The following is a 60,948-nucleotide window of genomic DNA, read 5'->3' on the forward strand; positions in this document are numbered from 1 at the left end:
AGATAACATCCTTACTGCTCCATCTTCGAGTAATTGATAGGAAGTTTCCTGTAACAAGTTAAAACATTAATCTCTGAATTCCGGTATGCACCATAAAATTTTGATTTTGTAATTGTTTTAAGTGAACTGGAAAACTATTGTTTTTATATTACTAACCACAATCTGCAAAAATGCAAAAGCAGAATAGAGAAGAAAATTTAACACACCAGGACTTGGAAGAGACAACGGCTTGTCATTTAATGCAGCCATGGCACCATCTGAACGTGACCATATAGGTATTCTCAAGTTCAATGTCGATGAAATGGCATTTGTCTTCTGAAATTATAAAAATAATTGCCGAAGAAAGTTAAGGAAGCAGCTAATAGAAAGTACATTAGAGACCTCTTTCTGAGTCCATGTAATCTTATAAGATTTATAAGAACAGCAGAAAGAATTTGTCCCAAGAGTTTGAGTCTTTGAGTCTTGGTAATGAAACTGTATGCATGAGTATTTAAGTTCTTGTAACTGACCTTACAGAAAAAGAAAATATCATAAGACTGATAATTATGTACTTAATACGCATCTTTAAAATCTGAGAATATGGTTAAAACAAAAATCATTGATCCTATAGTGTCCTTGTCCACATTCAAAGGTATTACGCAGCTTTCTTTACGCTATAATAATTATTTCCTACTAATATATACCTTTTTGGTGGAAACGGTTAAGGCAATTGCAAGGTGATTGTCCCATGAAACAATAGGCTTTACTTGCTGAATTAGTGATAAATGTCCAGATTCCCATTCAACTGAGCTTGTTATGTACTGGATAATGTAAATTCCTGGAACTTTTCCCTCTTCCTCGAAATATATCGAGTCTCCTAATTTGGAGAATGACTCAATTCCTGATCAACGAAGAATATATGAGTAAATACAGATGAAAGAAAGCTACAGGTGTGGTGTTTCTGTGTGGATGAATGTTAGAAGTGACAACTAAAAGAACAAGGAAAGGTAAACAAGGGGTCTTCTGCATTTCGCCCCGTCACAACATGATATTTAAAAGGCTATCTACATATCTCTTAATCAGAGTATCAGACTTGCATCAAGCGGGGAAGAAGGGCTACTAAGAATTTAAAAGGAAATATTCTGATCAGAAGTCAAAATTATTGAACATTGATGTCAAACCTGTTCCATAGCAGCACCAGAAGCTATTATTCAGTGTACCCCATCCATGATAACTCATGGCCTTGGATTGACCATGGCCTAGTGGTAACATGTAAATCATCACTCCAGGTTCCATCCCTCTTTGAATGCTGAGCACACCATTTGTCAGAGCCCGTTCATAGTAATCAGCGTATGCCATTTCTTTAGTCCACCTAAAAAGGTGTCTGGCAACCTGCTAAACTTAACATGTCAATGTTTGCGGGAAAATCAAAATACCAAAATTTAGTATGCAATAAATTATAAGAAATTACAAAAAAATGCTGCTCTGCATAAACATTGATTGAAGTGAATTGATCTAAGAAATGGATTTGACATGCATTGTTCTAATGATTTACTTAATTGGATGAGAAACGAACCAAAAAAGCATGAAATCGTACCTTTAGCATATTATAGGTTGTGCAAGATTCTTCAGTCTCTGTTCGTAGATTGCTTGCTTGGCGATTTGGTTCACTCCTGTTTAAAGTTGAGAAAAACAATCAGTGCAGATATGCAGAATTTCAATCAAAAAGTGATCGTAATTGCTCCCAAACTACGACAAAAATAACTGCAAATAATTAGAGGGATAACAATTGACATATATATATTACGAGAAACACAGTGCTCAAACAAAGTTTGCCACCAAAACTCAGCAAACAAAGTTTTCTACCAAAATTCAGATACTGATGTCCCTCCAGTGGCATAGGCATGAGAGGAATTCACAATATCCATAAAGAACATCCCTATTTCCTGAAAAACATAAACATGTTTCATTTGAAAGCACTCTACCACCCGAAAGTACTTCTTAGAGTTAACCGCAAACAAAAGAAAAAAATGCAAAGGTCTAATCAACTCCCTGTAAAGTACTTAAAGGCTAAAGAAAAAACTTACCCTGTAAAGTGGCTCGCCGGTAATTTCATATCGCTGTTGAGAACCAATGACAATTGGGATATGCGTATTGGCATGAAAGCCCGATATATCATCAGCCTTTAAGATACATAGCACAGATATAATAAACAGTCGGCACCAATAATAAACCAAGCCACACTTTCTCAGTATGTCACACTCGAGAAATCAGCAACAAATAATAATGCAAAGTTTCTAACAAGACAACAAAGTCAACAACAGTTATTGACAAGCAATAGAAAGATATAAGTTATGAAATTATGTCAGTGTTAATTATGTGCCACTATGATAACATTCGTAAGGTGGAAACAATCATCAATCGCGAAGAATGTATACTAAATATGTGAATATAGTTACTTCTACCTTTAGAGCAAGTATCCCTAAAAAGCATGGTTTGTCAAAGAGGTGAGCCAACATTAAGTGTGACGAGTTTTTCTGCATACCAAAGGATGAGAAAGCAGTTTAGAACTCCTGTTATGATCCTTTCCATATAGAAGTGCATCACATATTCAAATTGTATATCAACATGCTGCAATATTTGCTCCTTGCAGCAGCCAAAAAGTATGAAATTCAAGGGCAGATTGCTATAATTTCTCTTGAAACTCAAACTACTTACTACAACTACGATAAAAAGAAAACAATTAAAGGTAACATGTGTGGAACAATACATACCGTTACATAGTACAATCTATACAAAACATCATTCATTCCACCTGTTTCTTCATTCAGTGACTGCCAATGCCTCTCAATAGTGTACTTCAGTATCACTGTTTTTACCTGTTTGTAAAAATAATCAGCCATCCATTTTACCATTCTCAAGGCTCGAGTATCATTTGCAAATAAATACTGATCCAAAAGGCCTGCCATTATCTGTTAATTTCACAAATGAGAATGGGGATACAACAAGTTCGACTTCCCATAACGGTTACAAGTATTAATTGAAGCATCTACCTTGTGAATAGTGTAATATGGCGCCCACACAGGTTTCAGAGCCTCAACACGTTCAAAAAAATCCGAAGGGAAAGCAGAAAGGTACCCAGTTCCGATTATGACTTGACAGTCAGATAGAACAGAAACCACTGCAGACATTTTCTTTCTAAGCGTCTCATTGCGAGTGCTAGCCCACATTTGTGCTGAAGCACTCAAGTAATGACCTGCATCATATCAAAACCTCTCAAGTTCAAAGCTTTTAGTATTATCATTGCCACTACAAAGATAGCTTTGTAAATATATAAATTGTGATTGAAGTATGGATGAAACTATATCCATATTCTACGATACCAGATCAAATCAGCAGTAACACTGCAAGGTTATCACGGAAAAACTAACCTACAAAGTGCCCTCGAAGCTCGACATTTGGAGCCTCCCAACCTCCATAAGGACAGCCTGGAGTTGGCACACTAGCAGTCTTCCTGAAGCTCCAAACTAATCTATCAACATCCAACATCAGTAAATATTCCAAATTTGTCTGCTGAGCCCGGCCATAAATTGAATTCGAACCCAACCTTACATTTCTTAAAGGCAACTCCTTGAGAAGACCTTTGGGGACTTTGAATCCACTAGCATCTATCACATTCTTGTGCATAATATTCCCATCAAATCCATCATCCTCCCTCAAAACTTTCCTAGGAATCCCATTAGTCCAAGTAGAGCTATCGGTTGGATTGAGATAGTAAAGCGGGAAAATTTCATTTATCCGTGTTTGATTGTTAGTCGATTGTAATTGGTACCGAACAGTGTGTGATGAAAGCTCAGGAAAAACATTTGTACACTCCTTACTCCAAGCAAAATCACAAAACAATAACATAACAACTACTAAATCTAACATATTACAGAACATCAAACTCATCTTCCTGAAAGGACTTCTAGAAGTTATACCCAAGAAACCCATGACTCAAAATTGAAGATTCAACAAAAAACAAAGATAAACACCCTTTCAAGATGTATCAAGAAGTTGATCAATAATACAAGACATGTGGTATATGTAATACATACCAAACCTAAGATTACACATAAGAGAAAACCAAATCATAACCACTAAAAAGCAAAGATTTAACAGCACAAATATATAGAAAACCTGGAAGTAGTTGAAGATCAGAATCACCAACTTAAAGAAGCTGAAAAAGTCAAAAGATTACAAAAATTAGTAACATCACTTCTTGATCAATTTTTATTTTTTTTCAAAAGATAATGAATAGGGTCAGAATTATAGTAAAAAGACATAAAAGCTCTAACTGAAAGTAAAAGTGTAGCTGAAAATAAGATATTATTGTAAGAAGTTATTAGCTCATCATTTTATCCCTTTGAGTTCGCATGCAACAGAACAAATATACTAGACTATATAGTAGAATCGTTCTTCCTGGGATTTTGCAGGATCAGTAAACTAACAGGTCACTGGGTCAGTACTCACTAACACATGCGTGACAATTAGGTCCACTTAACACAAGTATTCCCGCTATTTTGAAATATAAGTCGTTATTATCTTTAATCATCCTGGTTCTTCCTTCCTGTTCTATCAAGGTTAATTTTGTAGCGATTTAGCATCGGCTCGAGCTTATTCAACAAATTAAATTGTAGTTGCACTTACTTATTCCAATCAACTAGCTTTTTAACCCGTGCAAAGCACGGGTTGTTTTAAATTATTTTTTCAATATATTTATAGCTTTTTATTCATTTTTTTAAATTGTTTATATTACATAAATAGAAAAAAGTTATTTGGAGTCTTTTGGAGTCCCAATCCAGGCCGTCCATTTGATTTAGATCCAATGGCTGATAACATATTGAGTTTAAAACGTGACAGTTACGTTTACGCTCATAACTCGATAACTCTACTTTTCCGTTTATTTTTTTATCCCATATCTCTTCATTTTCGTGTCCCGCAATATTTTAAGGAGATTTCCATTCGTGTATTTGTCCTGTGTTCTCATCTGTTTTGAATAGTTTCTTTTTTTCTTAAAATGGCTATTCACAACCTACAATTTTAAATGATATTTGTTCTATGACATATGTTGTGTTCTTTTTTGTCAGTATTGTTTTATAAGTTATAGAGCTCTATCATGCGGAACATCAAAAATACCATTAAAATATTATGATGTTATGCACTCAATGTATTGGCTAAATTATGTTGTTCTGCACATCTTTAAAAGATTATATATATTGTTCTGCACTTACTGTATTGGTTGAATTAAGTTGTTATGCACTCTCTGTATTGTTAAAATTGGTCTCAGTTAGAAAAGAGTTTTGACTATAACCGCCAATCATGAAGGATATACTGCCAAAGTTAGAGGCCTCTAATTTAAAACACAATAAGAGGAATGTTTGTATATATGATAATATTTTTTATTCTTAAAATTCTATTTTTTTATTTTGAGCAATCATAGCCATTAATTATATTTATAATCTAAGGGTGGTTGTCATGGTCTCCAAAAACTTCAAAAATTGTGTACTCCACAAAACCCAACTTTATAGAGATAATTTAAATTATAAAAAATGTGATTCTTTCCGAATCAGAGTCTTTATCATATAGTTATGTATTAAATTTATAATTATTCTAATATATATATATATATATATATATATATATATAAAGTTATTTATTATTCTAAAAATCGGCCGACTAACCGATTAATCGATAATCGGACGGATTTTTAATCTGATTTGACAAAATTCGGTTAAATCGATGATTAATTGGTAAAAAATTGGATTAATCAGGAGAATATTAAAATTTACAAAATGTGTGGGGAAAATTTTAAATTTTTAAAATGATGATACATACATACATACATACATACATACATACATACATACATACATACATACATACATACATACATACATACATATAGGAGGAAGATCCTAAGAAAACCCAGCCTATCAAGAAAACCGAGGAACCCACTTAATCACCGTTCATTTTAAAATCATGTTTTTAATTGTGATTTATTAAAAAGGCAATCAAATCTAATTTATAGAGGGCAGTTTAGTAATATACATATCCACATATTAAATCAATAATACATTCCATGTTTAGATAGATTTTTAATTTTGATAATTTATTTTGTCTTCGTGCATACATATGGAAAGAACCTGAACGTCCATTTTCACCGAGTTACAAGCTTCAGTTACAAGCTTAAAATCCATGGCAGATGAGGAACTCAAGTTCACCGAAAAAGGTTAGTCAGAGAATTATAGTAGCAGAATAGTATAAGACATAGAATTATAGAAGCAGAATACTATATTTCGCCTGATACGAGTTCTTCTCATCACTATATCTTTTTAATTCTATACAATCATGGATAGTAGAGAATCCGAATTGCTACATATATATATATATATATATTATTTCTACATATAAAGTATTAAATTAATTCTGAATAATGATCCTATTAATCATTCCGATAAATCGCTGATTTTTTGATTACCGCTTTTTACAATACAGGATATTTATTTATTTATTAAATAATAACTATAAATATAATATAAATATATGTATTGGATTTTTAATTATAAGTAGTTAATGTATATTAATGAATAGGCATTAATGCCTAATAAATAGGTTATTAGTAAAAGTCAATAATAACCTTTGTATAAAGTATAACTATACGTATAGTGTGCAAGGGTATATTAGTCTTTTTGAATTAAATTACTCATAGTTGGTCTATTAGATATGTTGGCTGATAACATATTGAGTTTAAAACGTGACAGTTACGTTTACGCTCATAACTCGATAACTCTACTTTTCCGTTTATTTTTTTATCCCATATCTCTTCATTTTCGTGTCCCGCAATATTTTAAGGAGATTTCCATTCGTGTATTTGTCCTGTGTTCTCATCTGTTTTGAATAGTTTCTTTTTTTCTTAAAATGGCTATTCACAACCTACAATTTTAAATGATATTTGTTCTATGACATATGTTGTGTTCTTTTTTGTCAGTATTGTTTTATAAGTTATAGAGCTCTATCATGCGGAACATCAAAAATACCATTAAAATATTATGATGTTATGCACTCAATGTATTGGCTAAATTATGTTGTTCTGCACATCTTTAAAAGATTATATATATTGTTCTGCACTTACTGTATTGGTTAAATTAAGTTGTTATGCACTCTCTGTATTGTTAAAATTGGTCTCAGTTAGAAAAGAGTTTTGACTATAACCGCCAATCATGAAGGATATACTGCCAAAGTTAGAGGCCTCTAATTTAAAACACAATAAGAGGAATGTTTGTATATATGATAATATTTTTTATTCTTAAAATTCTATTTTTTTATTTTGAGCAATCATAGCCATTAATTATATTTATAATCTAAGGGTGGTTGTCATGGTCTCCAAAAATTTCAAAAATTGTGTACTCCACAAAACCCAACTTTATAGAGATAATTTAAATTATAAAAAATGTGATTCTTTCCGAATCAGAGTCTTTATCATATAGTTATGTATTAAATTTATAATTATTCTAATATATATATATATATATATATATATATATATATATATATATATATATATATATATATAAAGTTATTTATTATTCTAAAAATCGGCCGACTAACCGATTAATCGATAATCGGACGGATTTTTAATCTGATTTGACAAAATTCGGTTAAATCGATGATTAATTGGTAAAAAATTGGATTAATCAGGAGAATATTAAAATTTACAAAATGTGTGGGGAAAATTTTAAATTTTTAAAATGATGATACATACATACATACATACATACATACATACATACATACATACATACATATAGGAGGAAGATCCTAAGAAAACCCAGCCTATCAAGAAAACCGAGGAACCCACTTAATCACCGTTCATTTTAAAATCATGTTTTTAATTGTGATTTATTAAAAAGGCAATCAAATCTAATTTATAGAGGGCAGTTTAGTAATATACATATCCACATATTAAATCAATAATACATTCCATGTTTAGATAGATTTTTAATTTTGATAATTTATTTTGTCTTCGTGCATACATATGGAAAGAACCTGAACGTCCATTTTCACCGAGTTACAAGCTTCAGTTACAAGCTTAAAATCCATGGCAGATGAGGAACTCAAGTTCACCGAAAAAGGTTAGTCAGAGAATTATAGTAGCAGAATAGTATAAGACATAGAATTATAGAAGCAGAATACTATATTTCGCCTGATACGAGTTCTTCTCATCACTATATCTTTTTAATTCTATACAATCATGGATAGTAGAGAATCCGAATTGCTACATATATATATATATATATATATATATATATATATATATATATATATATATATATATTATTTCTACATATAAAGTATTAAATTAATTCTGAATAATGATCCTATTAATCATTCCAATAAATCGCTGATTTTTTGATTACCGCTTTTTACAATACAGGATATTTATTTATTTATTAAATAATAACTATAAATATAATATAAATATATGTATTGGATTTTTAATTATAAGTAGTTAATGTATATTAATGAATAGGCATTAATGCCTAATAAATAGGTTATTAGTAAAAGTCAATAATAACCTTTGTATAAAGTATAACTATACGTATAGTGTGCAAGGGTATATTAGTCTTTTTGAATTAAATTACTCATAGTTGGTCTATTAGATATATAATAGATTGTCACTAGTCTCTTATTATTTTAAAGATTACTTGGAGTCTTGGAACTTGGAGTCTTGGACACTCTTGGCATTATTTTGGGGCTAGATAATTTTATTGAAAATACATATCTAATTTTAATTTCTCGAGCGATAATGAGAAAAATATAAATTAGAAAACTCACATTTCGATATGTGGTGTGTGCAAAAAAGCATCCTAATTCGAAAAAATATTTGATATTTGTTGATTTTTTTTTTTTTTTTTTTGAATATGAGAATAAATCTCAACGAGGGGCTCCGGCAAGATCTTGACCGAGGAGTTCCTTTCATTCAAGAAAGTTTATCATCTAACCTTCGGACATGCAAGATGACCGAGGACACTTAGATAATATAACTTAATTGTCTGATAAGAAAACACCTTTCTTCTGGACAACCTGAAATAAAACACAAGGTATCATATCTGAGTAACAAGAAATAACAAGTTTTAGCTAAAATTCTTTATTATCACCATCAAGCAACACATTTTGAAACCATAGATAAAACGATATTTACTCAGCAAAATAAGGTTAAAGTGAAACATCGTGTAATCAAATCAAGAACAGAGGTCCAAACCAAAGGAAATCCTTTGGTTTAAACCTCTAACAAGTAAATTCTAACTTTTATCTGCTCAATCTAACTATGTCCATTCATTCAAAGTAAACCAAGAGTAGATAGATTTATGATGAAAGAAATTGAAGCTGATCCGAAATAATCAATTCATTTAGAATCTTGTCAAAACAAATACATTAAAGAGCTTAGGAAATTTCAGCATCAGTTTTGGTTTTAGAGTAAAATTGAACAAAATAAACCAAGTATTATACAAATTAATTATATTATAATCATATTATTATAATTATATATTCATTACAAAACTAAATGAGTAATTATTTAAAGTTTAATTCAATTATGATTATTATACTGTTAAACAATCAAAAGTGAGAGTTACAAATGGCCAGATAGAGTGCAAGAATACGCCTTTTAACAAGAAGATTATCACCACGATTTTGATAAAATTTGATAAGATCAAAACAAAGTATCAATCCAAAGTGAACTACTCCATTATAAATTGAAAGAACAATGTAATGCTTTAACTAAATAAAGATTCTATGTTACCCTCTATCTTATGAAAAGCACACTTAATTGGGATGTACTATACAGTTAAACAACATGAACTGATGCAGTATGTAACCAAGAGTTATGCACAGTATATCTTAAGTTTTGTATGCTTAAAACACTGCAAGACACATAAAAGTTTGGAGAGTGCATAGCGTATCTAAATGACACTACTTAGCTTGAAAGGCAAATTATAATTTTCAAAACCCTGATCGTATTCAAATTGCGTCAACGACGAGGGTGAAAATTTAGAGTGTTTCTGACAATCATCGCAAGTCTTTGATGAAATCAAGGTATTAATGTGTCTCTTACTATTAGGAACTGACCAAGAACTGAACAAGCATAAATCCTGAAGGCATTATCCCTTTCTCTACTTCCGAGGGGAGTTTCTTCCCACCTCTAACTGCTTGTACAATTATCAAAGCCAAAGAGCCCCCATCTAAAGCTGGCAGAGGTAGAAGATTTATAATCGCAAGATTAAGATTTAAAATAGCCGCAAATTGGTAAAGCACATTTGAGCTTGACTTTGCAAGATTTGAAGTTTGGTTTACCATTAAGCAACGGTTTTTAGGCTGGTCAATATATACAAGACTCTCGACAAAACTGGAACACTATTCAACAATTATCAAAGAGTGTCATACAAGAAAATAAGATCTTGCCGAGGAACAAAAGTGATTTCTTAAGCTAGTAGTTTCATGGATATATTAATATTAGGAGTACTAAACTCAGTCTACAAATAATACTGGATGGGAGCTAAACTCGATATAATATCAGCTACAAGGAAGTAAGGCATCAATACAAGCTAACTGAAATCCAAAGTGACTAGCGCTTAACAGCAAATTAAAAGAACCTGTCTTCTTCATTGATTAATGGTCAGTTTTTTTCTTGTAATGAACAATTCAGCACTAATTTAACTGAAGTATAGTATACTCTACCTTTAGCCAATCAGCTGAACCTCATGTTGAAGATGAATGATACACAGGCGGCAAACACAGATTTAATTCTTTATACATCTGGCTGATTTTATTATGCAATCTCTGCATTATGAAAGGAAAATTTTCCTTTTGTAACTATGGTCATAGATAAAACTCCAGGAGCATATAACTGAAGACTCATATGTACCTACGACAAAGAGTCACAATTATAACGAAAATTTCATAATTATACCTTATTCCACTGCGTATTTGCTTTTCTATATTTGAGTCTCTACTCATTTTCCTATACAGCTTCCCTGAAAGACATAATTTAGAAGAAGCTTGCTTTAATTGTACTGTGTAATTCTTCTAATATATAGGACCTGATTACATAAATATCAGGGAGTTGGAGTTGAGAACATAAAAATTAACTTCAGTATTACACCTCTTAAATAATTTGCTTTTATGAGTGGTCGATAATGTATTAGCTGCTGGCAAGTTGACAATAGGTAACTGGTGGGACTACAAATACACAATGGACTAAAGATTAAATGTGAGCATTAAGTTTAATTCATGTTCCCTATCATATATTCTTTCCCACCTTATCCTCTGCACCAAAATTTTCATCAATGTGTATTTTCCTTACTTGATAGTACAAGACAATAGATAATGGCCAGATCTTAAATAATTTCAAGAGATAAATTAAAAGGTATAGTCTTTGCACATAGCCAAATTTGTTTGGGGGGGGGGGGGGTAATAATACCCAAGCAGCAAAGTTTTTTCTGAGCAAAACAATGCTATTAAAACTAAAAAGAAAATAACCATAGTCAAAAGAAAATATTTACCAACTTGTTGAGTCCACTGGCTTATGTTGTCGATGAGTGACACAAAGGCAACATTGCAGACTTAGTCCTTTGTGCATCTGAATCACTTTCTTATGCAAACTATACATTAGAACAAGAAAACACTTCGTTTGTAACTTTGCTCTTGGATAAACTTTCAGGAACAGGTATCTAGAGGCGCATAAGTACATTCAAAACAGAAGCAAGAGTATTAAGTAAATATCAAGATTAAACCTTATTCAATTGTGTGTTTGCTATTCAGCACTTTAATTCACTACTAGGTTGTACTCAGTAAATACCTTAAGAGCCAACATACCTCAGAATGTTTAGATGCAGTGTAAACAGTTAATATGTAAAAAAGTATAGCATGTGGACACTCAAGTAATTCTAGTGCCGAGAAGGACAAGTGTATTTCTGTAATGCCACCAGCAGCTTTTCCTTTTCAAACACAACAATTAACCTATAGCTAACAACAGAAACATAACTAAAGATGCTCTCAAAAGAACAGGCACCTACCTGACCCAATTAATAAATTGAATTTTAAGCACCTTGAAGAGAGTAAGTTACAAAAATTAATCTATTACCAATCACTATATAATCACTGGAAAAAAAGCAGAGAGGTTGCTGAGACTGCCTCCTCTAAAATAAATTAAGTAACTCAGTCTATAAAAGTCCTAACTTATCAAATATTAAAAGTTGACTTCTAAATTGATAAAGAATTTGCAGAATTATTGCCAAAACAAACAAGTCAATACACATTAAATCAAGTTATCCTAGACTACCATACAATATAGTAATCACTTTAACCCCAGATAAGAATACATTACCATCGAAATCTACCAGCTCTTTATTAAAACATTGATAATAAGTTTATGCTCAAAAATAGTTGAAAAGCCAAGTCTATTTGGCGACCTTACTACATTTAATAACCACAAAGTGACTAACTTTATTTACTCCGATGATCCATCTTCCAACCATGAAATTTCGTCCTCTAGTTGGAGTGCTTGCCTTGCCAAAATATGGGCATGGACATTCAAATTTCGACTAACATGAGACCAGGATATCCCAGGAAAGAATAGCATAAGCTCTCTTGCATCGTCAATAAGTAAACCCAACTCATTATGATATTCAGTTGCACTATTTAAAACTTGGACCAAGGACTGGGAATCCGTTAGGACCTTTCTAAGTGTTAAACCAGTAGTTTGTGCCCATTGTAGTCCTGCCACAAGTGCTAATGTTTCTGCGTGTAAAACAGATAACATACCTTCCAAAGGTTTTGACAGAGTCGCTTGGGTTCTGTTGTCCGATGAGATAATTGCAGCCCCCAAGCCTATCCTTTCTGTGGTTTCTGATAAAGCTGCATCGACAAAAAGAGTAGAACCACAAGAAACTACTTCCACTTGGTGTTCATGTATAGGATTCCCCTTACTGGTTGCTGCCTTCTCAACTACAAATGCATTCCTAATCTCCTCAAAATAAGCAGATAACCATGCTTTTATTTGAAGTGGCGTTCTCCGTTTTTGTTGATGGGTTAATTTATTTCTTTCTGTCCAAATTCCCCATGTTGCTATAAACACCATCACAATATCTTCCTTCTCTAAGAGCTCTGTTAAATATAACAACACATCTTTAAAGGAGATCTCCTCTTTTCGTCCCACAAGAAAGGGGTATTCCATTAGCTCCCATACCTCTTGCGCAAAGACGCACCAGAACACCGCATGTGCATTGGAATCATCAGCATAACCACATAATGGACATTTGCTATGGGGAGATATATTTCTGCGATATAATCCCTTAAATGTAGGCAAAATTTCATGATATCCTCGCCACGCAAATATTAAGAGTTTTCTTGGAATTTTAATTGCCCAGAAATCTTTCCACCACATAGCCATCACCTGCTCCGATGAAGAAGAACCATCTTTATTTAGGTTTGTAGCCAGCTTATATCCACTTTTTACTGTGTAATTCCCTTGTTTATTGTAATGCCAGAACCAAGAGTCTTCACGATCAAAACGGCTGAGGGGAATTTGTAGAATAAGTTGGATATCTGGACTAAGGAAAGTTTGCTGAATGAGTTCCCTAGTCCATACTCCTCCTGTGAAAAACTCAGAGACTTTCACCTCCTCAGTTCCTTTTGTTATTGGCAAGAAGGATGGTGGCCTTGGCAACCATGGGTCTTTGAAAGCCCTCGTAGATTGTCCGTTCCCAATCCTCCTTCGTAACCCCTCAGTTAATAATGTTTTCCCCCAAACAATGCTTCTCCATGTTAAAGATGGAGAGCTGCCTTCTTTTGATTCTAAGAAACTTGAATTTGCAAAGTATCTGGCTTGTAGGACTTGTGAAAGAAGAGATGTTGGGTAGATCAAAATTCTCCAAGCTTGTTTGGCTAGTAGAGCTTGATTGTATTGGATGAAATTTCTAAAACCTAAGCCACCTTCATTTTTAGGTGTACTTATCTTTGTCCAAGCTCTCCAATGAATTTTGCGTTTTGAAAGAACAGATCCCCACCAATAACGGGCTAACAGTTTTTCAATTTCTTGACATTGTCCTTCCGGAATTTTAAAACAAGACATGAAATACGTTGGCATCGCCTGGATAACGGCTTTTAAGAGGATTTCTTTTCCTCCCTGTGAAAAAACATCCGGTCTCCAAGAGTGTAATCTTGCCCACACTCTCTCCTTTATTGATCTGAACAAAACTTTCTTGTTCTTACTCCCCAGCATTGGTAGTCCGAGATAGGTTTCAATTGCCTCTGTTGTTTGCATGTTCAGGGAAGCCACAAAGGTTGAGCGAATCTCATTTGTTGTGTTTGGGGAAAAGAACAATAGTGATTTGTTAAAATTGATCATCTGCATTAAAATACGAATAACCAAACCTGGTAAGTGCTAACAATTATTTTTATTATACTACATAGGAAGTTTTAAATTTAATTCAAGTATAATAATATTCACATGTAATCAGCAATTATTGAAAATTTGTTATTTCAATTCTGACCTGCCCTGAACATTCCGAGTAGAGAGAAAAGATATTTTTGACTGAATTTAAGGATCTTGTTGAAGCCCTGAGAAATAGTAGACTATCATCTGCAAAAAATAGATGGCTTATTGATGGTGCATTCCTTGCTATTTTGAGCCCCAAAATATCAGTTCTAGACTCTGCTTGTCGCAATAAAGCTGAAAGACCTTCAGCACAAATAAGGAACAAGTATGGTGAGAGGGGGTCTCCTTGGCGCAACCCTCTTGTTGGAACAACTTTCCCATAAATTTGTCTGTTAACCTGGAAAGAGTAGCTTACGGAGGTGACACATTTCATTATCTTCTTTACCCACTGTTGTGAGAATCCAAGTCTTGTCAACATTTTTTCTATGAAAATCCACTCAACTCTGTCATATGCTTTGCTCATGTCTAGCTTCATAGCCGCAAAACATCTAATTCCTGATCTCATTTGTCGTAAATGATGTAGGCACTCATACGCTATTAGCGCATTATCAGTGATGAGTCTCCCGGGGACAAAAGCACTCTGAGTCCCATAGATAATTCGTGGCAAGATTGGTTTGAGTCGATTTATTAAAACCTTCGCAATTGCTTTATAGATCACGTTACACAAGCTTATCGGTCGGAAGTCTCCTACATTCTTTGGTTCTTTTACTTTTGGAACTAGAGTGACCAAGGTTGAATTTATCATCTCCAGCTCTGCCTCTCCGTTTAGACAATCTAGAATTGCTTTGGAAACAATGGGGCCAACAATCTCCCAATGTTGTTGATAGAACATGGCATTCATTCCATCTGGTCCGGGGCTTTTCTCAGGTGACATTGCGAACACTGCTTTTTTAACCTCTTCCATAGTAAAGTCTCTTTCTAGCGTTCTACTCATCTCTTCTGTTACTAAAGGTTGTACAGCTGTCAGCAACTCATCAATTTTATCAGCCGATGGTAACGATGAGGTAAAAAGATTCTCATAGAATCTTTGGATTATTGCACTAAATTCCATCTCATCTGAGCACCATTCATTTTCTTCATTAAACAAGCCTGCAAGATAATAGAGTTTGTTATTCAGATTTTTTGTTTGCTTATTCAGCAAAAGAAAACATGTTGCAGAGATTGCCTAGTTATCCATTAGTACACTTATTTTTCTGTACTTATAATCCCAAGTATGTGTAGCTTACTTCCCGACTTATAACCGGGCCTTTCATGGTCTATGTATAAATCTGACAGCTACTGTAATTCATCATAATGTTTATGCTTAACAAATACATTCTATGATTGGAAATCTGATGGATTGAGAATTTTTAATAAACTAGTTTAAATGATCCCATATCAAGATATTAACCACCAGTGTCTATCAAGTTACAATATATTAAATTAACTTTTCCACTAGACTATAATACCAGTAGTTTATAGTAAAGTAACTTGACTATATACTTTATCCTTATATCCTAGGATGTAACTTAAAAGGAGATAAGAGAATAAATAGACTTTCTACCAACCTTTTACGTACCTTTTATGAGATTTGTTTTGTTCCTTACATTAGCTCTCTGGTGGAAAAATTTTGTGTTCTGGTCCCCTTCTTTTAGCCATAAGATCCTTGATCTTTGTTTCCAATAAATCTCTTCTTTGAGCAATAATTCATTTAACTTCATCTCCGTTGCTTTTAGTTCCTCGGTTGTGTCTAATCTTTGTCGACCATCATGCAATTGTGCAAGTTGACGATGTGTATTCTTAATCTCTTTTGCCAGAGATCCAAACTTGGCCTGATTCCAAAGTATCAGCTGCTTGGAGCATTGCTCAATGTTATTTATAGTAGACATCAGGGATTGTTGATTCATTGTCTCCCAGTTTGATTTAATAATCTCTTTACATTCCGGTTCTCTAATCCACATGTTCTCAAACCTGAACCTTGACCTTTTCCTCTTGTTGGGTGTGATCAAATCCACTTTTTGAAGAGAAAGATATAGGACTCTATGATCTGAGTGATAATAATCAAGATGTCTTAAAGAATTGTTCGGGTAATAGTCCAACCATTCCTCATTTGCCATTGCCCAGTCCAGCCTTTCTTTTAAGTATCCATCACCATTAGTTCTAAACCATGTAAAGTGCTCACCTATATAATCCAGAGGGTGTAGATTACATACTTCCAAGGAGATACGAAATGCTTCAATCTGTGTTTCATTCCTTGGCTCCCCTCCTTCTTTATCTGCCTGACTTAGAATTATATACTCCCTCCGTCCCCCTGAACAGTACTCCCTCCGTCCCTTTTTACATGTCCCCATTTGACTCTTGACCAGTCAAATTGACCAAATTTTGACTAAACATTACAAATTATCTATTCATTATTTTCGAAATCAGAATTATCACAAAGACACAAACAACTAAATCGTCGTTATACCCAACGATCAGAAACCTGGATTTCTTGGAGATGTGGAGGCCTTTCTAAGCTGCAAGCCTGTGAGTATACGATTAGAATATTATTAATTCCAGTGGAATAAGGTAACATATCAAACTCTTAGATCTCCTCCATCTTTGTCGTGATGTCTCATGTATGTATATTTATTTAATTCGTTCTCGTCCTAATATTATTGTTTTGATTTAATTAATTCATTGAATCTCTTGCGATCGAATTGAATTTGATATGTTTATGTTTGATTTAGTATGAGATAGATGTGCCTAATCTGAATGTTGTATGTATAACTGACTAATTGTATGTAGTATTGCTCGACGAGGGTGTTTATAGTTGATTGTGTATATTTTGATAGTTGGATACTTGATCTTAGGGTGTATAATTTTGATTTTCTGCAAAGAGATGCTGGATTCTACTTGATTTTGAATGTGCTTTTATGGTTGATTGTGTTCGATTGTGTTATCCAGTTCTCTATTTGTAGGGCTGGTCATTGAAAGACCCTATTGAGATTAGTGGTGACTTTTTTCGTAACAGATAATGTTTGTGTATGAGCTTTTGGTTTTTAAGTGTTATGGTGAATTAAGATTAAGATTGCTCTTTTGTTTGATCTCCCCTTCTACCTATGTCCAGATTTTGTTATAATGGGTAGAACATTGTGGTTGATCTTATCCTGAATGTTTTTCACCCTATCAACCAGCGCAATATCATTTCTCATTGAGCTTTTAGATGGTTTTGATGTACTTCGGGGCTTCTATATTTATATTTTCTGGTACCTTTACCTGATAATGCCAACTTTTATGCAAGTATATTGCTGATGCCCTTATTTGCCACCAAAAAAGGACATTCTTTATAATTACAAGCCTGCTCGTTTGGTTTATGCCCCTTAAACGGAACTGTGTATTAGGATTTAGCCAGATAGGTGCTATGCATCGCTTTTAGAATGATAGCGTGGATTCAATTCTGGTCCTGATTTTGTCTGTTTGTAGATTTCAAGATTGAATATGATGTTTATGTCTAACTCGGATTGTACTTGTCATTAAGAATGTCTGGTTATACTCCATACGTTTAGGTCTCTTGTTGATTAGTACAGAATATCTCAGAGTTGTGTTTTGTAAACCTCTATCAGTCTAAGGATGAGTAATACAATTCTGTCGATTGGGATTCAGAAGTGTTTTCAATTTAGTTAGTCTGGTTCCAATTAATTAGGTTTCTATTCGATATATTGAATAATAGTTCTTTTGGTGGGTTTTTAACAATATGACAGTCAAAGTACCATGATATATTAAATTCATGGGGGCCATATCGAATGGATTTGTTTTGTACCCTTAAGGGTTTCCTGGCACCTCTGGTGGCTTATGTATGGTGGATACCATTTAACTTGTCCTGTCTTTGGACAGAGGTGCGATAGAACTTCTAAAGGATTGGACATCTCATACATTATCTTAAAAGAATGGAAGTAAATTGAGAACTATAAAGTGCCTTAAGGAAGATTGGTAATACAAAATCGACTAAATCTTGGGCTCCAACCTGTAAACAAATAAAATATAAAAAATGAAGTGGTTTAGAATCTTGCAAAAGGATATAGAAGGAAAGCCTATACAAAAGTTTGAAATTTAATATTCTGGCATATTAGGTGTTAAGACCTCTTTTAATCAGGGTGATTAGAGATGCTCAAATTTATATTAAGCTAAAATCGGGGACTAAGTGGTAGAGAGATAGTCAAAATAACAAGAAGTATAGATTAAGAAGGTTTTAAGGACTAGAATTATGGAGTTTCCTAGATGGAATATAGAATTAAGTATTGACTAAGGATATTTAAATACCATATGTGTACCAAAATTTTTGAATAAACCTAACTACAAAAAGGGTTAGGCGGAAATTAAGGAACTGTTGGGGGATCTTTTAAGGAATAGTTTACTGTAACTTAATTTTATTAAAGTGCAGTAAGCTAACTCATGATAAGGTAAGAGGGAATGTGTGACTAAGGTTTAAAATTTAACAAATGTCATAGGTTATATTTACTAGTAGTTTAATGGTTAGAACCTTATCTAAAAAACATGAAATGATAAACAGAGTTTACTACACCTATTAACACAATAAAGGTTATCTATGATGGACTCTTTATCTCATAAGCAAATTGAAGTTATTTAAGTTCAGAGAGTTTAATTTAAATCATGGAATATTACATACTCCCATTTATTAATAATAGGGTTCTAAAACAAATTAGAAACGTGATACAGAAGGTAATTTAAAATGTCGGCTCTAAATTTATCGCCTAAAAAGCAGAACACAAATCTTTAAAGTTGGATCCCTAATTATCCGTAATGGATGTTTGATACTTATTATGAATATCTGATTTTAAGCAGACTGAGTATGTTAAGGAAGGTAATAATTAACGCAAATTCTTTATAATCATAATCTGATTCTCAAAGCCGAAATTTAGGATTAATTTTAGGAATGCACGAATATAAATAAACTATAAGCTTAACATTTTACTTACAACCACCTCTCTCCACCAACACTTTATACAAAAGTATAAGCCTTTCTCATGGATAAAGAAACAATCCCATTAACTGAGGGTGATGCTTTGAAGCTACAGCTAAAGTCCAATGAGCTTGAAGTTATCACCAATCCATCTAATGTTTTGGAGTACAGTGATTCAGAGCTCCCAAAAGTCATCTATGCAAGAATGCTATCAGGAAGAGCTATCAACAAGATTGGGCTGAAGAACATGTTCGAGTCTATATGGCAGAGAAAAGCAGGGGTGACGATAGAGGACTATACTGATGGTATTATTATTCTGAAATTTGAGTCAGAAGCGGTTAAAAATAGAATAATTAGAGGGCAACCATGGGCCTTCGGAGGAAGTTATCTAATCTTGATTGAGGCTGATGCTATGACTCAAATAACTGCAGAATCCTTCCAGAAGATCCCCTTCTGGGTACAAGTACATGGGATCCCTCCAGGTCTCCTTGCAAAGCCTTATGGCGAAAAGTTGGGTAAAGAAATAGCCAATTCAATGGGCGAATTTATGGAGTTTGACCCCACACACCAAAGCAGCTTCATGCGGTTTAGAGTAGGCTTGGACTCCACAAAAGCTCTACTTAGGGGAAAATTTCTGAATCTAGACAAGAACAAGGACAACATATGGGTCTCATTCCGTTATGAGAGGCTATCTAAGTTCTGCTCCTTTTGTGGTCACATAAATCATATCCAGAAAGATTGTGCAGCGTTACTTGAAGAGCTGGAAAGGGGACATAACCCAACACTTCAGTATACTGCTTCACTAAAAGCTACTGGGTTAAACTACAGTCCCTATCAGGTGGTAAGACAAGAGCAGGAGGTAAACACTAAGCAGACACCAGTGGTTGACGACTCTTCTCAAATGGCTCTAAAAACACAAATAGTGGACTCTAATGCCAAGCGGCTGAAAACTGGAATTACAAGTTATGGTAATTAATGTGGTTAATAGATAATCATAATAGGTTTCAGGAAAATTTGGAAAAGCAGTAACTGGTTTTTATATTGATGTCACAGGTGAAAGTGTAGGTGTTGCAGCAAACATAAAAAACAAAAAGGAAGCGGTGGATGAGGCGGGCAGTGGTCGCCAGAGTCTACCAAAAAGGGTGCAAAAGGAAGGGCAGGAAGATAACACACCACAATTTAAGAAGAAATGATCAGAAATTGAGGTGTAAGAGGATTGGTTTATCTTTGATCAGCAGGAAAATAAAGAGAAAACTAAATAAAAGCAGTCTAGATTAGTAGTTGGACTCCTCAGCAGTTTCTTAAATAATAGTTTGTAAATAAGGCCGGTAAAGGCCTGAAATTAAGTTTTAAGGTGTGGAACTTGCCTAGTATTGTCGAGAGAATAAAATATGATTTGGTTTCAATATTATGATTATTTTGAAGTTCTGTACTAGGTATAGTCTGGGTGAAAAAATGTCAAAGAACACGTTTCAACAGTTAGTAATGGAATAGTATAGTCAAAATATGATGTTATAGTAGCGATAATACAAAAATTATTGAACACCTGGGAAGATATATTACATAAGAATTTTCTATCTGCATTATTTGAACTAAAAATACACAGAAATCCAACACAAACTACGGATAAAGTCAATTTTGAATATAAATTATATAAAGGTAATTAATCCTATTGTCAACTATACTCTATAAAAAATCTATGCTTAATGACGGATAACAACATATGGGGACTTGCACATGTTATAATACTGGAGAAGATATTAAAATTAATCAACACACATTTTCTTGATGAAGGGGTTTTAAAAAGTTTTATCAGGAAAGTGTTTGCCAAACATGGAGTAAATGTAGGGCTCTGATGAAGCAAAAAATTTAGCAGCAACAAAGGAGAAATGATAAATGATCATTGACTCTGAAGCAATCCTGGTTGAATGCTTGGAATAAAACAATATTAAGGGACTTTAAAATAGAGAGGGGATCATGGAAAATGATTTAGTAATGACTTAAAGTTCTGTCTGTGGAGCCTCTAGGAATGATAGAGTGAGATATAAATTTATTAAAAGGATCCTTGATGGAAGCTAATAGAAATAAGATACCACTTATGAAAAGAAATTATTAAGAATAACAAACTTATAGCAAAGTAAAACAATAACAACTATGTCCATCTCTTGATATTATAATGCAATTAAGAGATAAAACCAAAATAAAATATGAGAGGAGTGTGAATAGGAATTAGAGCACATAAATGAGTTAGTAAAAAGGCAAGAGAGATCAGAAGGACAAAGAAGGAGTTTTTTGCTCATCATGGCCATTGCAAGTTGGAATGTACGAGGCCTAAACAAGGAGATAGCACTAAGACAAGGGAGGCTCTTTACCAAAAACTACAAACCAGATTTCTTGTTTCTAATGGAAACGAAACTGTCAGAAGGAAAAGTCAATGAAATGTGCAACAAACTGGGTTTTGACAAGGGTATTGAAGTTCCAAGGATAGGAATTGGTGGGGGCTTAATGACTCTATGGAGAGATTCAGTAGAGGTGATCTACTTAACATCTTCTCCTAATCATATCAGTTGCCTATTAAGGTGGGAAAACCAACCACGGTTCTGGCATTTCTGTGGATTCTATGGAGACCCCAAAACGTCCAACAGACATCATACATGGGAATTATTACAAAAACTGAGAATAATACATAGTGGACCTTGGTTAGTTATGGTTGTACAGCTGTCAGCAACTCATCAATTTTATCAGCCGATGGTAACGATGAGGTAAAAAGATTCTCATAGAATCTTTGGATTATTGCACTAAATTCCATCTCATCTGAGCACCATTCATTTTCTTCATTAAACAAGCCTGCAAGATAATAGAGTTTGTTATTCAGATTTTTTGTTTGCTTATTCAGCAAAAGAAAACATGTTGCAGAGATTGCCTAGTTATCCATTAGTACACTTATTTTTCTGTACTTATAATCCCAAGTATGTGTAGCTTACTTCCCGACTTATAACCGGGCCTTTCATGGTCTATGTATAAATCTGACAGCTACTGTAATTCATCATAATGTTTATGCTTAACAAATACATTCTATGATTGGAAATCTGATGGATTGAGAATTTTTAATAAACTAGTTTAAATGATCCCATATCAAGATATTAACCACCAGTGTCTATCAAGTTACAATATATTAAATTAACTTTTCCACTAGACTATAATACCAGTAGTTTATAGTAAAGTAACTTGACTATATACTTTATCCTTATATCCTAGGATGTAACTTAAAAGGAGATAAGAGAATAAATAGACTTTCTACCAACCTTTTACGTACCTTTTATGAGATTTGTTTTGTTCCTTACATTAGCTCTCTGGTGGAAAAATTTTGTGTTCTGGTCCCCTTCTTTTAGCCATAAGATCCTTGATCTTTGTTTCCAATAAATCTCTTCTTTGAGCAATAATTCATTTAACTTCATCTCCGTTGCTTTTAGTTCCTCGGTTGTGTCTAATCTTTGTCGACCATCATGCAATTGTGCAAGTTGACGATGTGTATTCTTAATCTCTTTTGCCAGAGATCCAAACTTGGCCTGATTCCAAAGTATCAGCTGCTTGGAGCATTGCTCAATGTTATTTATAGTAGACATCAGGGATTGTTGATTCATTGTCTCCCAGTTTGATTTAATAATCTCTTTACATTCCGGTTCTCTAATCCACATGTTCTCAAACCTGAACCTTGACCTTTTCCTCTTGTTGGGTGTGATCAAATCCACTTTTTGAAGAGAAAGATATAGGACTCTATGATCTGAGTGATAATAATCAAGATGTCTTAAAGAATTGTTCGGGTAATAGTCCAACCATTCCTCATTTGCCATTGCCCAGTCCAGCCTTTCTTTTAAGTATCCATCACCATTAGTTCTAAACCATGTAAAGTGCTCACCTATATAATCCAGAGGGTGTAGATTACATACTTCCAAGGAGATACGAAATGCTTCAATCTGTGTTTCATTCCTTGGCTCCCCTCCTTCTTTATCTGCCTGACTTAGAATTATATTTGTTGATTTTGTTTTAGTTAATTAGATCAAATTTACTTTTCTTTGTCTACTTGTAGTATTATATTATACTAGCCTTTAACCCGTGCGAAGCACGGGCGGGTATAAATATCGTAATTTATTAATTATAATTTAAATTTTAACATCATCTTATTAGTATTTTAGAATTCATGAATTGGATTTTAACCAAATTGCATTTACCATCTGATTATATCTTTTGGACGACTACAAATTATACCAATGTTAAGTTATTATAATATAGTATATAAATTATATTTAATAAAATAATTGTGAAGTTTTTATCTTGTACTACATCTCAAGTGTTTGTAATTTAAACGGTATAAAATTCTTTATAGAATTCGTAATTTATTAATTATAATTTAAATTTTAACATCATCTTATTAGTATTTTAGAATTGATGAATTGGATTTTAACCATATTATATTTACCAAATGATTATAATTTTTGGACTGCTACAGATTATATCAATATCGTTTTATTATAATATAGTATATAAATTATATTTAAAAGAATAATGGTAGAGTTTTTATCTTGTACTACATCTCAATTTAAACGATATAAAACTCTTTAATATTGTAAGAATCTCATAACTCTTTAATATTGTAAGAATCTCAAGTGTTTGTAATTTAAACGGTATAAAACTCCTTAATATTGTAAGAGTAAGAGAAGTTTACATGTGACAGACTTGTAGTTAAAAAAAATGACCAAACCAAAATTTTGTACGACTACAGATTATACCTATATTGCCTTATTATATTATAGTATAGTATAGTATAGTATAGATTAATATACAAGTTTAGACTGAATTTTGGATCAAATAATTATAATAAAAATATGTTCCGGTCTAAATTTAAATCAAAATCTCAACCAAAATCATATTTCAAATATGGCCTTGGTGCCCTGACTTTGATATAGTATTGATTATAATATTCAATGTTACTCTGATCTTTATAAAATGTAGCTTTCGGGGCTCAATCCAGTATACATTCATCAAGGAGGCCCATAAGTCATGATATGATACGAGGCCTCTATCATGTTCCAAATATCGACTTTTTGGTTGGGAGCGGTTTCTGTGTGTTCATCTCCGGTTTTTCCTCTTTTCGGACCGTATATATTTCTCAGAATATGGAGTGTGAATCAAATCCATGTTTGTGCTATATTTGAGGGATTACTTTCTTTTTTTTTATAAACCTAAGGAGAGTTAGGTTTTTTGAAGACTTATTTCTTTGGAGTGCTTCAAAACTAAATTTAACATCATAAGATTAAAATTAAATTGACGGTTGATCTACAAAGCACATGACATTTGTTTTTTTTAATTGAAAAAACTACTAGATATCTACAAAGTATGGGTTACTATATACGTATAAGATCATAATCTAATTGTTCTTCTAAACTTTCTTACTCTTAATTAATTTCATATTTTTAGAGATAAACACGAGATTGATGAACAACTCCAAGACAATTGTAAAAGTAGCCTAAAAAATGACAACATCTCATTAATTTTCAAAACAATCGGAATCTCACGTATTTGCAAAACAACCAGATTAATGTTCTTCTTAAACTATCATTCCGTGACAATAGTCAGAAATGAAGAGAACAATATTTTGCAGAACAGGAAGACAATTTATTTGATTAGTTAGAGTTCCCATAGATCTGATAGTGATAGTTATTTCAATAATTATTTGATTTAAAATTAATTTAAAATTAATTTGTTATCAAAACTTTTTGATGACGCCTTGTATTTTAGTCATTTTATGATATACTGCAACATGGATAATTATTCTAACGATAGTAGTACTAGTGACATCGTTATCGCAGAGTTTGGCTTTTCACATCGTTATCCAAAGATTTTGCATTTGTCACCGGAATATTACCACCACCTTCTTATTTGTTGTTATCGCAATTTTGCGAAGTGATGAATTTAAATTAAATTTGTATTAGATTAATAATGTTAATATGCAGTTCTTATTTACTTAAATTCTGAATATGTTAGGAATTCGATCTGTAAAGTTGTTTAACGACTTAAATTGTTTGAATTTTCAAAATTAAAATGAATATTATTGTTAGCGACATAATTCTGTTGATGGGATAGTTGTTATATTACAAAATCTTAATCAACATGGAAGTCTTTCTATAATATAATAATAATAATAATAATTATTAAATATAAAGAAATTATATAATAATAACCAAATTTTGATATTTTAATGAAAAGGGGTTTTGCTTATTAACAATGAGATAATTTTCACCTACCAAAAACAAAACAGTACTCAGAGTAAGTCTAAGAGCAAGTCCAATAGATTACTTATATGAGTTCCTAAACTCACATTTAGGTAATGAACTAAAAAAACCCACTCCAACACTCTCCTAGTGAGCTCCTAAGAGCAACTCCAGCAGCTTCCCTATTTCATGTCCTAAGTCCAATTATAAGGAATGTGAAATAAATTAGTGTTGCAGCTAGAGATGCACAAAAGATCTGTTCGGGCCAGATCCAGACCGGGCCAAAAAAATCCGGATTTTTTTCAAACCAGATCGGGCCGGGCTTTTTTAAAAATCGGGCCGGGCCGGGCCGGGCTTTTCCAAAAATACTAGGCCCGGTTTAGTTATAAAAAGCCCGGATTTTTCAAAAATCCGGATTTTATCCGGGTTTTTTTGAAAATATTAGGCCTGTTTTAGGCCCTCGGGCCGGGCCGGGCCAGACCGGGTTTTTTTCGGATCGGATTTTTCAGATTTTTTTCCAGATCGGATCAGATCGGATTTCAGATTTCGGATTTTTTGAACATCTCTAGTTGCAGCAGTGTCTCAGAGGTGCCTTAAATCACTAGGATCCTCCTTCCATGCCTTATTAATAAGGCACCACTAGCCATACCTTATTTGATTTCTTTAATAAAAAAATCATTTCTCTCTCTTATTGTAACTTATTTTCTCTCTCTTCCTTCCATCTTTTATCAATCTCTTTCCAAATTTATTATTATAATAATAATAAGGAATGAATTATAAGGATCATTGTTGGAGTTGAAATACAAAATCTTGTCCTAAATCACTAGGATTCAATATTTTATAATATTTATAAGGAAAACACTAAGACACTGCTGCAGATGCTCTAAATCACTAGCACATGCTCCAATATGCTAGCCATTACCTATTTTTAAGTAACCCCTGGCCATTACCTATATATTATTTATGAATAAAAAAATCATCTCTCTGCTTCTTTCTTTGTCTTTTCCTTCCCTTTCTCATTATCTCTCCCAAATTTATTATTAAAATAATCTTAGGAGAACAAATATAGGGATTGCTATTGGAGTTAACACTAAAAGTAGATTACCTAAATCACTAAGACTCACTAGGATTCATTATTTTATATTATTAATAAGTAACGAGATAGGTAACCTATTGGACTTGCTCGAGTGCCATAAATTGATATCCTAAATCAAATTTTAAGGCATTAAAGTGAAATCATTCATCAAGTTTAACATTATACATCAAACTAAATATCATGATAATAAAATTTTAAAATTATACGTTAAATTGAACAAATAAGTCTGAATGACTATATTTTATTTATGCATAATGATAGATATATAGACTCGTACACTTAGACTCGTACATTATATTTTTAAGAAACTTGCTAATAGGGGTGAGCAAAAAAAACCGAAAAACCGAAACCGAGCCGAAAAACCGAAAAACCAAACCGAAAAAAACCGTAACCGACAAAAACCGGAAAAAACCGTAACCGAACCGAACCGATATAACGGTTTGGTAACGGTTACGGTTTTACCCCTAAAACCGAACCGAAAAACCGAACCGTTTATATAATATATAATAAAAATATAACATTTATTATATATTATTATATATAACATATTATATATATATATATATGTGCTACAATATATTAATTATATATTTTAGTAAGAGAAATAGATATAATAAGTATATAAATATTTTTCTAAAATTAATAAAAGTATTAAATATGTATAGTAGTTTCTAATCATATAAAAACCGGGAAAAAACCGAAACCGACCCACGGTTAACCGAACCAAAAAAAACCGTTTGAAACGGTTCGGTTACGGTTTCTACCTAAAAACCGAACCGAACCGAAATATACGGTTCGGTAACAGTTTTAGGTAGAAACCGAGCCGAACCGACCCGTGCACACCCCTACTTGCTAATACCAAAACAAGACAATATAACTCTTCTAACATGAATAAAAGACTGACTTTATTATATTTATTAAAAAAGATAAAATGTTAAGTATTTCTCTATCAATCACAGCTCATATATTGAAATAAAAAATATATAATATGAAATTTGAGGAGGAGACATGAGACATCTACATGTTTTACTGTCACTCTCTCCAGCCCATTAGCATGTAACAGGCAGAAATAGATGAGAAGAATCCCAGTTAAATGATATACATAGGGCCAAAGTCAATAAAAGGCTATGTTCCAAGTTCCAACTATCAATTCACGAGAAGCTTCAACACTTTGGCCCAACCTAATTTAGCAACACAATATATATCTATTCTTTTCTTCCCATATATTTCAGGACCAGAGCGTTTTGATATTTATAAAATTAATATCAAAGCCTAAGGATCGCATATTAGAGATTTTTTTAGTAAGATGTCACGAGGAGAAATGACCGTAACTAGTCCGTTCTCAGCTGCATCGGATACCTATCATTTTGGGACCTCTATGTAAATTTATAAAAATGTTGCCATTTATTAAAAGCTTTGATGAGTTTGTGGTTTAAAAATATTTCCGATTTTAAAGTGAAAAATATATGTGTTTGTGTCGTTGTGTGTTTGTATAATAAGTCATAAAATAAGTCATAAACTTATTTAAAATCAGAAATAATTCATAAATTATTTTTATTAATTATATTTTTAATAACCCAATGAGTCATTATAAATCAAAATTATCCAAACAGACATTTTAAATTCCCATCTTGTCACATTAAGGTACTGTTTGACATTGTTGTTGTAGACAACAACAATAGTTTTTTCCTAAAAAGCATATGGAAAACCATTTTGTAAATTTAAAAATAGCTTTTCTAAACAACAATTTTTATTTCAAAACCTGTTTTTAGGTAAAGCATGTACTCCCATATTTTTTTTAAAGAATTGTTTTTAAATTTTTGCGGGAAGATTTCATTATCAAACCTTATCAAAAATCTTATTTTTATATTAAAATTCATAATATATAAATACCATAAAAAATATCAATCAGTTATCTGATTTTATAATAATACGTTTTTTATCAGTATTTTGCTTAACATTGCAGCAAAATTTAACAGAATTTCTAAAGAGAATCTAATCTAATATTTAACCATACATCAAAATCTCAATCGAATACAATTCTGAGCCCCCCTCTAAAGCTCCCTCCGCCCTATGCGTAATATTTTTAACAGTTAAATTAGAGACTTGGGTTAAAGATACGACTGAAATGTGTGTAGAAAACAGTGTTGTAAAAAACGAAAATCGGACTTAATCGGTGAAGTCACGGAATAATGATTAATTGGGGATTAATCGGATTGATCAGAGATTAATCGGATTGATCGGTGATTAATCGGAGAATTAATCAGTTCAGTGAGCTATGAAATAAAGATTAATCGGTGATTAATCGTGATTAATGACAGTAGAAAACATAAGTGCACAGCTCCAAACAATGAAAGTTTGTCAGGCTTCGGGACACATTTAAAGGACCACAAAACTGAGCATAGTGCATGTGCACAAAGGTGTTCACTAACAATTCCTTCGCATATCTTATTCTATTTTTTACTACGCGAATAACTGTACAAGATAACAAGATATAATTAATTAACGCCAAATAAATAAATAACAAAGTGTTTGGTGATTCGGCTCAAACAAGATAAAATATGAGTGAGTTCAATTTTAAGAAATACTCCCTCCGTCCCAGCCATTTGTATACAAATGGTTGGGACACGGAGACCAAAAAATTGGGTAAAAAATGAGTAAAGTTAGATGAAAAATAGGTATAGTGGTGAGACCCATTTATATTTAATAATAGATTTGAGATAGTGGAGAAAAGTAGTGGGTGTAATAGTGTTTATATTATTATTGAATGGAGATAATGGAAGAAAGTAGTTGGTGAAATGATATTTTATATAATAAAAATTTATTATGGAATGTATACAATTGATGGGACGTCCCAAAAAGGAAACTGTATACAATTCATTGGGACGGAGGAAGTACAACATTTTAAGCACGATGGAATAGAGTGTATGATATATGTATTCATTCTGGTAGAGGGGTGAGATATTGTGGAAGATGATGAGTAAAAAAAGAAAGAAGAGGACAATAGTTGCTGCACAGACGCACAGTTGGCCCAAACGTGCGGAAAGACTCGGTTAAAGTTTAACCTTTTCCGCATTAAAGTTTCACTGTCACTTCTTTGCCTTTTTCTTTTTGTTGTACTGTAATTTTTGTTAGACGATTAATTTTGATTTCAATGTTTTTAAACATACTGTACAAATTTGTGAGGCTGAATTTCTTATTGTTGCTTCACGATAAATATATGTTCTTGTTTAATTTAAAATAAATTATCAGAATACACGGATATTATTCTAATAATACCTCCACTTAATATGTGAAATTTTTAACAGAATTGATTTATATAACATTGTGATATCATATTTCAAGTTCATGATTCATATTTTAATATCTAAACTCTTTATTCATCATTTCATTTACGTCCCTGACATGTGATTGTCAGGGAGGGGTTAAGTAACATAAAGTTTTCCGAGCGTTAGATGAATATCCAGAAGTCAGGATTATAATATTTTTCTAAACACGTCTAACGTTTTTTAACCGCTAGACGGGAAAAATCCGTCTAGCACTAGACGGATTTTCCCCGTCTAACGGTTAAAAAGCGCTAAACGTGTTAAAATTTTATTATTTAACATGCCTTTGGGACAGGGTGGTAGTTTCAGGTAACGGGTCGTGTTCGTGTTAGCAATCGGGTCAATTTCGAGTCGATTTCGGGTCAAGCTAAAATCACTTAAAATTGAATAAAACTGAAAATTGAAGTTATTAGAAATGAAATTAGAATTTCGGGTCATGTCGGGTCCATTTTTTGTCAAAACGAGTGATTTTCGGGTCATTTTCGGATTTTGTCTCAGTAAATCGGGTTACGGATTTGGGTCGGGTTCGGGTCGTGTATGATATTGCCAGCCCTCCCTTTGGCGATCATATGCCAGGACCTTCACTTGTACAATCTTTTTTCATTTCAATCTTTTCTCGTTCAAACTCTTCCACGATGAACAAGGACGGGTGTTCCTCAGCTCTCTTTCTCATCACATATCATATAAAAGGAGCCTGCATTTCAATTTTCAAACTTTCCTCCAAAATATCGACGACCAGTATCTAAAACAAGTGTAATCACTATCATACCAAGTGACTGTACACTACAACTTTTTGCTTTCTTCTGAGCTATGATGATTACCATATTAACCACAAACTAATTATCAAGTCCAAGCCAAACACCCTCCCTAATGAGCTGCCTATTAGTGATTATTATACATCTAATGCAATATGAAATACACATGTACTCCTCTTCCTCAACGCAATGCCATTTTTAGGGATCATCGCGGTGCGGACAGTTTACGCGGTTTGGGCGGTTTCTTCATCAGCCCTGATCACTTTATATATACATAGGAGCCTTTATAGCACGATATCCACTTGGCTCATTAGCTAAACATATTCCTGCCTAATATGCATGCACTAATTTATACCTATTCTTTAACAGTTTGCAGTGAAATCCAGAAAGATCAGTGCAATAAAAAAAACTAATTATTTAATAGTGGAGACAAGTCCGTAGAATAATAATGCAACAGTGGGCTAGCTAGATTGCAGGATTTATTATACTATACACAATAGTATATTGTAGACATGTAGGATATATAATAAGTCTGATAAAATCAAGGACCGTTCTTGTGAGCTTAAAGAGAGGAAAAGGTTGGGCAATAAAACACAAAATTCAGTCCCGTAAATTCAGAACATTTTGTCTGCTAATCATAACAAGAATACAAACCTTTTAAGCAATCAAACCATTTTTAATACGACTAGTAGTTTACACAAGTAATGCACTACTTTTCACATTTTTTGACCGGATATATTAATTTGTCAACCTCCTCATAAAGACCCTCTTTCTTTCGGCTTATGTTGATTTAATAGGATTATATAAATGGGAATCGAAATGACAGCATAAATCAAATATTTCATAGTCAAGAAAGTGCATGTACCAAAGATCATTAACCCATCTAAGTTTCTCATTATTGTTTCCAGGATATGCATGTGTATTATATACGTTTTGTATGTATATTTCATATTTATCAAAAAGAATATGTATAATTTGGATATAAATTTTTCAACAGAAAACGGGTATTATAAAGGCACAACAGTTAATGAAGAACATAAAATTTAAGACCAAAATCACCCAATTGCAATTTCTTTTTCACAATAAAAATAGAATACTAGCTATATGGGAAAAGAAGTTTCATTGATATTTGAAAAAGTTTCGGCAAAAATAATTATAATTTATATAAAAAAAGTTAGCAAGCATGAAACGCTCCGGAGTCTGATTGATCAATGAAGAAATTTAATATTGTAATTTTTATAGTAATTTGTTTTCCTTTACAGAAATTTTAGGAGTGTAAGCCTTAAATTTTACCGAATAAAAATATTCATATTACCTTATCATTATTCTAATCAATTCTACAACTCCCCATTAATAACACTTTACACTGAGTGCCGGCACGCTTAGAAATAAATTACAATTTTAGTAATCCAAACTTAATTATTACTTATAATTCAAAATTTTTAATTTAAAATAATAAAATATTATTTTAATTTCAAAGTCATGTAAACACAATACCACCATTTTTAGCATCTCCTTGTTAAGGATGGACGAAATTCTAACCTTAACAGCAAAATAAATAATAGTGTTGAGCACGCAATTAACAAAGTAATTTTACTATTCCAGTCTCAATTTGCACAGCCTTCTTTCCAATTTAAACCAATAGCTTCAAAACAAAAAAGCAAGGCAAGAAAAAATATTGGATTGATCATCATGAATCTCATTAAAATATTGATAATCCTGTCGATCTAAACAACAATTTTAATCACCAAAGCCCAAATTTCATCCCTCAATCCAAGCATCCCTTTATTAATTTCCCATCACGACCATGCATCTTTACACCACGCGCCGCCCGGCGAGTACATTATTTTTGTTAATCACAACAAACCCCTGTTCTTAACTAACAACATCTTTCACCGTTCTACAGTTATTCTATACATACACGACAAAACTTTATCTATTCTTACACGTGAGTCAGAACTCCGTTAACGAAACGTTATACAAACATTCTTCCCTAGCCGGAGAATCTAACGATAACGGCGGCATCCTCAGTTTCTCAAAATACTCCCTTATATCTACACTCTTGCTTTGCTTCATCTCATGCAACTCCCTTGACGGAAGAAACGGCGGCCGTGAAAGTTCTGTTAATAAATCCCACCGTAAGCCGTGAAAAAACGGGTGCTCCTTGATCTCACACGCGCCTCTCCTGTACCCTAGCCGGCGCGTGGGGTCTTTCTCGAGCAACTTCCCGATCAAGTCCGTCAATGTAGATGGTCTTCCAATGAATTCCGGTGGCATCATCACGATTCTCCTGAACGTATCCTTCTTATTTTTCCCGCGAAACGGCGTCGTTCCGTGCAGCATTTCGAAAGCGAGAATTCCCAGCGCCCACCAGTCCACCGCGAATTCGTGACCCTCTCCACGCACCACCTCCGGCGAAATATACTCCTCCGTTCCGACGAACGAGTTGGCGCGTTCACCGTTAGATGTTACACTAGACTTCCGTCTACTATCGGGTGCAACTCGCGCATTCTTCGTCTTCTTCGATGTCTTTTGCTTCAACGGCTCGGGCTCGTAAACCACGTCGTGGTGGCGCGTGGGCTTGACGAGCGTACGCGAGAGGTCGAAGTCAGTTAGGGTTAAGTGACCGGATTGTTGGATGAGGATATTCTCCGGCTTTAAGTCACGGTACACAATGCCTAATGCATGGAGCTTTTCTAGGGCACAAATTATCTCCGCCACGTAGAATCTGATCACCGCGGGAGAGAAAATATGGTCGCTTTGGTTGTAGCGAAGTACATTTAGGTCGCCGCCGGGACAAAACGGGATGGCCCACCCAATGAGGTCGTTCGTTTCAAAGGAGCCGAGGAGGGTGGGGAGGAAAGGGTGAGATGTGGTGGCGGGAGAGTTGTTGAGGCGGCGGAGCAGGGAGAGCTCCCACCGCGCACGGCGGTCAGTGTCGACTTTGGCGTCGAGGAGAGGGGATTTTTCAACGACTTTGAGAGCGAAGGGAGAGGCGGCGGAGGGGTCGGAGATGCGGTGGTGGACGAGGAAGACGGTCCCCGTGGCGCCTTTTCCGAGGACTTTGATGGCGCGGAGGTGGTTTATGTCTAGGTCAGGGGAGACTTGGGTGTCCATTTTGGTGTGTGTTGTGAGAGTGAAGAATGAGAGGAGATGGAGCTGATGGGGAGAATTGTGGGTTTACATGGACAAGTGTGTTTGTATTATAGGTACATGGAAATATGGAATGGGTGAGCTCAGTATATTTTTGTACTGTTCATCCGTGTAATATTTTATTATTTGTATTTGTTGGTGCATGTTGCACCAGAAAAGTGGAATAGTTTTGTATCGACTATTCTCTATATTCGATACTTATAGCAGAGTAATCACATGCAAATAGTATAACTGGACGAGCACCGGTGTCAGTGGTAGGCTACGGGTATTTGTTCCCAGAAACTGCTCCCGCTTGACTCACTTCTCTGATTTAATTAAGAAACCACTTATTTTAAGTTAATCCAAACAGCTCCTATATATTCCGAAAATATCCATTTGATTTTTCCTCAATATGAAAATACATAAATAAAATGTGGTTGGATGGTCTAGGTGACATTTATTTATGTTGGTTGATTACCCGTCTCGATAAATATCAGAACAAATATTAATTTATACGGTCTATAAGTCTAAATTATTAGTGAAAAAAAGTAAAAATAAAAATATGTAATCATTAAATGAGCATTTAAAACGATGACAGTGGCGCATACGGATTCACAGTTTCATTCTATTTTGTTTGTTTGCTAGTCCTTAACACGATTCGGCCACATATTAGGCTGGCCACTGTCGCCGTTTATCGTTACCTTGTGTGCAGCACTGCAATGGAATGTACAAAGGCGAAAAAAAGGAAAAAGCAAGTGTACTATGGTACAATTTTCTGTAACATAGCCTATTAATTTTAACACATTCCATGCGTATTCTACTGCCGCTACAACACCGCACGAGTTTCTTGCTTTACACTTTTTTTTCTTTCTATTTTTGAACTTTCGAACATAGGTTCTATCTCCCGTTTTACTTGATTTTTAGATCTGAATACAAAACTCGTCATATTAATCGATTAAAAAAAAACGGCCATATGTATAAAACTCTATGATGCGTTCCGACCCCTTGACAGACATCATGTAAGTAGTTGTTGCTAAGATAAGTTTTATCCTATTGGACTTTAATTCAGTGACTTGCAACTACAGAAACTAGCTATTCATCTTCCTGTGAGGAACGTATCGGAGTATCTTCACTCCAATTAAGTATGCGCAATAATTCAACAAAATCTAATAGACCTCCATTATTTTTCCAAATGCAGATTTTCTAAATGTCATGCATCTTATTTTAATCTCATTTTAGTTAATAATATAATTCAAAATTTTATTATTTTAATTTAATTTTGAACATCACGTTATTAATACCTTAATATAGTTGTATGTCCATATATTTCTGCACAAGGAATTTGTTTGATAATGTATTGAAGTTTGATTAAATATTATTAAATAAAAATTATATTTTCTCTTAAAATTTTATTTTTAATAATATTTTTTATATCGTAAATGAGTAGTAGAAACAATAAATTTTTATCATTTATCTATTAATATTTTCCTAATATTAATATATGTTTTGGATTTTTTAAATTGAAGTTCATATTTTTTATATTTCTTGTTTCTTCATTTTTGAAGAAACAAAATATTATTTTTCTTGCATTGATTTTGTGTTAGAATCAAGAAAAGATTTATTGGTCTGTTTCTCTCGTTGTTAATATATATAATTCTTTTATTTTCCAGAGAAAACAAAAAATATCTAACTGAACTCCTGCTAATTATCCTATATATTTGATTATTACAATTTGAATACAGATAAATAATAAATTAGATGGGTCTTTCCTTTATTCACGTCATCTGTATTAGTTGAATTCTTGTATTTTGTCACATTAATTTAGATTTTTTTTTTGCACATTCAATTCTGCATTCAAAGCCCTACTAGAATAATACACCCACAAATAGTTTGTGAAAGATAAGCGTCATTCTCCGGCACGAGTAAAGTAACTTTGAGTTCAATGAACCAGCTGACTTGCCGGGATTTAAGCTGAAATAGCGATATTTACAGATCAGATTGCTGTTTAACATTCAAGGTCAGCTCTCAGCAATGTCACAATCTCATTGTATGTTACCATTAATGATAAATATTCAAGACTACTTTGTCTGCCTTATATTTTTATCACTTTATTAAACTTTTAGTGCTTCCATTAATTTTTAACTTTATTTACCGGGTGGTTGATGGAGATTGGATACAAGGATTACTATCCACTCGTACTAGCTCAGTGACGCATCCATGTAGTAATAAAATTTATCAAGGAGGTCATTTGAGTTAACTTAAAATAAGTAATTTTTTGCTTAAATTAAAAAATGGAATATAAGTAAGAAGTAATTAAATTAATAAAGTAAAAGGATCTAACTTTCTCAGTTTTTTAAAAATCTTTCTATTTATTTATATAGGTAAAAAAAACAGAAGTCAGAAGCATAAGTAACTTCCCCTAAACAAACAGGCTCATAATATCCTGCTTATACCGTCGGTAACAATTTCAGAATATGCTTTTCACAAGTCATCCAGTTTCGTCGACAATTCATTGAGGGGTGGTATTAACGAATTTTCTTGTCCCTCTCGAAAATTTTACTAAATTTTGTACAATCATCGAATGATTATTCAACCAAATCTAACTATATTTAGAATTATGACAAAAACCAAGAAAAGGAATAATGGGGCGCACGTACGATCTAAGAGATAGATGATAGAAGAGGTGTACGGGCTCGCACATGGCCTCCCATAATATTAAGAACATGATTATTATTAAATCATAACTTTACTTTTAATATTTTTAATATTAGTATAATCTAAGGTGCACTGCATTGCTTGTCTTTTTTTTGATGAATTTAGGGAGACTTGTTGGAACGTTGTTGGCTTGTCATTTAGTTATATACCTCGTAATAGGCGAATAATAAACTACTGCAGTTTAATCTGTCTTGTAAAGAAAAATGTATTCTATTTTATTTACGAATTATTGCTTTTGTTTGTGTATACTGAAAACCTGCACTTCTAATGATTTAAAGTTATTTCACTTGTATACGACGTAGCTGATTGCTTTTACTCTATCGCGGCTCATTACACGTTGAAAGTATGTATATGCACATCCATACCTGAGGTTTGAAAGTTTGTTTGTTAGAAGCAGCTTTTGCTTACTGATAGGGTATAACCCGGACTTCCTTGATCCGGACCCTGGACCCTGAAGATGATCCCGACCCAGGAGATGGTCCTGGTCCCCTGAAGATGACCCCGGACCCTGGAGATGGTCCTGGACCCCTGAAGATGATCCCGGACCCTGGAGATGATCCCGGACCCAGACGCAACCTATCCACCCTTCCTCCGGACCGGGACATAAGAGTCCACGCCAACACCTGAACAAGCTGCAGTCTGACATGACAAGGACAGTACCTAACGGTCAACTACTGATCAGAAGGGACAATTGTGGAAACATTTCAAAATACTATTCCACAGCTGACACCTGGGCAGGTGTCAAGCATCCAGCCCCTACAGGTGGACGATCAGGATCCAAGGTACATATCCTTAAACCCTAATCCTTGACCTATAAATAGGCCAAGGATCAAAGGTTTAAGGGTTACATTCTTCCACACACTCATATTACACACACATGCACTCAGCTAAAAACAAACACTAAAGCCACCAAGCCACCACACAGCCACCATATATTCACCCTCCACACACATAGATAACCTAATTTACTGTTCGTTAATCCCGAAGCCGTTACTGATTCTCACGCCGGAAGCGTCGCGTGGCCAAAACCCCCCTCCGGTGTTGTTTTGCAGAATTGCAGGTGCCCATCCAACAGCAACACCTCAGAACAACCGTTCATGGCGGAGGGAGCTCCCGAACGGACTTTAACGTTATCACTTACTGCTTCTGTTTTTCTTGATCAGTTTGTATAAAGAAGTAGAAGCATTTTTAAGAAGTCGAGTATGCTAGCTTCTCTCACAGCTTCTGCTTCCTTTTCAAACACTTTATTAACTCATTTATTTCTCACTTCTGCTCCACTTCTCTAGTTTAAGGAAGAAATCACCTATTTTAAATTTGCCCAAACAACCTCTATAACTTGCAATTACATTGAAATATCCTATGTTGTGACTGTTGTCACCGACTCGCAAGTCGCTACAGAAGAAGTCAATGCTGCTGTATTACGTTTAACACCCATAAAAAAGGTATAGGTGCACCTAATTTTTGCTAGAATTATACAGCAAGTGCGCACACAATTTCACGCACTCTCAAAAGCTTACAATTATTTGGACGTATTATAAACACACCCTTCTAAATCTTAATTTTAAGTTTTCTGTGTCGTTAGGATGTGTGATTATATTAGTCCGTTACGTTACCAGACTTCCAGATAATGGGGCCGTTTGGGTTAGCTTAAAATAAGTGCTTCTTGTTTAAAATAAAAAAGTGAAGTAGAAATTAAAAGGTAGTTAAGACTTATAAGTGATTAAAGTGTTTAGAAAAAAAGCAGAAGTCATGAAACAAAAGTTAGGAATCGTAGCTTTTTATAAGTGCTTCTCGACTTTTTACACAAACGGTACGACATAAGTGCTTCTAACTTAAAAGTTCAGAAGCGGGGCTTTAAAGCCCCGCCAAACAGCCACAATATTCAAAGTAAAATTGTGGTTACCCCAATATCTACACCGCATTACACCGTTTGTCGTGTTTACGCACGAGTTGGTGCTCTAGTATTTTCCGAATTTTGAAATTATTTTAGCATAAAAAGCTTTTAATCTCTAACTGAGATATATTGTTACTATAGAGAAATTGAAAATTAAAACTAATCAATAAATATTCATCATAGACTTGTAAAGAAATTTCAATGAATTTGAGATTTTATCAAATTAAAATATAATCAATAAATAATTAAAATATTTTTAAATGTTAATCGAATGTTAGTAAATCGGAGCATTGGTCAAGACATCGAGTGTACTACACTAGTAGCGTGTTAGTGACTTGTGGGCGAGATTAATGACTTTTGAAGATGTCAAAATTTATCTCCTTTGGAAAAGAATCCCCTACCTATAACCTATATTATCCAACTTTAGGCAACATAAAATCCAAATCATTTTCATTTTGGCAAGGTTAAGCTAGACATGATTGACCCACAAGGGAAATTTAAAAACCCTAAATATATCCCACAATTGTGTTGTTGTCGACCATCATCTGGTGGGGCGGTAATGCGCCCGAGCTCAAAGTAAAAGGCAAGAAACATCTCTACTGGTGTAATTATTTTTATTCCACCATCTATCACAAAGTTAAACAACCTAAAAGAAAAAGTCCATCTGTTTTCTTCATTATGATGTTTTCAGCCTTTGGGCCGATCATGATTTGGAAATGCTTTCATATTCGTTTTATGATTTCAGGATTGTACACGGATGCTACATATATATTGTGTACATGTGCGGGTGAGCGTGTGATGAAATGATTTGGAATGAGTTAATAATTTGATTTTATTGTGCATGTATTCATACGTAATTTATAATATAATATATTCATGTGTAATTAATATAAATTTAGTGACGACAATAATAATAAGACATCACATTTTACTTTTTTTTAATATATATGAAATTTGTATGAAAAACTATTAAAATGGATATATAGAAGTAATTAAGTGTATTTGGCTGGGTTATAAGCCTTATAAGTCAAAATATTTATTTATATTATTTGTATAATAACGAATTTATAAGTCAACTACCAATTTATAGGTTAGAATTTGAGAAGTTGAAACTCCTAGTTTTCTTAATGATTTATTTTTATGTTTAAAATTTGGTTTTACAAACATGTAGCGGTTCACTTTAAAAATTAATATATAACAATTTACAATTTTATTAGTAATTGCTATATTAAATAAGTTGTAAACATTAAAAAACTTATCCAAATTCATGAAATAAAAATTATTTTTCATTTATAATTATCTTTTTATTTATAAATAATAAACACTTTTTTAATTTACTCCACTGTACTCCATGGTTTACTTGACAAGTTAGCAAGTTCCACCCCACTAATCATACAAGTGTAGAGAAGACGAGAGTTAAGTATAGAATATATGTATCTCATACAAAAGTTTTTTTCTTTACTTTCACTCCGAGTGCATGTTGTTCAGTTTGTGGTTCAAGACGATGACACAATAACATTAACCAAGAACTTATTCCTCTACAAATGGGTTTATATCTTTATACTCTTGTGATAATTTATTCTATTCTTCACCAGGCTAAGAATAAAGAAAATCCCAGTTACGAATTCAAACATGTTTTAATCAAATCAAAAAATGATAAAGAAAAGATAAACTAAAACTAGTGAAGGAGTCAAACTAATTGGAGCTAAATGACCACAAAAATTTAGTGTTAGGCCACTAGATATCAGTGATTAACGGTAGTGGAGGTACTAAGGAAAGCATTATTCTTTGTTACGTTGCGAGAATATAAAGCTTTAACATGCTTTTCAGGAAAATGACAATGAAATGCGAATAAATACATGATACATTGTCGAATATAGATATCGTAATATCAAGTCTTTGGCTTATTTGAAGGTTACTCTTTAATAATTCTTCAAGTGGGTAGCATGTGTACATACACTTGCATCACTTCGATCCTATTCTGAGGTCTGCTTAGCTTTATAATACTCTCTCCATCTCAAATTAGATGGCCCCGTTGACTTTGGGCACACAATTTAAGGTTCATTGATCGCATAGATACGTGACTTATTTTTAAAATTTTATTTTTGCAAATAAAAATTAAAATATGAAATTTTCATTTATAAAAGAAAAAATAAAAAAATAAATTTCGGAAGTAGACGGTCAATGCATCTAAAGTTACGTACCCAAAGTCAACGGGGACATCTAATTTGGGATGGAGGTAGTAATAAAAAATGTACGTGTTAAGTTTAAGTATAGTTTTAATTAATGACAAATCATGTTTTACTTTTTAATTTCAAAAAACAATGTTTTACTTTTATGTTCATATAATTTGTGTAATTGGGTAAAACTAGACCTAAAATTAAAGTTATATATTCGTATTAGACGGTTTTCCTTGAGTTTTTTTAAGACCGTTATAAAAATATATATATTTGTGTGTATCACTTGTTTTTAATATAATAGATAAAAAGTAACTATATAAGCAACTGATATATTAAATTAAATTCTCTAAATTACAAAATGGATAATTATTTCACTTAAAAATTCCATATTCAATTCTTTTGTTTAGCAAAAACTAAATAATTTCCTCTTCAAAGTTTGAAGTACGGCATTTTATCAGAAAAATATATATATAATCATCACTTTTCGATTCTACATCGTGCTTTTTGAGAATGCCCCTCTCAAATCTCAATTCAATGCCTCGTCCGAGATAAATAATACCTACATATGGACTAGGATGGATTAAGTAGGGCTAATTATTTTAATTCTTAATATTTTACTACTAAAATGAAACTGTATATTGGATTTATTCTGAGTAAAAATGTCTTCCAGCCTTTTATTATTATAATTTTTCTCTAATTTTAAGACCTAAAAGTATGTGAAATATTTATCATTAAACATAAACATAAATATGATAATTTTTAGATTCAAAGTCAATAATATATATGTAAAATTTATATATTTTTATCTAAAAATAAAATAAACAGAATATTATTGAGCGTTTTCGTATGCATGGTGACCAAATTTGTGGTACATGTCCACAAGACATGCACAGTACTGGGCCGAATTAAAACAAAAGTTTTCAGTTGTCACTCGTAAGTCGTGAATTAGAGTTGCAGAACCTGCATGAGTAAGCATCTCTTCTTAAATATTTTTCTGTTAATTTATTTTTCAAATATTACTTTTTCGAGATTCACATTATATTCTGATAAAGGAATAAAGCCTAATTCAACTTAAACAGATCTGTCATGTTCTAATAATCAAATTTAATTGTTATGCAAAGTAGGAGATCAAATTTCGTTTGCTAGATTTTGAAATGAATCGAAAGAAATGCATGCCAACTGCTCATACAACCCAATAGGCAATAGCTAGCTTTGTATTTTGAGCAATTGTGCCGATCTAAGAGCAAGTCCAACAGCGGCCTATTTAATGTCCTATTTAGTGTCCTGAGTCACAATATAAGACATTTGATGGGAAAATTTGATTCAACAATGTTCTAGTGATGCTTTATATCACTATGAGAGCATCTCCAACGGCATTGGCTATAATCGTTGGCTAAATTGTACCTGTAAGACATTATGTAAAATTTGCTGAACCTGTAAGACATTATGCTACAATGGTACTGGCTATATTGATTGGCTATAATTAAAAATAGTATGTTATTAATATTTTAAATTGTTAAAATAGAATATATCAGTTCAATATGGTAATAAATGATGTACAATCTTCCTACAGATTTTCTTACAGACCTGTAGAGGTTCGACAAATTTAGCCATCCATAGGAGGTTGGCTAAATTTATAGACAACAGCTCATCATGGTTGGAGTTGAGTTTTTGGAGCTGTTGGCTAAATCTTTTTATTTTAAGTATGCCAACTCATCTTTTAGCCAAGGGTTTTAGATGGTTGGAGATGCTCTGACAACCCATTTAAACCCTATTTTTAAAGCGCTCTCTCCTTGCCATATCCTATATTTTATAATAAATTCTTACCAACACCCTCTTTCTCTCTCTATTTTATACTCCCTCCGTCCCGGTAGATTATATACGTTTGGTTTGGACACGGAGACAAAAAAAAATGTAAAAAGTGAGTAAATTGAGATGAAAAGTGGGTAAAGTGATGTGACCCATTTATATTTAATGATAGATTTGAGATAGTGGGGGAAAATAGTGTTTATATTATTATAGAACGGAGATAGTGGAAAAATTTAGTGGGTATAATAGTGTTTTATATTATAAAAAGTTATTATATTTGGAATGTATAGAAATGATGGGACGTCAAAAAAAAACTGTATAGAAATGAGTGGGACGGAGGGAGTATTATGTTTTAATGATGAAAGTGAACTTTTAATAATAAAATATTAAACATATAGTGAAAATAAAGCACATTGTTGGAGTTGAAGTTAGTAGAATATGTCCTAAACTACTAGGACATAATTTTTTATATTATATTTAGAGCTCCAACTAGAACACTGTGGACTTGCTCTAATATTTTATATTTGCATGGTAACCGATATCTATGAAGTCCGCACTGCATGGAAACTTCCACATTAAGAGGGGTGTATTCGATTGGGATTTTAATGGATTGTTTTTAGTCTATGGATTTTAATGGATTGTGTCTGATTTTGATTTTGTGCGGATTCTTGATAAAATGTCGCAGAGTTGATAGGATTTAAGCACAATACTTCAAAATCCCATTGATTTTGATGGGATTTCAAAAAACTTAAAATACACTGAAGAATGCCACAAAATCCATCATTTTATGAAATGCAAAAAAATCCATCAGCATTTGAATACCATCAGATTTTAATGGATTTTAAACAATCCCAATTGAATACCATCGGATTTTAAAGCATAATTTAAAATCCCAATTGAATACCACCAGATTTTGTAGCATAATTTGAAATCCCAATTGAATACCTCAAGATTTTAATGGATTTCAAACAATCCCAATCGAATACCCTCGGAATTCATGAATGCAAAAAAATGCTTTAAAATCCCAATCCAATACACCCCTCTAAAAGTCAAAACATTGTCTCTTTATTTTTTTTTCATTCGATGTTTTGATTTTTGACATAGATCTTTAAAGAAAAAACAATATATTTAATCACCCGATACAAACATTTAAAATTTTGTGTTAAAATTTAAAACATCAAATAAAAAACTTAAAAATCATAAAAGGAATAGAAAAAATAATTTCCACAAATTTTGAACCAAAAAAGGAGTCGGTAGATCTCAAAATCACGGGAAACTCTATTAAGGGTTGGTTTGGTTCGAGAGTGGTATCGGGTTGGAATGAGGAATCGGGTTAAGCTGGTATGGGTTTGAGGTATCAAATTTGATATCATGTGTTTGGTTGAGTGCTGGAATCAATATATACAATTTTTATAAAAAAATAAGTTATTAATATATATTAATTAAAAATATTAATAAAATTATTATTGTCATATATTTTTGCATCATTGATTTAATTTTGTATCAAACATTAATATTTTATTACTTTAAGAAAGACAAAAAAAATAAAAAATGAATATAGCTCATACCTCCTCTCATACCCACCTCCCCACTTGGGTATAAAAACCCGAGTTTAAAGTATGGGTTTGAGATTTTTTTTTTTCAACCAAACACCAGATATGGATTTGGAATGAACAAACCCCATACCTGATTCCAGAAACCCACGAACCAAACCACCCCTTAGAGCAAGTCCAAGAGTGCCCTATATTGATGTCCTAAATCAAAATTTAAGGCATGTGAAGCAAATCAATGCTCCAACAATGTCCTAGTGGTGCCTTAAAACACTAGGACATGTAACAAATGCCTTATTTTTGAGGCACCACTATGCATGCCCTATTCAATAAAAAAATAATTTCCTACCATTCCACTACATCTCTCTTCTCTCTCCTTTTTATTTCCCTCCAATAACAATTCAAATATATTAATATTTTAATAATAAGGCACAATAATGAGGCATATTGTTGGAGTTGATATATTAAGATGACGTCCTAAATCACTAGGACACATTATTTTATTATATTTATAAGGCATTTGCTAGGACATTGTTGGACTTGCTCTTAGTCAGAATATTACAATATACACAAGATTTAGAATATCTTGAAAAAAGAAAAGAAAAAAAAAGAAAGAACAACATATACAAATCAACTCGTGTACAAACCCTTTCCTAACAAACCTTTCCAACTATATACAGTTACGCCTCCGTTGTCATTATTAAGAATTCCATATTATTTTCGTTGTCCCTTAGTTTCCCCCGCCCGGAAATGTCGTTCGAAAGTTCTTAGGTTCCACGTCATTCAATGTCTTCGGAAAGTCCTTGAAAGCTGAGGTGACTGCGTCAGCTGTGCTGGCCTCTATGCCAATTTGTATAAAAGTAACCACTGTAAAAATTAGAATAACAATGACAATAATAACTACAAGAATAAAAAATTTAGGATTCTGAATCATCCAATCCTTCATCCATGATCGGAATGTCATGTCTCCGTAACTGTTTTTCATGGGGTTCGCATTGCCTTTGGTAACTTCAACTGATCCTTCTTCGATATCGAAACGATAAGATTCCGTTAATGGCATAACTTGGGAACAGTTCTGCTGTGAAGTCTGGCCTCTTGGGTAGTGCTCTGAGTATTTTTGCATGAAGGATGTAACGATGTCTTCGATGATCTTGCTCTCTGTACGCGAACTGTAAATTTACGGTGTAGAATTAGTGGTATTATCATTGACAAGAGCTTATAAATATTTACAAATAGGATTTTCACGAAAAATGTGATGGGAAATTATTAAGACTTTGTGATCTAGAGACCGGACTAAACTGGATTTTGGTAAAAAGCTACGACCGTGCCAGGTTACTGTAATTTGAGGTGTTGGAGATATATAGGAACTGACGTCTAGGACGTTTTCGTAAACTTAAAAAAAGTAACTTATTTATTTCTTGTTTAAAATAAAATAATGGATTAGAAGTGAGAAGTAAATTAGTTAATAAAGTGTTTTGAAAAGAAGTAGAAGTTCTCAAAAAAAAGCTAGCATTCTCAACTTCTTAAAAGTGCTTCTATTTATTTATACAAACGATTAAGCAGAAATCAGATTCAGCTTCTGCTACGCATAGTCACTTAACATATGATATCGAACTGGATTAGATGGTTGGTCCTCTTGTGATCAGAATTTAGACTCAAGTGACACTCTGGTTCAATTCTTTATAATATTCTCATATTTAATTATAGACACGGAAACAAAATTCTAGAGTAGGGATAAGCGTCAGTGATCCACTTTCAATCAAAAAGTAACTGGTTTTAAAGCAAAGATCACATAACGATGGCCCTGTTTGGGGTAGCTTCTTTTCGAAAATTTAAGGACTTTTTTTTAAAAAATATATATTTTATAATTATTTTAGATATGAATGTTGAGGAAGCATTTTATATTTGTTATTCAACAAAAACCAAGGACTTATTTAAAAAAAAAATAGAACTATATATATTTTTCCAAAAATAAATTCTTATTCTCAAAAAAAAGTTTAGGTCGTACACATAATAATTTTTATTATAGTGTAGAGATGAGGAAACACACTCTTTTTCGTTAATTTCTTGCTGCACTCCATTGCTCCATTTTTTCTCCATACCGCTTCTTGACGTGCTCAAACGCGTCGCCAAATTTTCCCCTCCGATACTTGACATCAGCAGCTTCAACATAATAAAATACCGGAATGATGAAATACTTGGATGTCCGGTTCCTTTCAAGAATATGCACCAGTTCATCCAAACAATGTTTTGAAGATGGATAATTTTCTGATAAGACTATGATAGCGCTTTTCGAGTATTTGATAGCTTTCTTGATTCTCCCATCAATTTCGTCTCCAAGGTCGATGTTTTCTCTGTCCATGAATGGCTGGAAGCCTTGAAGCTTCAGCTTTTCGTACAAGTATCTAGTGAAATTGTTGCGAGTTTCGCCTCCGAAGCTCAGAAATACGTCGCAATTCTCGACTGCCATTTCTGAAAATAAAGTTTCATAAGCAACCATGCATCATAATAATAATAAAGATACAACAATTTCTCTCAAATTCTCATACCTTAGATTGAGCTGCGAAGACAAAAGGCTTGAATCAAAAAACCCGTTCAACAAAATTCTTGTTTTTCCAAGACTTTATAGAATAGTAAAATACCAGCAAAGGCCAATAGATATAAAAGAATATATATATGAAATAGTCAAGTCTCAATATATTATTTGTTGTATACTAATATCATATGTTTCACGCAGATGAAATAATTATCACTTAAAATTTGCCAGGAGATTTCCTTCTGCATTGCGGATGAAACAATTAAACAAATGGCAAAATTGAATGCTAGAATTATAAAAGTCTTCCTGAATGAGACATGAGAACTAGCAAGGTAATTTACTAATTCATCCAGATTCCGACTTTATTTATCGTCATCTATTTTATTATATACTTATATATAATAAAGGGAGATAATTTGATCGCATGGTCGTCTTCCCGTCAAAAGTTTGTCATTTGTTCGATCGTACACTAAACAAATAAGCACCGTTAGATTTGAACAAAATTATGTCCTATTCTATAAAGCAACTGATATCTACTTGCATATTTATGATTCTTTTTTTTTTTTTTTGCCACATGATTCTTTTTTTAATTTAAAACAAATTCTATAAGACTATGATAGCGCTTTTCGAATATTTGATAGCTTTCTTAGTTCTCCCATTAATTTCGTCTCCAAGGAGGATGCTTTCTCTGTCCATGAATGGCTGGAAGCCTTGAAGCTTCAGCTTTTCGTACAAGTAGCAAGTGAAGTTGTTGCGAGTTTCGCCTCTGAAGCTCAGAAATACGTCGCAATTTTCTACTGTCATTTCTGAAAATAAAGTTGGTGATGCTAGGTTCATAAGCAACCATGCATCATAATAACAAAGATATATAACAATTTCTCTCAAATTGAGCTAGGAGATTTCCTTTGCATTGCTGAGGAAACAAATGGCAAAATTGAATGCTAGAATTATTAAAGTCTTCGTGATGAGACATGAGACTAGCAAGGCAATTTACTAATTCATTTCGATTACGGCTTTACTTATTGTCATAGAATATAACACATAAAGTCAGTTGACTATATTACATTTTAAAACTGACTATTTCATCCCAAGTCTTCAAATAATTCCCTCAGTATACATCTACATGATGTAATCCTTCAACTGTTGTTTTGAGCAATCAATCGTAAATATATCATCATAAAAATCGTTATTATTGAGTCAATATCATAAAAATCTCGTAGATTTATAATCCCGGACATAATGAACAACGAAAACACCAAAATAAAAACCAAACTCATACGGAGAGACTAAACAAAATCCATAAAAAATTGGAAACTTATTAATGAAAAATAAGAGATGAATTGTGATAAAAGGAAGAAAAGATCGAGACTTTCCACACGTGAAAGCTGATGGAAACCTTCAAATAAGCGGGACCGCTTTCAAGAATAGAGAGAGTTTTGAGTTTTTTTTAGGTCAAGTGGATTGATTAATATTTTTCTAAATCACTAAAAATCCGATTAGTTGTTGGACTCAACAACACTGATCAATTCTTTGCATGACTACACAACTCGAATAATATTATGATCACGTAATTGCCTCGTTATAACTACTCCTGTTACTATCAAACCAATTAGTATATTACAAATTTAGGGAGAAAAGAGTTACAGTACTAAAAATTAAATTTGCTTTGATCAATGTCATAACTAGTAATCATTAATTAACCAGTAAAGAATCAGACAGGACGTGTTCTTGGAAATTTCTTAGGATTTTTCTATATTGATTCCGTTGTCCCAGAATCCAAGTCCTTCAATGCTGTCAGAATTTTCTCAGAATCCAAGTCCTTAAATGCTGTCAGAATGTTCTCAGAATCCAAGTCCTTGAATGCTGTCAGAATGATCTTAGCCCAGGGCTCCGCATCCTTTAATGTCACCGGGAAGTTCTTAGGATCCCATGTCGTCTCTGCATCCAGGTCCTTTAATGTTGTCGAGAGGTCCTTATAAATTGTACTTACTGTATCAACTGCACTTGACTCAATGTGGATATATATAGAAGTAACAACCGTAGATATGATAATAAAAATGACAACGATAACTATAACAATAAAGAATTTGGGATTGTGGATTATCCAGTCCTTCATCCATGATCTGAACGTCATGTTTTCGTACTTGTTTGTTCTGAATTGTGCATTGTCTTTGGTAACCTGTAGTAATCCTTCTTCGATATCAAAACAATATTCTGTTGGCACATTTTGTCCTTTATTTTGCGGTGAAATAATGCTGGCACTGGATGCTTTGGATTCTGGCCATTTCAGGTAATGCTCTGAGTATTTCTGCGCAAACGAGGCAACTATATCTGCGATGATCTTGCTCTCTGTACGTGGACTGTAAATATAAAATGTTCAGTAGCTGGAAATTAAAGTTATGCTGCTATATTAGTTATTTTTGTTTTTGTAGTAAGTTATGCACTTATGCCTTAAGTGAGATGTAACGAAACAAGAAAGTGATGTGAGATTAGTGTTGTAGCCTGATCTTAGAAGTCAGCTTGTTATGTAACTAGCTGAACCGAGAGAACTAAACAGTTTTGCCAAGCACAAAGGCCAGCACAAACGAAGTGTTAAAATATAATTTTCATATTTCAAGAATTTTATGAGGATAATTTGTAAATTCGATTCATAATTTGAGTGTTTGGCCTACACTGTCACTGTATCCATGATTAATGCTCTAAATTTCAGGATCCGGAAAAATGACCCCAAATACCATTTATTAACGCTACATCGTGTAGCGTTTTGTATAACGTTTTAAAATTAAAAGAACAGAACGCTAGCTAACGTTCTATTACGCTACACGAAGTAGCATTTTGCTGAAGTTAAAACGCTAAAATGCTACACGAAGTAGCATTTTGCATGTAGCTGGGGTTAAAACACCAAAACATTACACGATTTTGCGTTTTCTTTCCAAATTGAAAACGCTAGATTATCAGGTGTCACTAACTGATATTGGGGGCATTTTTTCCAACTCCGTTATTCTGGACATTAAGTCCAGAATTTATGAGATCTGAGCCATTTTTCTCAAAATTTCACAAATTTGACCCGTTAAAATTCAAAAACAGACAATTAAGAAAGTAATTAGGAGACGAGAGAGGACGCACTCTTTTTCGTTAATTTCTTCAGCTAATATATCTCCGACTTCTGCAAGCGCTGCTCTCCATTCTTTCACCTTTTCATTGCTCTCTCGCTTTTTAACATGCTCAAAAGCAGCACCGAACTTGCCCAACTGATACTTCACATTTCTAGCTTCGACGTAATAGAATATCGGAATGATAAAATACTTGGACGTTCGGTTTCTTTCAAGTACATGCACTAGCTCATTCAAGCAGTGGCTAGAAGATGGATAATTATCTGATATAACAACAATTGCACTTTTGGAGTATTTGATTGCTTTCTTGATGATCCCATGAATATCATCTCCAATGCCTATGTTTGCTCTGTCCATGAATGGCTGAAATCCTTGGCGTTTCAACTCCTCGTACAAGTAGCAAGTAAAATTGTTGCGTGTATCCCCTCTGAAGCTCAGAAAAACATCACAATCTTCGATGGCCATTTTAGAAAATGCAGGTGATTATGATAAACTTATAAATATTACTTAGACAAGGAAGAATAGTTAGCCACCACATATTTACATGAGCTAGGAACAAAGAAAGGATTATTAAATAATCCGATCGTTATTTTCAAGGACAAGTGAACAAGGTTAACCAAAACTCTAAAGCACATTTTTGGAATATAATTTGTACAGTCCTAAATACTAAGAGCTTCTCCACCGGCAATATATGGTTGGCTATGTGAATTATGTAAATATTTTGCTAAGGGACATACATGTCTGAGGGAATTATCTATAATTTTACTTGTGTAAAATCATACCAAGGGTTCGAGTTGTATAAATTTTAGATAATCTCTGTAAGTGCCATCTAGATGCCACTAGATGTCACATATACAATTTTAGCTGATGGTTTTTGAGATTAGAGATGCTTAACACAGGTCCATATTATTATTTGATGTGATCAAGAAAAGTCAAGAAATTGAAGATATTATATTGATTTTTGATAAATGCGTGGATTTGCATGTCTCGGAACATAAATTTAATTAGAATCCTGAATTTAATTCGATCATATGTTCAAATACATAAAATAAAAATTAGGTTGGAATTTCAATTGAAATCTAAAAAATTCAAACGCGACTATAAAAATAAGATTTTGAAAGGATGCATTAATTAATGTAATTTGAAATAAATTATATGTTCTCAGAGTATTTCCAATGCTCTTAGTAGTGTAACATAGTATCTCCTACAATACTCATCATATTTACTTCTTATTCATATTTTTATTATTAAATATACTGCTCAATCATAAAACTACAAAAATAAAGTTGTAAGAGAAAGAGAATATGTTATATAAGAGCATCCGGCTTCCAAGTAATATTCGACTTTAAACCGTAAAATATCAGTTTATATAATAAGTCGTTTAAAATAAGAAATAAGTCTGGAATTAACTTAAATACGAAAGTTAGTTTGAGTCACTTTTTTCATTGAATTAACTTTTTTTTAAATTTTCTTTTTGATGAAGATTATCCTTATTGTAAGTTACCCATAAATCACTTTTATTTTTATTATTATATTTTTAGTGACTCGTAATTTATTAACAAGCCAAAATTATTCAAAGAGACATTTAAACTCCTAACTTATCATATTAATTAATAGACTAATTAAAAAATGGGTGATATTATATTTTTAAAATATTTATAAAATATTTTAAATTGGTTATCGCGAACCCCCAATTGATTGACCGGTGTAATATAAACTAGTAATTATTATATATGGTGACTAAGATATTATAAAATTTATAGATATAAATTTATTTCAAATTATCTAATCATTTTTTGTTATAATTTTTTTAAAATTTTTATGAGTACAATATGGGTTTTAATTTAAAATAATCAATAAACATGTTTTCTCTAACTTTTACTCCGTATGTTGAATAATTAATTTTATTGAGCACATTAAAAAGAATTTAGAACAAATCTAATTGTGATCCAAAAATTTAAATTTTGGACTGATTGACTAAAATTCCCTCATAGAAATGATCCGAAATTAGTTTATCTAAATTCTGATCACCACGTGAAAACTTGGATCATTTGGGTGAATATTTAAATAATAATTTTATCATTTCAAATAATAATAATAATAATTTTATTATTTTTAATTTATAAGATTTAAATTTAGTCTAATGATTGTTTAATTATTATTATTATATTAATAACATTATACCAATGATATTCAGTATGTTAATTAGTGAAATCAAAATTTGAATCACGCTATTTGAATTGGTTAAAAATTTGGATCAATTAATAATATAAATTTGAAATTTCGGATTACCAACGACCCAAGATAACCTAAACTCGTCAAAAGTCATAAACGGATAGATTGAAAAAATATATTTTAGTGAATATATTTAAGCATATTTTAATTATAATTTTGAAAAACCTGTAAATAAACTAATTTTTGTAATTTACTATGTATCGATAGTATACAATTAAAATGAAAATAATAAAAGTCGTGATCGCTTGAGTTATACTTATTTATGATTATTTTTAAAATCATAACATGATCCGACGAATATTTTCTATATAATTAAAATATATTTTATCAAATTTATGTGATGTGTGTGTGTATATTTATACATACGTGATCCTTTACGAGATTAATTATTAGAAATTTACATACTCGACAAATACGTATTTAATTTATTTGACGAAAATTTATTACATTAGTATGAATATTATTTATTTAAAATTGTATATTAACTAGAAATAAATATTGTTCTTAAATAAATATATCTTTAAATAAAAATGTATTAATAAAATAAAAATATTACAAATAGTTTGAAACTTTTTTTAAACATGTAAACAGTCGCTTATAAAAAAAAACATGTAAACAGTTGTAATTTCTGAAGTGTGGGAAAGAAAATAGCACAGCAATAAGAGAAAAGAAGGGTGGGCACAATGAGTGAGCAACACGTGGAACCATCCGAGCGGCCAGGCAAGACACGTGGAAAAATCTGAGCGGTCCATTATGAAGGTTTTGTACACATAGAAAATACCAGTAATACAAACAAAGCAGTATCGGCACCGCCTCTCCTGGATCATCATTTACGATCTCACTCTCAACGACCGCTCCTTGTTAATCACTTGTCAACGCACCCAATTTATCAGGTACGTATTTTTCGATCCAATTCACTTTTCAATTCGATTTGTTTTCACGTATTTCTCTTTTAATTGTACTGTTATTCATCATATATTCATCCTTCCAATTGTTAACCATATCTCGATGATTTGCTCATTTTGTGTTTTCTGATATGTGATTGTTTTGCAATTCGTTTTTGTTATGCCTATATATACATGTGTGTATGTATTTTTTGAATTGGTTTTGATAATTACATGTATGTATTTAAATGGATATGGAGCTTAAGATATTCACTCTATTCTCAATCTCGATAAGTTAATAGAATTCATATTTACAGAGGTTTCACTCTAATGGATAGAATTAGGAAGAGAATAGCTGCAGGTTTTTGTCGCGTGGGCTTCATTTTATTGCTTGAGTGGGGAAATTAAATGACATTTGTTGTTTATTTCGTTGCGCCGTTTGTGTTCTGTATCCTAACATGCTCTATTTCAAATTTTGTTGCTGCTTTTCGATTCGCCAAATTATAGTGATGTCAGCAAAAATATGATTTCAGTTGGGAGGGTCCTTTTGGGGTGGGATTGGTTATTTGTGCTGAAAGTGTTTAAGGGCTTGCTTAAGCTGCTTATTAGGTGAAGAGAAGTATGGATTGGAAGTGATATATGGCACGAAACAAATGAAACTTCATTTGGAATATGTTTTCGACTTGTTTAGTCTATTTACTAATGTTTGCATAGTTAAACAAGTCCAACATATTACTCTTATGTTTACTCTATCTTTGCAAGATATATCTTGGTTCACATTTTTTGATTGTAGTGCTAGAGATGATTGTCTGTTTTAAACTATGCTATATGTAGATGTTACTGGATAAATACCATTGTCCAGTTTTATATATATTCATGTGGCTTAAGAATGTATCGCAACTATAATCATGTGGTTTAACTTTTAAGAGTCTATTTGAAGTTCACTATCTACCTTTAACGATAGGGCTTTATATCAAAGTGGTCATTCATTGCGCAAATATCTCACTTCACTTGCTATTTTCAATTGGGGAGTTCATTTAAAAAACTTAAATCACCAGATATATCGTAACCCAGAAATACAAGAAAGAAGCACATCTACTGGATTTAGTTAATCGATGCTCTTCTGTGCAACTGGGGCAGTTTAAATATGTATTGTTTTCTATTAATTATTTTCTAGGATTTGAAGGAGTGATATATGTTGTGATTTAAGTGGTTACTCTGTTTAAGTGAGCTCTCTTTGAGAACAGCGAGTCGGGTGAGATGTTTGAGTGCAATGAGTGACCACTATGATATAAACATCTCTGTGTAACTGTTGACAAAAATAAATTATTAATTTTCTATTTTCGGTTTGAGAAAATGCATGTGTAGGCAAGTCATTTATTGAAATTTTGTTATCATCCTGTACCAAGCAAGTTGTTGTCTATGATGTTTATACATTCTCTTCTGGAAGGTAGTTAAACAATGTGCATCTGAAATGATGGAGATGGACATCTCTCTGACACATGTATATCCCCATCTTGTACCTAATTTTCTTGTTTTATGATATGCAGCCACAAATTTAAGAGATTATGGTTAGAGCATACTCACAGGAGCACACTTTTAAGCACCCATGGGAAAGGGTAACCTCTGCATCTTGGCGCAAGTTTGCTGACCCTGAGAACAAGCGTGTGCTATCTCACATTCTTGAAGTCGACACCTTAAATAGGAAGCTTGACTCTGAGTCGGGAAAGCTTTACACAACTCGTGCCATCACAATCCATGCTCCAGGACCATGGTTTGTACGCAAAATCGTTGGTCAAGATATCTGCCATTGTGTTGAATCAACTGTTGTGGATGGGCAATCCCGATCAATGCAACTGGCCACGCGTAACATCAGTATGCAGAAGTTCATTGAAGTCGAGGAAAAGATCCGGTACGACCCACACCCAGAGAATCCGACAGAATGGACCATCTGCAAGCAAGAAACAAGCATACGGATAAGGCCCTTCTCAGCACTGGCTTCCATGGCTGAAAAGATTGAGCAGAGATGTGTTGATAGGTTTCAGCAGAATAGCGCCAAAGGTAGAGAGGTAATGGAGAGGATCTGCAAGTATTTGGAAGCTGAATCTAGGGGGATCAAAATATAATTTTAACCATCTGTTATTTTTTATACAATATTCCGAAGTTGTAGCTTTTTGGATTTTAGACTTTAACTACGTCAGCTTAACATAAAGTCCAGTTGCTGGCCACTATGAATTTATGTTGATGCTGTTTACAGACCGATTGCCAGCTACGTCGTGAAGGAAGTAGCAGAAGAATGCAGTCTACTAGTGTTTAGAACTCTGATGTAATAAGATAAACACGGACATTGTATTAAGCATGTCTGTTGCTTTCTTGTGAAAGTTTTGCGTTATATAACTGATATATGCTGTCCTGTGGAAAAAAGTAAAGAAGAACTTGACCAAGGCGAGCGACATGGCTTAAAGTGAACGGATTTGATGTCAGAAGAAGAGTAGAATTAACTCACTTTGACCATATTGTATGAATCTGATGAAAGCCAAGTTTCCTTTGGAAAAAGTTACAACAATGCCCAAAGTTAATATATCCACCTACCTATTGTCCTATTCTTCAAAAGAGTCTGGTCCCATACATACGTTTATCGGTGGGTTTTTTCTGCCGGATGATATTAATCCTAGATTTTTTCATGAAAATACAGGGAAATATATCGCTCAACAGAATAATATGGTTTATAATCGAACCATTGGCCTTCTTTAAAATTCAGCTCACGATCTCCAGTTTTACGTATCCACTGTAAGTCTGGTGTTTCCAAGTAGTGCCACAGCAAGCAAAGCTGTGATTTTGTAACGCTTATGAGTGAGTATGACTGATCCAAATGTACCAAACATGCACTCGACAAACTAACCAAAATTAGCTACCAAGGCCGGCTGATAAGCCAGCTCATTTTCTTTGATCCCAATGGCCGGCACTCCTATAAAACCCGTACCACCGATCTCAACGACATAATCTGCCGAGACCTTAAAAACAAAGACAGTGACCTACCAGCAACAACAAAATAATCACACACCAATAATCTCAAAATAAAACTAATTTTTCTTCATATTTCTCGTTCATATTTTTTCGTGTTGATGGAGATTTTTATGCTCGATGCCCCACACACATGCCTCCGCTGAGATTCAAACCTTGTACCTCTTGTTAGTAAAATCTACAGGTTACTATCATTAGGCATCAACGACAGGTCTATTTGCATCATTTTGCATATACAATACTCTTTTTCTTGTCTATTACTTTGCTTTGTCTCAAAACTTCCCTCCTTTTTTAATCAAATTCACAATCATATCAAGTTGCTTTCCATGTATACATGTCCTTAAACTCATCATTATTTTCTCGAGCCTTATTTTCCAAGTATAGAGCAGCATTCAATAGTCATAGTCCTCGCTAGATTTCATATTTATTGCCTCATCCACCGCTCATTGTACACAAATATTAATTGCCTTCGTGTGTGTAATGCACATTGTACTTTTCCTCTTTCCACGGCTGATGAATGCTGCCATTATTATTGAGCCTCAGGTTCTTTCAACTGCAATGAAGGACTAAACGCTCTGAATTTAATTTGGTGATGAAGGTACCCGAGATGCCTGTGTTCTGCTGCAGAGCGTCTGTGTTTTAGGTACGTGTACATTAGATGCGCGCAGACAGACATGTATTTAAGGGCTTATTGTGCGGAAATGAAGCTGCGCGAATAGCTAATGCAGATAAACGACGCAATCTAGTCAAATATGGAAGATTATGAAGTGATAGAACAAGTTGGTAGAGGAGCTTTTGGAACTGCATTTCTTGTGCACCACAAGCTTGAGATGAAAAAGTAAGATGTTACCTGTACTGCTGCATTTTTTTTTATTTTTTTTTGCGGTTATGCAACTATGTTATTTGTTCTCAATGCATTAGATTTCTAAGTATGCAGCCAAGTACACGCGTTATGACAATTCTCCTTGTGTTCTTGGGATTTACTTTCTGACAAGAAGACGAGACAACAGTAGCATTTTATAAGTTAGAAAAGTTCAAGTACATTGTAAGGAGTGCTGCTAAATCAATCATTTTGCTTTCTTTTGCAGGTATGTGATGAAGAAAATTGGCTTGGCTAAACAAACAGATAAATTCAAGCGTACTGCGCATCAGGAGGTTACTACTCTTCCAACCACATTACTTGATAACTAATTTAATTACTGATACACTATATAGAAGAGTCCACAAAGTTATCCATAGTAATGTTATGACTCCCAGATTGATAATTGCGGGCATTCAGAGGGATTCTTTTTTACCATTTCAAGAGTGCTAGTACCGGAACTTGGTGCTTGCTTGCCCGATGCCTCCTATCTCAGTAGCATCAATCAATATGTCTGAAGTTTCTTCAGAATCAAACAATAGAAATTATCTTACTTGAGTGTTTTGATTCTCAAACTTTTAATTTGTGTGTATATCAATAGTTCGTTACAGTAGCACTTGCACAGATATCAGATATGATATGGTAACATTACTCAATAAATTCATATCACAATTACAAAGCTTCTGTTTCTACTTAAGGTATAAATAACATAAAGATCACATTCACCTCATTACCAATCATGCTAACTTTATGGGAAACAAATCAGAAGCAATCGTATAATTTTCATGGTAATTAGTTGTAAAGTACAATACAGTTTTAAGCAGGGGGGAGGTCGGTCAACCTTATATATGATGCTTGAATTGCAGATGAATTTGATGTCGAAGCTGCATAACCCATTCATAGTAGAGTACAAGGATGCTTGGGTGGAAAAGGTAAACAATCCGCTCTCTTTGATCAGTAATATATGCGCTCACAGAAAGACAGTAGCAACTAGTTGAAATTCGCAATGATAAGTATAAGCATGCCACTTTCTGACTTGGTAAAATAAAATTATCAGGCTTGCGGTATATGCATTGTTACAAGTTACTGCGAAGGAGGAGACATGTAAGTCAGAAACTATGATTTGTTAAATTCATTACACAAGCTCAGTCCATAAAGTGACTACTAATAACTCTATAATGTGACTCTGGGGTAGAAATTAACAGAGATAATCTTCTGTGTTGGAATTCTCAGGACAGAGATGATTAAGAATGCTAGAGGGACATATTTCTCGGAGGAGGTGAGTAATCTGCATAATGTTTGATAAGCAATAATACCCTGAATTATAATAAACAGATCCTGAAACTAATGCATATATACTTTCTCCTGCAGAAGCTTTGCAAATGGATGACTCAACTGCTGCTAGCTGTAGATTATCTTCATTCCAACCGAGTCCTTCACAGGGATATCAAGGTATCTGCAGCTGTCAAATTGTTAAATACTCTATGAAAATCATTGAATATTAGTTTTGAAGTGATCTTTTTTTCCCTGTGACACCAGTGTTCGAACATATTTCTTACAAATGAAGAAGATATCAGACTTGGTAAGAACAAGTTCAGAATGAATGCAAGTTAATGCTACGGCCTCCTGATCGGTTTTTATCCTCAATAACTAAACAGGTGATTTTGGACTTGCAAAGGTGCTAAACAAAGATGATCTCGCGTCTTCGGTAATAGTTGATACACCTTTTACACAATGTGGCATTATTACATTCTTAAGTTGCCTCCTTTACGTTAGAACTTGTTAGATGTAAGGAACTTTAAAAACAAATACATGTTACAACAACTATATATGTTTCTCTCATGTGTATGACGATGGCTGATTGAATATTATGCTACACAATCAGAACTTAAAATTTACAAGTAGAATTTCTTATTATATGCTGATATGCAACTATTAACATGTTAAAACCTTACTTAGGTTGTCGGCACTCCAAACTACATGTGTCCAGAACTTATAGCAGATATACCGTATGGCTACCAATCAGACATCTGGTCCCTAGGTATGTCTATTTATCCGAAAACAATTTTCTTGTTACATATAATGTAGTGTCGATGGTGCATGAGTTGTATATTACATAAGATGATGGTTTGCTGTGTGCCCAGGTTGCTCTTTGTTTGAAATAGCTGCACATCAACCAGCATATAGAGCCCGAGTAAGTTTCAGCTTAAGATGCCTATATCGTTTTGAGCACATCTCTGATAGTACATGGTCTTATTTCTATACAAATTGTAGTAAAAATGAACCATAACATGTCAATGGAACAGGACATGGCTGGACTCATAAGCAAAATCAACCGATCTTCCATCTCCCCACTACCTACAGTTTATTCCTCTACACTGTAAGCAACATTCTGGCTTATGCTATTCTTAACTCAGATGACATAGTAGCAATCTGTGATTGGTAATATCACATTGCTTGGCATTGCAGCAAGAGATTGATTAAAAGCATGCTAAGGAAAAAGCCGGAACTCAGACCAACTGTCAGTCTCCAACTCTCTCTTTTAAAACTACTGTTTCAGGGTGTAAATTAGTACTAACTTACTTACCTAGCTATGACATCTGCATCTCTGACTGTTTTAGGCTGCAGAGCTGTTGAGGCATCCCCATCTACAACCATACGTTGCTATATATAGCAACTCATCTCCAGTGTTTCTTCCGGTAAAACCTGAAAATAAGTTGAGGAATAAATTAACAAGAACTCAACTTTCTGACAAGCTGGTGCAGAGTAGAAACAGCAGGAATGGAGAAACTGCAGTGTTAAAGCAGTTGGAAAATGTTCATTCAGTTGATAGAAGGACTTCACATCAATTCAGGAAAGTGAAGGTCAAGAGTGAACCAGTGAGTTCTAAAAAGTTCAGGCAAGTGCCTAAGAGAAAAGAAGGCTTGAGGAGCACTTTAAACTTGCTTGATGATATTGCTAGTGCTTACTCGGAGAAATCAGCTGTCAAGAGTTTATTGATTAAACAACCTACTGAAGATATAGAACAAGAAGAGCTCAACATATCAAGTGTTTCCCAGCAGCACCAAAATAGTGAAACAGTTTGCACAGGGAAATGCATGAACCACGAAAACTGTGATACAAGCTCAGAACCAACTACATACCAAATGTACAGCAACAAGATATTCAGAGACGAGAAGCTGTCGGATGCCACAACTATAATCAAGCATGTACATGAAACTCTACGAGTCTCCAAATTTGATGTGGGCACTGCTTCAGAACAAACATCAACAAGTACAGTAACTCTCGCAGAAGGAATTGATGCAAGCTTAGAAGCAGATGATGCTGGAACCCAGAATCACGGCAGAGAAAACTGTTGTAAAGTAAATCAAGCACCCTGCGACATAGTACCAGTAAGAAGAGAATTGTCCCTGGGACAAAAGAGAGCAGAAGCATTGGAATCACTTCTTGAACTTTGCGCAAAACTACTTAGACAGAAAAGGCATGAGGAACTTGCAGGTGTTCTTAGACCATTCGGTGAAGAAGCTGTTTCTTCAAGAGAAACAGCCATTTGGTTGTCGAAGAGCCTGAGAAATTTCACGAAACAAGAAGGGAAGATTTAGCATTGTGAAATCTAGTTAGAAAATTGTTTGTGTGGCAACTATCTTACCAACTTGAATCCATCATATTGGACTGCCTGTGCATTTCTGTCATGATTTTCCTTTTCTATATCCACAAACTGCAGTAAGGTTTTCTTTGGAATCTATTGTTTGTTGACTATAAGTTTATTTTTTTTGTCCCAACTTTTTAGCCTAGTGGATACCTCATGTTCTTGTGCCTAGAGTAGCAGCTGCAATGATCAAGATAAGGTTTGGAAGAAGTCAAGTAACACTTTAACAACTCCAGCTTATATGCATGCTAAAGGATCACCTTATCTGCATGTTAAAAGACCATTCTTGGGCATATCTTCTCTCCAAGATATCAGCTAAAATAGATCAGTATAGCGTAACTCACAACCTAGTTTTGATTGATAAAAGGTCTGTATCATCTTCTTATATGGTACCAGCATCTTGCTTAACAGCTACTAGTTACCTTGATCCATGACCACCTCTTCAAAAACTGCATCATC

The 60,948-nt window shown here is 33.4% G+C and overlaps 7 protein-coding genes and 1 long non-coding RNA gene across 19 annotated transcripts in view; 3 read left to right on the forward strand and 5 right to left on the reverse strand.

Annotated features, from left to right (window-relative positions):
* LOC108226805 (uncharacterized) overlaps positions 1–4,477 on the reverse strand; it is a 5,511-nt gene extending 1,034 nt beyond the window's left edge. The window contains exons 1-12 of one of the 7 annotated variants that reach the window (XM_064079418.1): positions 3,587–4,473; positions 3,411–3,511; positions 3,033–3,235; positions 2,754–2,951; positions 2,445–2,516; positions 2,067–2,162; positions 1,846–1,925; positions 1,577–1,652; positions 1,161–1,374; positions 684–880; positions 207–315; positions 1–48 (exon numbers count right to left, since the gene is read on the reverse strand). The exon at positions 1–48 is cut by the window's left edge and continues 42 nt beyond it. In XM_064079418.1, the coding sequence (XP_063935488.1) occupies positions 1–48; positions 207–315; positions 684–880; positions 1,161–1,374; positions 1,577–1,652; positions 1,846–1,925; positions 2,067–2,162; positions 2,445–2,516; positions 2,754–2,951; positions 3,033–3,235; positions 3,411–3,511; positions 3,587–3,972 (1,780 nt within the window). In that variant the 5' untranslated portion in view covers positions 3,973–4,473. Of the gene's footprint in view, positions 49–206; positions 316–683; positions 881–1,160; positions 1,375–1,576; positions 1,653–1,845; positions 1,926–2,066; positions 2,163–2,444; positions 2,517–2,753; positions 2,952–3,032; positions 3,236–3,410 lie in introns of all 7 variants that reach the window. The other 6 variants (XM_017401811.2, XM_017401799.2, XM_064079423.1 and 3 more) reach the window with 6 other exon arrangements.
* Positions 4,478–16,604: 12,127 nt separating this feature from the next.
* On the forward strand, positions 16,605–20,866 carry LOC108227417 (uncharacterized). 5 transcript variants are annotated; one of them, XM_017402572.2, is made up of 3 exons: positions 16,619–17,065; positions 19,570–20,428; positions 20,514–20,866. In XM_017402572.2, the coding sequence occupies exons 2-3, from the start codon at positions 19,666–19,668 to the stop codon at positions 20,651–20,653; spliced, it is 903 nt and encodes a 300-aa protein (XP_017258061.1). In that variant the 5' UTR covers positions 16,619–17,065; positions 19,570–19,665; the 3' UTR covers positions 20,654–20,866. The 5 variants fall into 5 exon arrangements, with proteins under 5 accessions (XP_017258044.1, XP_017258036.1, XP_017258061.1 ...); XM_017402562.2 differs by having other exon boundaries at positions 19,576–20,428; XM_017402580.2 differs by having other exon boundaries at positions 19,632–20,428.
* Positions 20,867–22,164: 1,298 nt separating this feature from the next.
* On the reverse strand, positions 22,165–23,314 carry LOC108220780 (uncharacterized). Its single transcript, XM_017394641.1, has 2 exons — positions 22,777–23,314; positions 22,165–22,307 (listed from the first exon to the last, which is right to left on the reverse strand). The coding sequence occupies exons 1-2, from the start codon at positions 23,312–23,314 to the stop codon at positions 22,165–22,167; spliced, it is 681 nt and encodes a 226-aa protein (XP_017250130.1).
* A 9,253-nt stretch (positions 23,315–32,567) lies between these two features.
* LOC108227333 (serine/threonine-protein kinase UCN) lies at positions 32,568–34,203 on the reverse strand. The gene has a single exon (XM_017402424.2). The coding sequence runs from the start codon at positions 34,024–34,026 to the stop codon at positions 32,863–32,865; it is 1,164 nt and encodes a 387-aa protein (XP_017257913.1). The 5' UTR covers positions 34,027–34,203; the 3' UTR covers positions 32,568–32,862.
* Positions 34,204–44,645: 10,442 nt separating this feature from the next.
* LOC135147063 (uncharacterized) lies at positions 44,646–46,894 on the reverse strand. The gene is made up of 3 exons (XR_010284472.1): positions 46,739–46,894; positions 46,240–46,661; positions 44,646–45,358 (listed from the first exon to the last, which is right to left on the reverse strand). It is a non-coding gene; the product is annotated as an uncharacterized LOC135147063 (long non-coding RNA).
* A 1,401-nt stretch (positions 46,895–48,295) lies between these two features.
* On the reverse strand, positions 48,296–50,378 carry LOC108220787 (probable disease resistance protein At4g19530). Its single transcript, XM_017394652.2, has 2 exons — positions 49,852–50,378; positions 48,296–49,085 (listed from the first exon to the last, which is right to left on the reverse strand). Exons 1-2 carry the CDS (start codon positions 50,301–50,303, stop codon positions 48,476–48,478), a joined length of 1,062 nt encoding a protein of 353 aa, XP_017250141.1. The 5' UTR covers positions 50,304–50,378; the 3' UTR covers positions 48,296–48,475.
* Positions 50,379–52,846: 2,468 nt separating this feature from the next.
* Positions 52,847–55,316, forward strand: LOC108227674 (uncharacterized). Its single transcript, XM_017402956.2, has 2 exons — positions 52,847–52,966; positions 54,508–55,316. The coding sequence occupies exon 2, from the start codon at positions 54,526–54,528 to the stop codon at positions 55,081–55,083; it is 558 nt and encodes a 185-aa protein (XP_017258445.1). The 5' UTR covers positions 52,847–52,966; positions 54,508–54,525; the 3' UTR covers positions 55,084–55,316.
* A 1,167-nt stretch (positions 55,317–56,483) lies between these two features.
* Positions 56,484–60,574, forward strand: LOC108227012 (serine/threonine-protein kinase Nek6). 2 transcript variants are annotated; one of them, XM_017402013.2, is made up of 14 exons: positions 56,484–56,624; positions 56,710–56,819; positions 57,070–57,136; positions 57,707–57,772; positions 57,898–57,944; positions 58,074–58,119; positions 58,212–58,292; positions 58,380–58,422; positions 58,499–58,548; positions 58,800–58,881; positions 58,985–59,034; positions 59,147–59,220; positions 59,310–59,361; positions 59,462–60,574. In XM_017402013.2, the coding sequence occupies exons 2-14, from the start codon at positions 56,734–56,736 to the stop codon at positions 60,440–60,442; spliced, it is 1,725 nt and encodes a 574-aa protein (XP_017257502.1). In that variant the 5' UTR covers positions 56,484–56,624; positions 56,710–56,733; the 3' UTR covers positions 60,443–60,574. The 2 variants fall into 2 exon arrangements, with proteins under 2 accessions (XP_017257502.1, XP_017257510.1); XM_017402021.2 differs by having other exon boundaries at positions 56,491–56,624; positions 56,701–56,819.
* The last annotated feature ends 374 nt before the right edge of the window (positions 60,575–60,948 follow it).

Source organism: Daucus carota, chromosome 1 (assembly GCF_001625215.2).
Source record: "Daucus carota subsp. sativus chromosome 1, DH1 v3.0, whole genome shotgun sequence".
Taxonomy (NCBI): Eukaryota; Viridiplantae; Streptophyta; class Magnoliopsida; order Apiales; family Apiaceae; genus Daucus; species Daucus carota.

Coding starts and splice junctions, on each gene's coding strand:
- LOC108227333 (XM_017402424.2), bottom strand. CDS start 34,026: ATGGACACCCAAGTCTCCCCTGACCTAGACATAAACCACCTCCGCGCC.
- LOC108227417 (XM_017402547.2), top strand. CDS start 19,525: ATGGATAAAGAAACAATCCCATTAACTGAGGGTGATGCTTTGAAGCTA. Junction 20,429..20,513: donor AACTGGAATTACAAGTTATG/GTAATTAATGTG, acceptor TTGATGTCACAG/GTGAAAGTGTAGGTGTTGCA.
- LOC108220780 (XM_017394641.1), bottom strand. CDS start 23,314: ATGGCAAATGAGGAATGGTTGGACTATTACCCGAACAATTCTTTAAGA. Junction 22,308..22,776: donor CAAAACAAATCTCATAAAAG/GTACGTAAAAGG, acceptor ATTATCTTGCAG/GCTTGTTTAATGAAGAAAAT.
- LOC108220787 (XM_017394652.2), bottom strand. CDS start 50,303: ATGGCCATCGAAGATTGTGATGTTTTTCTGAGCTTCAGAGGGGATACA. Junction 49,086..49,851: donor GAAGAAATTAACGAAAAAGA/GTGCGTCCTCTC, acceptor TTATATTTACAG/TCCACGTACAGAGAGCAAGA.
- LOC108227012 (XM_017402013.2), top strand. CDS start 56,734: ATGGAAGATTATGAAGTGATAGAACAAGTTGGTAGAGGAGCTTTTGGA. Junction 58,423..58,498: donor TGAAGAAGATATCAGACTTG/GTAAGAACAAGT, acceptor ATAACTAAACAG/GTGATTTTGGACTTGCAAAG. Junction 59,035..59,146: donor AACCAGCATATAGAGCCCGA/GTAAGTTTCAGC, acceptor TCAATGGAACAG/GACATGGCTGGACTCATAAG.
- LOC108227674 (XM_017402956.2), top strand. CDS start 54,526: ATGGTTAGAGCATACTCACAGGAGCACACTTTTAAGCACCCATGGGAA.